The 72,089-nt window shown below is 37.1% G+C and overlaps 1 pseudogene; it reads left to right on the forward strand.

The window, feature by feature from the left end:
- Window positions 1–36,472: 36,472 nt before the first annotated feature.
- LOC148205281 (uncharacterized) lies at window positions 36,473–59,840 on the forward strand (annotated as a pseudogene).
- The last annotated feature ends 12,249 nt before the right edge of the window (window positions 59,841–72,089 follow it).

A 72,089-nucleotide genomic window follows, 5' to 3' on the forward strand; every position in this document is an offset into this window, starting at 1 on the left:
CTAAGCGAAATTGAGAAAATATTGACTCATCAAAATAGACTACACTTAGTCTTTTGCACTCTTGGGCAAAATCAAGACGCAAATCAGGGCATAGTTCAAAGGACATCAAGGAAGTGACATAAACTCAGCACACAAAAAACAAACACTAACTAGGACAGAAACAGAATTACACATTTCTCAAGAAACCTGGACCAAGAAAAGAAGTAGACAATTCCAACACAGAATGAATCAGAGAAAGCAGATACTCATGAAATCATCCAAGCAATTCAAGACATGGCAAAATGATCAATCAGCTCAAGAGGTGATTCAAAAGTAACAAAACCTCACAGATGCACTATCAGTGTTTCTCTCAAGTGTTTATGGTAAATCAATGTCACTCAAGAAAGCAAACACAAATAGACTTGGCAAGCCTCTAATATCAACACTCAAGCACATACGCATGTTCAAATCAAAAGGTCTTTTCATGGTTGAAATGGGGCCAAGGACAAGGGAGGATAAATATGGATGAGAAGCTACAAACCAAAAAGAATAGAGGAGCAATGGGGAACAAGTGTAAACACAATCAAATCACACCCAGACCTCTAATTCAATCCTCTTCTTGACTCCATTATTCACAAAATATTTTTTTTTTTTAAATTTTTTTATTTTTCTCATTTTTCTCTATTTTTTTTTCTCATCTTGTCTCTTTCCTTTTCTCTCTGTTTAGCACACGACTATAAGAGACAAGATATAAATCATATTTCCAAAAACAAAATAAGAAGAGGAACCAACTAGCCAATTCATCAGAATCCCCAGGGAGACCACACTTGTTCCCAAAACACTTCCAAAGCTCCAAAATTCCCTATGGTTAAGGTAATCATGGTTTTTCACTTAGGGCTAGTGTATGAGCTTCAAAACAAAGAAATGAGGAAAGTATAGGCTCAACAAGGGTTTTCAAAGAATCAGAACAAGGTAAGCTTATTTGGCTAGAGAGGCTCAAAAACAAAACTGCCTTTATCACTTCCAAACATGCATATCAATCAAGAATTATCAACAACAGTCAAGCCAAGGCATATGTGCAAGCAATCAAGAGACATATCACACACAAGAAAGAACATCAAGTGGCTCAAATCTCACACAGGGTAATTTATGTCACAATCAAATCAACCTCTCAAACATCATAATCATCTTCTCAAGCAGAGAAAAGCAAGGATTTCAAACCAAGTATCAATGAAGTGAAGGACACATCTACAATCTACACAAAGTCCAGAAATCAAGAGAAACATGCAAACTGTACACAAAACAAAACAAACACTACCTAAAAAAGAAAAAAGAAAAAAAATTTAACCAAGAAAACAAAAACTAACAAAGAAAAATAAAAATCTCCCCCAATAGACCACACTTAAACTACACAGTGTCCTCGATGTGTCACAAACAATAAGATCAGAAATCAGAACAGTGAACAAATCATGGACAAGTGCAATAAAAGTAGGAAAAGGGGGAGAAGAGAGAAAGAAAACTCCCCTGGTCATGGTGGCAGTTGCCAATTTTGGACTATCAGGGAGATGTCGTCCACCACAAGATCCAGCAAGGAAGTTTTGAGGAAGAACTGCTTCATCCTCCAAATTTGATCGAGCAGGGAAATGTCTTCCACAACTGGATCTAAGAAGTGATTGTTGATGAGCGGGTTCAACTGGTGCCTATTGATCTTCAAACTATTGTGTATGTAAGCACCCTTGTCTTCCACTGGGGGTGCATGTTGGTCAAATTCATATGTACCTCCTGCAGCATGGTTAGTACATTGTGGCTCCAAAGAATTGACACACAGGGGTATAACACCCAATCCCAGTGTAACAGGCTGAACAACAGATAAACTCTCAGAACATGAATCAATTTCAAATTCAGAAACAATATCAACCACAGACTCAGATTCATGTTCAGTGCATGGAGAATAAACATACGAATTTGATATCAAAAATTGATTCTCATCATATAGAGAGGAAGAATTAAACACAGACTCATCAACAATACAATCACCAACATACCTATCAACAGCATAATCATTAAAAGCATAATCATCAACAACATAGTCAAAATTAGGTATGTTTACCTCCACTTCCCTGAAGATTGGTAGAGTGTGGGAAAATGAAGGTGGTCTACCTGGTTCAGAATTACTGCTTATTTCTGCCTGCTCTTCAAAATATTCATCAGTCTCCTCAAGATCAAGAGTAGGGACATCTGAAGGTGGGAAAGTATGTGGCGCAGTAGTAAGCTCATAACTCTGCTCCCCATCTTTTATCTGGATGACACTAACATCATCAGGAATTAGAACAGTCTGAAATGGTGATTCCTCTAAATCTTGAGACTGTTCCTGATTGAGTTGAGTGGTCATCTGCCCTATCTGATTGCTCAAACATTGAAGGTGTGCTCTGTTCTCTTGTTGAAACTGAAGGTTCTGCATGGTTGATGGACAGATTTATGATCACCAAAATATGATGCCACAAACTTGTTTTACAATCGGCAAGTATGACCGAATCGTTTCAAGTAATAAACTCGGTAAGACCAAGTATCGTTCTCCCAAAGGACTCACGGCCTAGTTTAGTTATGTGATTTGTTGATTAGCTAAGACTTAAGAACAAAATAATTGGATTTTACTATGCAAAAGACGAAAATAAACATGTATGCATGAGGTTTTGATCAATGGCAAACGCAAAAGACAAGCACTTTCAATGAAATATATAGATGAATATGTTGTTGGGGGTCAATTTCATCTTATCCACTCTCATATATTTTAGGAATTCAACATTCAAATCATCATTGTTAATGCCACTCTCTAAAGTACCTTTCAAGAAGGCTTCTCCCTAATTACGAGTTCATACAATTCCTAGCATTCTTAATAATTAGTTCATCAAGTGCAGGAGCTTAACGACAACCAATATAATATTGGGAGAGATTCCCCGGATCTAGACTTCCCCGTACGTTCCCGTATCGACAAAATCAATAATCATGCATTGAATGAGTTAAACAAAGCAAGCATTAAGCAAAGAGGAAAAACCCTAACTAATGATGAAAGAAAGCATAAATCTTAGATTAAGATGCAAGCACAAATTCCATATATGAGAGCTTCAAAAGATTACATTGATTCCCCAACAAACATACAAGGTTTAGTTCACCATATTCATGGTGAAACTAGATGAATAATAATGAAAGAATGGAAGAGATAGAAAAACCCGAGAAAGAGAAGAGGAGAGCTGTCACCATCTCCTAATCTACCCCAAGGGGTTGAAGAGAGAGTGTTTGCTTTGTTTCTGCCAAAGATACCAAACCCTAAGACATCTAGGTCTTTAAATAGGACATAAAAATAATAGAAAAAGGGTCCAAGCCCAAACAGATCATAAAATCGCAGAAAACTGGCCCAAAACTCGTATGGTTGACTTTTTCCGTATTCTGGTTGACTGGTTGACTTTTTGGTTGACTGGTTGACTTTTCTGGTTGACTTTTCTGGTTGACTGGTTGAGTTTTCTGGTTTCTGGTTGACTTTTCTGATTCCATCTCTCTCCTTCTTCACTTCTTTCACTAAATTCACCTTAAAACCTACACAAAAACACTGAAATCAAGCATAAACCTGTCCAGCTCTCTTATTTCTGAAAATATGGATAAAAGCATGATTTCAAGCTAGTTTCTAAGTGTAAAGGTTGCTTTTTGTGTCAATTTTAAGCATGAAAATAACAGTTTTTCAACTGTTATCACAACCCCAAACTTAGAACTTTGCTTGTCCTCAAGCAAACAAGATGTAACTCAATCTTCAACCAATTCATATGATGGTTCACTCATTCTAAAATCCTCTTTTTCAAGATAAGTAACAACTTCACTCAAACTTATGACCAAGAGTTCAATCAAGATGTGCACATGCTTTAGTGTTCACAAAGTCATTTAAATTCCAACAAATGCTATTTTTCATGAATGATCAATCAATTAAGCATGGATGTTCATGTGCTTATGGAATATTTCCTCACTAGGTAAAGTGTTTCACTCAACACAGAAGTGTATAAGAGGTAAAGTGTTTCACTCATTCACTCCACTATCACAATGTTACATGAATCAACTTTGCCTTTCATTTTACCACAATCAAAAACATTCACAAGCATGCATCATCGCAAGGACTTTTCAATGGCTTATAATGTGGCTTGGCTAACAAGAAAATTGGTTTTTCTGGATCACAAAATCCATGAGTTAAGAGAGTCATAACAACACAATTATTCTTATTCTTCCCAACTTGCCTTTGCATTTGCATTGAGCTTTGCTTCTTTTCTTTTTTTCTTTTCTTTTTCTTTTTCTTTGCATATTCTTACTTTTTTACCTCTTAGCTCAATGCTTTTCCTTTTTCATGTTTTCCCAACAACCCCAAACTTGAACATTTAACAATACCACACAAGATCTTCTACTTAACTCAAGGTAAAGATTTTCAATCAAGGGTTTTCAGTGTATGTTCAAGGCTAAGGGTTCAAAGGATAGAACACAAAGTGTTCTCTTTTAGTGGGCTAACTTTATGAATTTGGCCAATAAAAAGGGTTCCAACAAACGGCCTTGACCATATGATGTAAAACAAGCAACGGATTCAATCATAGAAAACCTAGGCAAAATCATTCATGCTTTCAAAGTAATAACATTCAAACATAACAATTCTGGAGCTCAAAACCTCACATATAAGCTCATTCACATTTGACATACACATCCTGCTTAATTTCACAATCACAATCATAATATCCTGCATTTGTTCACAAAGCTTGTGAATCACCTGTATAAGCATTTTAATGTGCACATCTATCTCAACATCAATCAATCACTAATCATCATCAAGCATTACTTATCACACAATCACAATTAATAGCAAACCATCACAACAAACCATGTTTCCAATAGAGTACATCAAACCCTAATCTAAAACAAAAAATAAATAATTTTAGAAAACTTAAACCAACAAAAACATAAGCATATGATAGCATTCATCCGTAAATGCTATCTCAGCTCCTCATCAATCTAAGTTGTCCTCTGTATCTTCCTCTTCTTGGATCTTATAGTCTTGATTCTTTTTGCCCGATGAGGAGGCCATCCCTGCATCAAACATAATTCACAAAACCAAAAGATACATTGTTAAGCATTAGTAAACCACAATGAAGAAATCAGCCCCTTCAATGATGCTTTCTCCCAACCCCAAACTTAGATGGAAAACTAGTGAGCAAGTGAGTGGAAGGGAGATTTTCTAAAAAGGGATGAGGGAAAAGTTGTAGAGAACCATTGAAAAGGTATGTAGGAGTGTGTGTGCAGAGAAGAGTCTGAAAAGAGAAACCAAAACGCAGCTTAGGGTATAAAAATACCCTAATGGGCTCGGGTCCCGAAGGGGCAACCAAAGCCAATCTGCGATAGTACCGCTCAACGGTAAGTTGCCGCTCAGCGGCACTTTCGTGATGTGCTCTTCTCCTTCTTTTCTTATCCTACGTGCCTCCTAGACATGCCCTTCACTGGTTCCCTGCAATTCAATGCTTAAAATACTTATGCAAACCCTAACTAAAATAAAACAAACAAAAACAATCAATCAACTGGGTTGCCTCCCAGGTAGCGCTTGTTTAACGTCACGAGCCTGACCCAAAATCCACCAACACCCATCAGTAGGTGTTTAAAATCTCACCAACACCCATCAGTAGGTGTTAAAAACTTACCAACACCCATCAGTAGGTGCAAAATTTTCTCACCAACACCCATCAGTAGGTGTTACACACTTAGTATACTTCAGTAGATACTCTTCCGCCTAACATCCATCAGTAGATGTAAACCCTGTAACAAACTTATAACAAAAACAAAAATACCCAAAAGTTCAAAATTACATCACCAAACCAAAAATTAAAAGTTCTTAAATCACTGGGTTGCCTCCCAGCAAGCGCTCTTTTAACGTCACTAGCTTGACCCAATAAAGCTCATGTTCCATCTTCTTTTTCTTCTTTCTACTGAACTTCTTCAGAAATTTGATCAAACCAGGAACCTGTTGCAATGTCTTAATCATAGGAACTTTAATCTCCAATTTCTTGAACATTTCCATGAGGCACTTAAATTTCTTGTCCTTCCTATGATACTTCTTTGGATGATGAAGAGGTTTTTCATATGATTCTTTCTTTTTTTCTCTCGTCCTCTTTTTCTTTTCTCTCACTTTCTTTTTTTCTTTTCTTTTTCTACTCACTTTCTCAATCTTCACACAAATTTTCTCTTCTTCTTTCTCTTCTCTCTCTTCTTTTTCCAACTCAACTTTTTCAACATTTACACTCACTAGCTCTTCACACTCTTCCCTGGGGTTAACCTCAGTATTAGCCCCAAAATTTTTGTCAGGCCTTTCTTCCAATTGCTTGGTAATCTGACCCATTTGAATCTCCAAGTTCTTAATAGCGGCTTCAGTGCTCTTTTGAGAAGATTCAGTTTTCTGTATGAATTGCTGAAGAGTTTCTTCCAACCTTGTTGATCTTTCATTAAGTGTACACATTTGTTGCCATAAGGTGGGTTGCTGCTGCTGACCAATACTTGGGTGTGGTTTCCACCCCTGATTGTAGCTTCCTTGACGATACTGATTGGTCATGTAGTTTACATCCTCTACGGCTTCAACTGGAAAGGCACATTGACCATTGATATGGTCGCCTCCACACAATTCGCACAACTGGGTTTGTACCTGTGCAGCAGTTTTCAACTCTTTGGGTAATTGTGCAAGAGTTTTAGTCAGAGTCTCCAGCTGTTGAGTTAGAATTTTGTTTTGAGCTAGCAGGGCATCATGTGTCTGTAATTGGAGGACTCCTTTTTGCATAGGAGCTCCTCTCTCATTGTGTAGCTCATTATCACTAGTAGCCATGTTTTCTATAATCTCTGTTGCTTCCTCTGGAGTTTTCCATTTAATATTGCCTCCTGCTGAGGCGTCCAGCATCATCTTGGTTTGTGAACCAAGCCCTCCAAGGAAAGTTAAGACTACTTCCTGATCTTCAAAGCCATGCGTGGGTGTTTTTCTTAGCAAGCTTTTGTATCTGTCCCATGCATGCCCTAGTGATTCTTCCATACCCTGCTTAAATGAAGAAATCTCTTGCTTTCTTTGTTGACCTTGGAAGAATTGAGTGCCCATATAGTTAAATTCTTGACCGAATTGCATCCTGCAAGCATTAGGCACAAAACTCTAGAAAATATTTGTTAGCACAAAAAGATAGATAAGATACAAAGAATAAATGATAAGAAGATAAAAGATAGCAAGATAGAAGATAAAAACATAAAATAGAAAAACAAAAACAGAAAACAGAAAAAAAATAAAAAAAACAAAAAAAAAACGAAAACGAAAAAATAAACAGAAAACAAAACAAAAAAAAATAAAAATAAATAAATAAATAAAAACAAAAAACAGAAAATAAAAATAAAACAAAATAAAATAATAACTGAAAAAAAAAAATAAAATAAAATAAAATAAAATAAAATCAAATCAAATCAAATCAAATCAAATCAAAATAAAATAAAATAAAATCAAATCAAATCAATAAAATAAAATCTAATCAAATAAAATAAAATAAAATAAAATAAAATCAAATAAGATAAAATAAAATAAAATAAAATAAAATCAAATAAAGTAAAATCAAATAAAATCAAATCAAATCAAATAAAATAAAATCAAATCAAATCAAATAAAAACCGAAAAAATAAAAACAGAAAATAAAAACAGAAATTCAAAATTAAAGTCAAAGATAATCAATAATCACACAAATTAACCAGTTAAACCAGGGTCCCCGGCAACGACGCCAAAAACTTGATGGACAAATTTATGATCACCAAAATATGATGCCACAAACTTGTTTTACAATCGGCAAGTATGACCGAATCGTTTCAAGTAATAAACTCGGTAAGACCAAGTATCGTTCTCCCAAAGGACTCACGGCCTAGTTTAGTTATGTCATTTGTTGATTAGCTAAGACTTAAGAACAAAATAATTGGATTTTACTATGCAAAAGACGAAAATAAACATGTATGCATGAGGTTTTGATCAATGGCAAAAGCAAAAGACAAGCACTTTCAATGAAATATATAGGTGAATATGTTGTTGGGGGTCAATTTCATCTTATCCACTCTCATATATTTTAGGAATTCAACATTCAAATCATCATTGTTAATGCCACTCTCTAAAGTACCTTTAAAGAAGGCTTCTCCCTAATTACGAGTTCATACAATTCCTAGAATTCCTAATAATTAGTTCATCAAGTGCAGGAGCTTAACGACAACCAATATAATATTGGGAGAGATTCCCCGGATCTAGACTTCCCCGTACGCGCCCGTATCGACAAAACCAATAATCATGCATCGAATGAGTTAAACAATGCAAGCATTACGCAAAGAGGAAAAACCCTAACTAATGATGAAAGAAAGCATAGATCTTAATTAAAAGATGTAAAAACAGATTCCATATATGAGAGTTTCAAAAGATTACATTGATTCCCTAACAAACATACAGAGTTTAGTTCACCATATTCATGGTGAACCTAGATGAATTACAATGAAAGAATGAAAGATAAAACCCTAAAAAGGTGAAGAGGAAGCCTGAGCATCCAAGATCCTCCTTCAAAGGGGTGGAAGAGAGAGTGTTTGCTTCGTTCCAGCCAAAGATACCTAACCCTAGGAAACCCTAAAGCTTATATATTATTCGTAAATTACAGAAAATTAGGTCCAAGCCCATTAAAGTGCCGCTCAGCGGTAAGTGCGTGTCACGTTTCTTCCCCTCAGCGGCCATTTTGCCCCTCAACGGTCCTCCCGTGAGCTCCTGAGTGCCGCTCAGCGGTAAACTGCCGTCGAGCGGTGACTTCGGCTTCTCCTTTTGCACTTTTTGCTGTCTTTTCTGATTCCATATCTCTCCTTCTTCACTTCTTTCACCAAATTCACCTTAAAACCTGCACAAAAACACTGAAATCAAGCATAAACCTGTCCAGCTCTCTTATTTCTGAAAATATGAAGAAAAGCATGATTTCAAGCTAGTTTCTAAGTATAAAGGTTGCTTTTAGTATCAATTTTAAGTATGAAAATAACAGTTTTTCAACTGTTATCACAACCCCAAACTTAGAACTTTGCTTGTCCTCAAGCAAACAAGATGTAACTCCATCTTCAACCAATTCATATGATGGTTCACTTCATTCAAAAATCTTCTTTTCAAGATAAGTAAAAACATCAATCAAACTTATGATCAAGATTTCAATCAAGATGTGCACATGCTTTAGTGTTTCACAAAATCAGTTAATACCCAACAAATGCTCTTTTTCATGAATGACCAATCAATTAAGCATGGATGTTCATGTGCTAATGGAATATTTCCTCACTAGGTAAAGTATTTCACTCAACACACAAGTGTATAAAAGGTAATCACTCATTCACTCTACTATCACAATGTCACCTGAATCAACTTTGCCTTTCATTTTACCACAATCAAAAACATTCACAAGCATGCATCATCACAAGGACTTTTCAATGGCTTATAATGTGGCTGGGCTAACAAGAAAATTGGTTTTTCTGGATCACAAAATCCTTGAGTTAAGAGAATCATAACAACACAATCATCTTATTCATTCCCAACTTTCTTTTGCCTTTGCATTGAGCTTTGCTTCTTTTTCTTTTCTTTTCTTTTTCTTTGTATATTCTTACTTTTTAACTCTTAGCTCAATGCTTTTCATGTTTTCCCAACAACCCCAAACTTGAACATTTAACAATATCACACAAGATCTTCTACTTAACTCAAGGTAAAGATTTTCAATCAAGGGTTTCAGTGTATGTTCAAGGCTAAGGGTTCAAAAGGATAGAACACAAAGTGTTCTCTTTAAGTAGGCTAATTTTACGAATTTGGCCAATAAAAAGGTTTCCAACAAACGGCCTTGATCATATGATGCAAAACAAGCAATTGATTCAATCATAGAAAAACCTGGGCAAAATCATTCATGCTTTCAGAGTAATAGCCTTCAACAATAACAACTCTGGAGCTCAAAACCTCACATATAAGCTCATTCACATTTGACATACACATCCTCCTTAATTTCACAATCACAATCATGATATCATGCATTTGTTCACAAAGCTTGTGAATCACCTGTATAAGCATTTTAATGTGCACATCATCTCAACATCAATCAATCAATAAGCATCATTCAGTATTACTTATCACACAACCACAGTGAATAGCAAACCATCATCAAACCAGGTGTTCAATAGAGTACATCAAACCCTAATCTAAAAGCAAAAACAAATAAGTTCAGAAAACTTAAACCACAAAAGCATAATCATATGATAGCATTTATCAGTAAATGCTATCTCAGCTCCTCATCAGTCTTAGCTGTCCTCTGTATCTTCTTCTTCTTCCTCATCTTCAGCATCTTCAAATGCATCATCATCATCAGCTTCATCTTCTTCCATCTCTTTAGCTGAAGCTTCAGCTGCTCCAGCTCCTCCTCCTTGCACCGGCTCCTCTGGCCAAGCTACCACATTATGGAATTCCTCCATAGTCCACCTGTGAGCTGGAGGTGTATCATACATCCCCACAATCATCTCAGCAGTAGCCACTTGCCCTCTATGAATGGACTGTAACTGAGCACCTATAAGAGACATGTACATGTCCCTCATCTGGAACGGTTCTGCTTCATGTGTCTCAGCAGATGTCTGGCTCTGTGCTGGCCCTCTCTCTCTGCGAGCACGGCGTGGTGGAACTGGCTGAGCTGCATCCTCACCTCCACAGTACTATCTGTAATAGGCCTCATCAATGGCTTTTCTTGGCCTCTCAAATGGTGGAGCAGAAGTGTCCACCCCAGCTATCTTGCAAAGGTGAGTGATTAAGGATGGATGTCCTAGGGGTGCTTTGTTATTTGAGGTATTGGCACACGCACTAATCTCATCAGCTATCTGATAACAGTTGAAAAACTGTTATTTTCATGCTTAAAATTGACACAAAAAGCAACCTTTACACTTAGAAACTAGCTTGAAATCATGCTTTTATCCATATTTTCATAAATAAGAGAGCTGGACAGGTTTATGCTTGATTTCAGTGTTTTTGTGCAGGTTTTAAGGTGAATTTAGTGAAAGAAATGAAGAAGGAGAGAGATGGAATCAGAAAAGTCAACCAGAAACCAGAAAAGTCAACCAGTCAACCAGAAAAAGTCAACCAGTCAACCAAAAAGTCAACCAGTCAACCAGAATACGGAAAAAGTCAACCATACGAGTTTTGGGCCAGTTTTCTGCGATTTTATGATCTGTTTGGGCTTGGACCCGTTTTCTATTATTTTTATGTCCTATTTAAAGACCTAGATGTCTTAGGGTTTGGTATCTTTGGCAAAGACGAAGCAAACACTCTCTCTTCCACCCCTTTGAAGGAGGATCTTGGATGCTCAGGCTACCTCTTCACCTTTCTAGGGTTTTATCCTTCATTCTTTCATTATTGTTCATCTAGGTTCACCATGAATATGGTGAACTAAACCTTGTATGTTTGTTGGGGAATCAATGTAATCTTTTGAAGCTCTCATATATGGAATTTGTGCTTGCATCTTAATCTAAGATTTATGCTTTCTTTCATCATTAGTTAGGGTTTTTCCTCTTTGCTTAATGCTTGCTTTGTTTAACTCATTCAATGCATGATTATTGATTTTGTCGATACGGGAACGTACGGGGAAGTCTAGATCCGGGGAATCTCTCCCAATATTATATTGGTTGTCGTTAAGCTCCTGCACTTGATGAACTAATTATTAGGAATGCTAGGAATTGTATGAACTCGTAATTAGGGAGAAGCCTTCTTGAAAGGTACTTTAGAGAGTGGCATTAACAATGATGATTTGAATGTTGAATTCCTAAAATATATGAGAGTGGATAAGATGAAATTGACCCCCAACAACATATTCATATATATATTTCATTGAAAGTGCTTGTCTTTTGCTTTTGCCATTGATCAAAACCTCATGCATACATGTTTATTTTCTTTTTTGCATATTAAACTTCAATTATTTCGTTCTTAAGTTCCTGATAGCACAGTAGATGAAGAGTGCCCTGCTGAGAGTAATATCTGACACATGTGAACATGGCTGAATGTTGGCATGAGAAAATGCCATCCAATACTTTGCAAGAGGAGTCAGATCAGTCCTCCTAATGTTTACCACTGAACCAGATCTATTCCTTTGGAAGTGTCCTCCAGGTATACATAGTACTCTCTCTACATCCTCAAAATCATCCCCTTCCTCCATGCAAAGAGCAAACTGGCACTGCTCACCAGCCCACACTGTATCCAGGAAGTTATTAATATAATCAAGATCATACCTGATAGCATGGCCTCTGACATAGCCCAAATAATTTTCAGCTGGATGATCACCAATCTTCTTTGCATTGGTGTAGAATTCTTTTACCACAGCTATGTTGGCAGGTGCAGGATATGTGGCTAGCTTTCCCCAGTCATTCCCTAACAATTGCTCTCCAAATTGAGGAGCAAAATTAGGTATCTTTCCAACTTTTCTCTCCATAAAGAGTCTCCTGTCTTGCACCACCTTGAAGTGCTTCTCATGTTTCCAAGAGAGGAACCTACTAGAATGGGGTTGTTCTGGTTCCTTTTCCTTTCTCTTGGTTGCCATGGTTTTCAATCTTTTTCCTGAAGAGGATGCCATTCCTGCAATCAAACACAGATACAAAACCACAGAACATGATGTTAATCATTAGTAAAACACAGAATACAACTCCTTTCGAAGCTAAACCACCGCTAAGGGTCAGAATTACCCCTCAGCGCCACCAGTGCCACATTCCAAAACACAAATTTTTAAAAATTTCAGGTCTGGCAGAGTGTCGCTCCGCGGCAATTTACCCCTGAGCGGTAACTCTGCAGAGTTTTGAAAAACCTCTTTTTAAGTTGTCCTAACAACACCCAAATGCAATTTTCAGTTTTCCAGATCAAAATCATGCAGTTTAATCGGTTCAAACATCAATTATATCATCAAATCATGCATCGAAATCAAAACCCCTAAATATTCATGCTTTGACAATCACATTCAAAATCAAGAACCCTAAAACGAACAAAATGCTTTTACTTACTTGGGTGGAGATACTAGATGCAATGAGAATGCTTCCAAGCTAAGATGCTCTCTTCCAACCCCAAACTTAGATGAAACACTAGTGAGAAAGTGAGTGGAAGAGAAATTTTTCAAAAGACAAGAGGTAAAAGATGTGGAGAACCTTGGAAAAGGTATGTGGGAGTGTTTGTGCAGAGAAGAGCCTGAAAGTGAGAGCATTTGCGCAGCTTAGGGTATAAAAATACCCTAATGGGCTCGGGTCCCGCTAAGGGGAAACTAAAGCCCACTTTGCGATAGTACCGCTCAGCGGCACTTTCGTGAAGTGCTCTTCTCCTTCTTTTCTTAACCTACGTGCCTCCTAAACATGCCCCACACTGGTTCCCTGCAATTCAATTCTCAGGTTACTTATGCACAACCCTATTATACTACTATAATGAAACAAACAAAAACAATCAATCAACTGGGTTGCCTTCCAGGTAGCACTTGTTTAACGTCACGAGCCTGACCCAAAATCCACCAACACCCATCAGTAGGTGTTACAATCTTACCAACACCCATTAGTAGGTGCAGAATTTTCTTACCAACACCCATCAGTAGGTGTTACAGACTTACCAACACCCATCAGTAGGTGTTACAAACTTAGTATCCTTCAGTAGATACTTAACCACCTAGCATCCTTCAGTAGATGCTATATCCATTAAAGTATTTACAAATATAATGTCCACAAATTAAAAGTTACAAAACAAAATCAAAAGTTTTTAAATCACTGGGTTGCCTCCCAGCAAGCGCTCTTTTAACGTCATTAGCTTGACCTAGTAAAGTTCAAATTCCTTCTTCATAGTTGATGTTCTTGTCCCACCAACTCATCAGTTGTTTCCTGTGTACTGCTTTAATTTTTCTAGAATGTGGAGACTCTATCTCTATCATCTCCTTCTCTTTATAGCCTTTCACAACCCACAACTTGTTTTTGATTCTCACAGGTGTACCAAGTTGGGGTCTTCCTTTATTCCAGTCATCAGGAACTTTTCCTCCTCTTCCAATCTGTTCTCCTTTATGCACCTGAAACAACAAACAATGGTTACCTGTAACCTTGGGCTTTTCATCTTTATGGCTAGTCATGTGTGCATCTTGAAATGCAGCTTTATAACTAGCTTCTTCCTCCTGTGTTTGCGTCTCTATTGAGAGGGTCGCACCTCACACAAAAGTTGATTGCAAAATTAATGCAGTATAAGCTAGGAAGTGACTCCTAGGTCGTCTCTCAAGGACCAAATGTGGTTCGAGTCTCAGGTCGAACACGTAGGGGGGGTTTGTGATTGTTTTTGGTTGAGAGAATATTAAAATGAACTGGAATTTAAATAATGCCAAATTAAATACGGTGAAGTAAAATGTAGTACAGTAAAACGAAATTAAACAGTAAAAAAAAACGAAATTGGTACAATAAAAACGAAATTACAGCAACATGAAACAGTAAAAACAGATCTGGAACAGAAAACGAAAATACAGAAACTGAAAATACAGTAAACAGTAAAAACAGAAAACAGTAAATTTCAAATATGAAAACAGAATCAACATTACAGCAGCAAAATACAGAGAAAAAATACAGAGAACAAAATTACAGTGAATGATTTAAAGTGAAATAATCAACAACACAGTGCAAACAACAGTAAAAGTTAAATTGCAGCCAAACAACAACAGAAATTAAATTGCAACAGAATTTAAATGACATCAGTAAATAAAACAGTAAAACAGGATTGAAGTTTCAGTACAGGAAATTAAATCAAATTGTGCATTGAAATTTAATTCATTACAACAAGGAAAATAAAATTGGAACCGTACACCACAGCTCTCAACCGTATCCTTCCATTCTACACTGTGCCAAGCTCCTACTGTTCCAGCTCCTACTACCGTGAATTTTCCAGCACTGTTCTCTCTGCTGGACAGAGAATTCCAGCCCCCTCTCGCTCACGGCATTCCACTACCAAGCTCCCTATTCTCTCTACTCTACACTACACTACACTACATTACATTTTTGGAACTACACTACTGGGCTCTCTGAAGAGAGGTTCTCTCCCAGGCCGTGACTACTCTCTGAAGGCTGCTCCCACTCCCCTTTTATTGCTGCTGTGAGATGCTTTTCCAAGAAAGACAAAAATAAAATTGTGCTTTTTCAGCAGCTTTTCCGTGTGTTTGTCTCCCTAGCACCTTTGTTTTTTTCTTCAATCTATGCTAAAAGTCAACAAAGGTGGGCCCTCCATGTCTTGCTTTCTTTTCTCCAGAATAATCACCGTGTTCTCCTCTCTGCTTCCAAAAGTAAATCAGTGCAACTTGTGCTTTTTTTTGCAGTTCAGCTGTTTGCTTCTCTTCTCCATTCCATTCAGCCGTGTATGTCTCTATGCGGGCTCTTCTTCCAGCCGTCCAAGAGCACCACTCAACCTTTACGTGGACCAGTCCCTTGCTGCCATCTTCTCTGCTGCTGGACGAAGCTTGCTGCTTCTGCTGGATGTGAATCAGCGTGTGTTGCTCCCTGATACCCTTATTCCATCAAGCTTCACGGTGCTGGAACGGTGGAGGATTCTGGACTGGTGCTCCAGCCGATGGATGAAGATCTCCCTCTCGGTGGCAGCTGGACGTGCTGGATGGTGGAGCTGTGTTCTTTCTTGCTCTCGGTGGCTGCTCATTCTCCTTCCTTCACCACCGTGAACCTCTAAGCTGCTGGGTGCTGGACTTTTGCGTGTGGCTGCTGCACACGTTCTCCATCCTCTCTGGACCAGGCCGCTGTACGTGCATGTTGCTTCTGCTGGGCCGTGGTGTTCTTCTTCAAGCAAGGCCGAGACACCCTCTTCACGTCCAGCCTCCCTTTTCCACTCTGCTGGATTAGCTTCTTTCTCTTTGGACCAAGGCTTTGCTGTTGTTCCCACCGTGCACCTCCTGGCCGTGACAGCATCCAGGCTGTTACAGCAGCAGCTGTGTTCTTTCCTCAAGCTGCTGGACCGAATCCGCATCAGGCCATACCACTTCCCAAGTTACTGGACCGCTGCACCTTGTCTCTCAAAGAAACCGTGATCTTTCAACAAGTGTGGCCCCCACTTTGATTCCAAAATATGTGGTTTTTGCTGCCAAAATGAATGTGCCGTGACACCACTTTCACTAACTCAATAAAATTCACCTTAGCATTTTGCAATCCCATGTGAACGTGTGCTTTGTTGGATGCCACTTATTGGATGTGATCAAATTCCTTCTCCGTGCAGACCAAATTAATTACTTAGTCCACATTCAACTTCCAGCCGTGCATACCACATTTCCAACGTATCCTTGGTTGGCTTATCAAAATGAATAGTCCATGGGCCCATGAATGAATAATTGAATGAGTGGAGTTGCTGCTGCCTTTGCTATTCAGTATATGAAATCGCAGTCAAAAAGCCCAACAAAAAAATTAAACTCCTTTCTCCAAAACGGATCAGCACATCTTTCGCTAAAAATAAATGAATGGAGCGTAGCTTCTTCCAAAAATAACACAGTGTGCAAATAAATTTTCTTCCAAATGTCCTAAAATTTTTCCAAAATTTTTCCTGCAGTCAATGATGAAAATAATTAGCTCAAATAATTAAAATTAATTAAAATAAGAATTTTTGGTCAAATTAAGCACAATTAGCAAAAATGGAAAAATACTGGACATTTAAGCACAATTCCCTGATTAAATTCGGCACAATCAACTAAGTGAAATCGATAAAATATTGACTCATCAGTCTTATCTTTAAAGACATCTACAACAACTCTCTCCTCTCGGTCCTGGAGCACCACTATACCTTCGTTTACATCAATGATAGCTTTGGCCGTTTTCATAAATGGTCTTCTAAGAATGATGGGTATCTTTTCTGTCTCCATCTTCATCACCACAAAGTCTGCCAAGAACTAGAGTTTTCCAACACAAACTATGATGTCCTCTACAATCCCACATGGTTCCTTTGAAGCTCCATCGGCCATTACTAAATTAACCTTTACAGGTTTCATATTAACATCGCCGATTTGCTCCAGTAAAGAGTAAGGTATCAAGTTAACACTTGAACCTAAATCAAGAAGAGCTTTTTTAATCCTTTTCTTCCATATGGTACAAGGGATAGAAAAGCCTCTTGGATCTGTTGCTTTTGGGGGGAATGGCTCCTTTTTAAAAGTTTTACACTTCTTTGCCTCATCATCTCTACGTCTTTTCTTTGTAGAGACGTCTTCATCAGATTTAGTGTAAACCGTAATTTGTTGTAGAATCTGCTCCCAAGGTGCATCATTATCCACCATCTTGAATAATTCTGTGAAATCCAGTTGTTTCCCTTGATGTATTGGAAAAGGAGAAGTATTTTTGCTCTCTATTTCTCTTTTCTCTTCTGTTTCTCCTTTGTCTAACTCAAATATCTCATTTTTAGCACTCTCTACCACCTTGCATTCTTCTCTGGGGTTAACCTCAGTATTAGCCCCAAAATTTCTATTTGGCCTTTCTTCCACCTGCTTGGTGATCTGCCCCATCTGAATCTCCAAATTCTTGATAGCAGCTTCAGTGCTCTTTTGGGTAGACTCAGTTTTCTGTATGAAATTATTAAGAGTGTCTTCCATCCTCATGGACCTTTCATTAAGCATAGAAATCTGCTGCCATAAGGTGGGTTGCTGCTGCTGCTTATTAAATTGACCAGCTTGCCTAGTTTGCCCTTGACCAATGCTTGGGTGTGGTTTCCACCCTTGATTGTAGTTCCCTTGACGGTATTGATTGGTCATGTAATTCACATCCTCCACGGCTTCTGCTGGAAAGGCACATTGACCATTGATATGGTCGCCTCCACATAATTCACACAACTGAGATTGTACCTGTGCAGCAGTTTTCAACTCTTTAGGCAATTGTGCAAGTGTTTTAGTAAGAGTCTGCAGCTGTTGAGTTAGAATTTTATTTTGTGCTAGCAAGGCATCATGTGTCTGTAATTGTAGAACTCCTTTCTGTTGCATAGGAGCTCATCTTTCACAGTTGAGCTCATTATCACTAGTAGCCTGATAACAGTTGAAAAACTGTTATTTTCATGCTTGAAATTGATACTAAAAGCAACTTTTAACACTTAGAAACTAGCTTGAAATCATGCTTTTATTCATATTTTCATAAATAAGAGAGCTGGACAGGTTTATGCTTGATTTCAGTGTTTTTGTGCAGGTTTTAAGGTGAATTTGGTGAAAGAAGTGAAGAAGGAGAGAGTTGAAATCAGAAAAGACATCAAAAAGTGCAAAAGGAGAAGCCGCAACTGCCGCTCAGCGGTAAACTGCCGCTGAGCGGCACTCAGAAGCTCACGGGGGATCCGTTGAGGGGCAAAATGGCCGCTGAGGGGAAGAAACCAACTCACGCACTTACCGTTGAGCGGTACTTTACCGCTGAGCGGCACACTTATGGGCTTGGGCCTAAATTTTCTGTAATTTTAGAATAGTATATAAGCTTTAGGACGTCCTAGGGTTTGTATCTTTGGCAGAAACGAAGCAAACACTCTCTCTTCCACACCCTTTGAAGGAGGATCTTGGATGCTCAGGCTACCTCTTCACCTTTCTAGGGTTTTATCTTTCATTCTTTCATTATTATTCATCTAGTTTCACCATGAATATGGTGAACTAAACCTTGTATTGTTGTTGGGGAATCAATGTAGTCTTGTGAAACTCTCATATATGGAATTTGTTTTTCAATCTTATATTTAAGACCTATGCTTTCTTTCATCATTAGTTAGGGTTTTTCCTCTTTGCTCAATGCTTGCTTTGTTTAACTCATTCAATGCATGATTATTGATTTTGTCTATACGGGAACTTACGGGGAAGTCTAGATCTGGGGAATTTCTCTCAATAGTATATTGGTTGTCGTTAAGCTCCTGCACTAAAAGAACTAATTATTAGGAATGTTAGGAATCGTATGAACTCGTAATTAGGGATAGGCCTTCTTGCAAGGTAATTTAGAGAGTGGCATTAACAATGATGAAAAGAATGTTGAATTCCTAAAGTATATGAGAGTGGATAAGATGAAATTGATAACCGCAACAACATACTCATCCATATATTCCATTGAAGTGTTTGTATTTTGTTTTATCCATTGATCAAATTCATGCATACATGTTTATTTTCTGTGTTGCATATTAAGCTCCACTTATTTCTTTCTTAAGTCTTAAATAATCAACGAATCACATAACTAAACTAGGCCGTGAGTCCTTTGGGAGAACGATACTTGGTCTTACCGAGTTTATTACTTGAAACGATTCGGTCACACTTGCCGATTGTTAAACAAGTTTGTGGCGCCGTTTTTCGGTGTTCATAAATTTGTCATCATAGCCATATTTTCAATAATTTCTGTTGCTTCCTCTGGAGTTTTCCATTTAATGTTTCCTCCTGCTGAGTGATGGACAAATTTATGATCACCAAAATATGATGTCACAAACTTGTTTAACAATCGGCAAGTATGACCGAATCGTTTCAAGTAATAAACTCGGTAAGACCAAGTATCGTTCTCCCAAAGGACTCACGGCCTAGTTTAGTTATGTGATTTGTTGATTAGCTAAGACTTAAGAACAAAATAATTGGATTTTACTATGCAAAAGATGAAAATAAACATGTATGCATGAGGTTGATCAATGGCTAAAACAAAAGACAGACACTTTCAATGAAATATATTGATGAATATGTTGTTGGGGGTCAATTTCATCTTATCCACTCTCATATATTTTAGGAATTCAACATTCAAGTCATCATTGTTAATGCCACTCTCTAAATTACCTTTCAAGAAGGCTTCTCCCTAATTACGAGTTCATACAATTCCTAGCATTCCTAATAATTAGTTTTTTTAGCACAGGAGCTTAACGACAACCAATATAATATTGGGAGTAATTCCCCGGATCTAGACTTCCCCGTACGTTCCCGTATCGACAAAATCAATAATCATGCATTGAATGAGTTAAACAAAGCAAGCATTAGGCAAAGAGGAAAAACCCTAACTAATGATGAAGGAAAGCATAAATCTTAGATTAAGATGCAAGCACAAATTCCATATATGGAGCTTCAAAAGATTACATTGATTCCCCAACAAACATACAAGGTTTAGTTCGCCATATTCATGGTGAACCTAGATGAACAATAATGAAAGAATGAAAGATAAAACCCTAGAAAGGTGAAGAGGTAGCCTGAGCATCCAAGATCCTCCTTCAAAGGGGGTGGAAGAGAGAGTGTTTGCTTCGTTTCTGCCAAAGATACTGATAACGGTTGAAAAACCGTTATTTTTATGCTTAAATTTGATACCAAAAGCAACCTTTAAGACTTAGAAACTAGCGTGAACTCATATTATTGCTTTAGTTTTGAGAATAAGAGAGTTGAAAGTGCATTTAATGGTTTTGTGCAAGATTTCCTTGATTTTGTAGGCTAATTGAATGATTTGAAAGAAGAATTGAAATACCGAATGATTGAAGTGCTGAAAAGTCAACTAGAAACTAGAAAAGTCAACCAGTCAACCAGAATGCTGAAAAACCAACCAGAACGTAGAAAAAGTCTGACCGAGTGGCGCTGAGCGGAAAAATACCGCTGAGCGGCACTTTTCGGGTGCCGAAATCACCGCTGAGGGGCAAAACAGCAGCTGGGGGGCAAAATGGATCATGCGCTAGTACCGCTCAGCGGTAAAATACCGCTGAGCGCCATTCTAAGTGGGCTTGGACCGGTTTTCTTTTGTTTTTATGGGCTTGGACTTGTTTTATGTTATTTTTATGCCCTATTTAAGGACTTGCACGTCCTAGGGTTTGTATCTTTGGCAGAAACGAAGCAAACACTCTCTCTTCCACCCCTTGGGGTAGATTGGGAGATGGTGACAGCTCTCCTCTTCTCTTTCTCGGGTTTATTCTTTCATTCTTTCATTGTAATTCATTTAGGTTCACCATGAATATGGTCAACTAAACTCTGTATGTTTGTTGGGGAATCAATGTAATCTTGTGAAACTCTCATATATGGAATCTATTTTTACATCTTTTAATTAAGACTTATGCTTTCTTTCATCATTAGTTAGGGTTTTTCCTCTTTGCTTAATGCTTGCATTGTTTAACTCATTCGATGCATGATTATTGGTTTTGTCGATACGGGCACGTACGGGGAAGTCTAGATCCGGGGAATTTCTCCCAATATGATATTGGTTGTCGTTAAGCTCCTGCACTTATGAACTGATCATTAGGAATGCTAGGAATTGTATGAACTCGTGATTAGGGAGAAGCCTTCTAGAAAGGTACTTTAGAGAGTGGCATTAACAATGATGATTTGAATGTTGAATTCCTAAATATATGAGAGTGGATAAGATGAAATTGACCCCCAACAACATATTCATATCATATATTTCATTGAAAGTGTTTATCTTTTGCTTTTTGCCATTGATCAAAACTTCATGCATACATGTTTATTTTCTGTCTTGCATATTAAACTCCAAATATTTCGTTTGTAAGTCTTAGCTAATCAAGAAACCACATAACTAAACTAGGCCGTGAGTCCTTTGGGAAGAACGATACTTGGTCTAACCAAGTTTATTACTTGAACGATTCGGTCATACTTGCCGATTGAAAACAAGTTTGTGACATCATAATTTGGTGTTCATAAATTTGTCCATCAAGTTTTTGGCGCCGTTGCCGGGGACTCTGGTTTAACTGGTTAATTTGTGTGATTATTGATTATCTTTGACTTTAATTTTGAATTTCTGTTTTTATTTTCTGTTTTTATTTTTTTGGTTATTATTTTATTTTATTTTATTTTATTTTATTTTCTGTTTTTATTTTATTTTATTTTTCTGTTTTTATTTTATTTTATTTTATTTTTCTGTTTTTATTTTTTCTGTTTTTATTTCCTATCTTCTTATCTTTTCAATTATATCCTTTGATTTTTTATTTTTTTTTCTCTATCTTTTTATTTTTGCTAACAATTGTTTTTAGGGTTTTGTGCCTAATGTCTGCAGAATGCAATTTGGTCAAGAATTTAACTATATGGGCACTCAAATCTACCAAAGTAATCTCAACCACTGGTGGGAACATGACTCAAGCATGGATCAAAGCCAATTTTGGCAAGCTGCCGGACAATTTGAGAACCAACCACAACAACAATGGCAGCAACAAAGCTTTAAAATCAACAAAGGGAAGCAAGAGATCTCTTCATTTAGACAAGGCATGGAAGAATCACTGGGGCATGCATGGGACAGGTATAAAAGCCTATTACGAAAGACTCCCACGCATGGATTTAACGAAGGAGAAGTAGTCCTAATCTTCCTTGGAGGTCTTGGTTCACAAACCATGATGATGCTTAACGCCTCAGCTGGAGGCAATATCAAATGGAAGACTCCAGAGGAAGCCACAGAAATAATTGAAAACATGACTACTAATAATAATAAGTGGAACAGTGAAAGAGGAGCTCCTATTCAACAAAAAGGAGTTCTACAGTTGCAATCCAATGATGCCTTGATAGCTCAGAACAAGTTAATAACTCAACAATTGGAGAATCTCTCAAAGATACTTGAACAATTGCCACAAGAGTTAAAGACTGTTGCACAGGTAGAATCCCAGTTATGCGAATTGTGTGGAGGTGACCATATCAATGGTCAATGTGCCTTTCCAGTTGAAGCCGTAGAGGATGTAAACTACATGACCAATCAGTACCGTCAAGGGAGCTACAATCAAGGGTGGAAACCACACCCAAGTATTGGTCAGGAACAAAGTGGGCAAGCTGGACAAACTGGGCAATTTAACAAGCAACAGCAACAAACCTTTCTATCAGGAAGTTTGGATGACACCCTTCAACAATTTTTGAAAAATTCTGACGCTACTCAGAAAAGCATTGAAGAATCATGTAAAAGGATGGAGATGCAGCTTCATTCCATTAGTCAGAGATTGAATGATGAGGTTAATACTGAAGTTAACCCTAAGGAGGAAGGGCAAGCCATTATCACTGAAAGTGACAAGATTCTTGATGAGAAAAAAATAGGGGGCGATGAGGAAAAGATAGAGAGAAAAGAAAAAGAAGAATTGAGTGAGAGAAATAAAGATGAAGAAAAAGAGAAAGAAGTGGTTGAGAGAGAAGAGAGAAAGAAAATTTGTGTGAAAATAAAGAAGTTGAAAAGAAAAAGAAAAGGGAAGAAAAAAATAAAAGAAAAGAAAAAGAGAAAATTTAGGGAGAGAAAAAGGAAGAAAAAGAAGATGAGAGGAAAGAAGAAGAAATCATATGAAAAATCACATCCTCATCTAAAGAAGAATCATAGGAAGGAAAAGAAATTCAAGTGCTTTATGGAAATCTTCAAGAAATTGGAGATTAAAGTTCCTATGATTGAGACACTGCAACAGGTTCCTGGTTTGATCAAATTTCTGAAGAAGTTCAGTAGAAAGAAGAAGAAAAAGAAGAAGGAACATTGAGCTTTATTGGGTCAAGCTAGTGACGTTAAAAGAGCGCTTGCTGGGAGGCAACCCAGTGATTTAAGAACTTTTAATTTTGGTTTGGTGATGTAATTTTGAACTTTGGGTATTTTTGTTTTGTTATAAGTTTGTTACAGGGTTTACATCTACTGATGGATGTTAGGCGGTAAGAGTATCTACTGAAGGATACTATGTTTGTATACACCTACTGATGGGTGTTGGTAAGAAAGATTTGCATCTACTGAAGGGTGCTGGAGGATTTTGGGTCAGGCTCGTGACGTTAAACAAGCGCTACCTGGGAGGCAACCCAGTTGATTGATTTTATCTGTATTGTTTGTTTTGATTCTGCTTTAGTTGCATGATAGGGATTGAATGTTTGAGTGATTTGAGAAATTAATTGCAGGGAGCAAGTGAGGGGCATGAGTAGAAGGCACCTAGGGTAAGCTAGGAAGAAGAAAAGCACAACACGAAAGTGCCGCTGAGCGGCAAATTGCCGCTGAGCGGTGGTATCGTAAAAGGGGCTTAGATTGCCCCTTAGCGGAACCCGAGCCCATTAGGGTATTTTTATACCCTAAGTCACGTTGTGGCCTCTATTTCCATATTCTTCTCTACACACACACTCCTAAACACTTTTTCAAAGGTTCTCTACATTTTTCCTTTCATTCCTCTTTAGAAAATCTCCCTTCCACTCACTTTCTCACTAGTTTTCCATCTAAGTTTGGGGTTGGGAGAGAGCATCATTGATGGGGCTGAGTTTTTCAAAGCACTAGAGTAGGATTTGTTTTATCAATCACTTTTGTTTTTAGAATAGGATTTGATGTACTCAATTGGAAACTTTTGTCTGTTATGATGGTTTGCTTATGATTGTTGTTTGATAAGTAATGCCTGATGATGCTTTGATATTGATTGATGTTGAGAATGTGCACATTATATGCTTATACAGGTGGTTCACAAGCATTGTGAACAAATGCAAGATGTTATGATTGTGATTATGATTCTAAGCAGGATGTTATATGTGGAATGTGAATGAGCTTATATGTGAGGTTTTGAGCTCCAGAGTTGTTATTGTTGAATACTATTACTGTGAAAGCATGAATGACTTTGCCCAGGTTTTCTATGATTGAATTACTTGCTTGTTTGCATCATATGATCAAGGCCATTTGTTGATAACCCTTCTATTAGCCAAATTCATAAATTGAGCCCACTAAAAGAGAACACTATGTGTTATATCCTTTGAACCTCTAGCCTTGAACATGATTTGAAAACCCTTGTTGAAAAGCTTTACCTTGAGTTAAGTAGAAAATATTTTGTGGTATTGACAAATGTTCAAGTTTGGGGTTGTTGGAAAATAGAAAGGGAAATTGAAAGCATTGAGCTAAGAGCTAAGAATTAAGTATGTGAAAAGAAAAAGAAAAAGAGAAAGAAAAGAAAAGAAAAAGCAAAGCTCAATGCAAAAGAAAGTTGGGAATAAATAAGAATGATTGTGTTTATATGTTTCTCTTAACTCAAGGGTTTTGTGATCTAGAAAAACCAATTTTCTTGTTAGCCCAGCCACGTTATAAGCCATAGAAAAGTCCTTGTGATGATGCTTGCTAGTAAGTGTTTTTGATTGTGGTTAAATGAAAGGCAAAGTTGATTCATGTGACATTGTAATAGTAGAGTGAATGAGTGAATATCTCCTATACACTTATGTGTTTGAGTGAAACACTTTATCTAGTGAGGATAGATTCCATGAACACATAAGAACATCTTTGCTTAGTTAATTGATCATTCATGAAAATAGCATTTGTTGGATAGTATGTGTTTGAGTGATCACTAAAAGCATGTGCACATCTTGATTGAAGTCTTGATGATGAGCTAAATTGAGTATTTACTTGTCTTGAAAGAAGGATTTTTGAATGTGGTGAACCATTATATGGATTGATGGAAGATTGAGTTACATCTTGTTTGCTTGAGGACAAGCAAAGTTTTAAGTTTGGGGTTGTGATAACGGTTGAAAAACCGTTATTTTTATGCTTAAATTTGATACCAAAAGCAACCTTTAAGACTTAGAAACTAGCTTGAACTCATATTATTGCTTTAGTTTTGAGAATAAGAGAGTTGAAAGTGAATTTAATGGTTTTGTGCAAGATTCCCTTGATTTTGTAGGCTAATTGAATGATTTGAAAGAAGAATTGAAATACCGAATGATTGAAGTGCTGAAAAGTCAACTAGAAACTAGAAAAGTCAACCAGTCAACCAGAAAAGTCAACCAGTCAACCAGAATGCTGAAAAACCAACCAGAACGTAGAAAAAGTCTGACCGAGTGGCGCTGAGCGGAAAAATACCGCTGAGCGGCACTTTTCGGGTGCCGAAATCACCGCTGAGGGGCAAAACAGCAGCTGGGGGGCAAAATGGATCATGCGCTAGTACCGCTCAGCGGTAAAATACCGCTGAGCGCCATTCTAAGTGGGCTTGGACCGGTTTTCTTTTGTTTTTATGGGCTTGGACTTGTTTTATGTTATTTTTATGCCCTATTTAAGGACTTGCACGTCCTAGGGTTTGTATCTGTGGCAGAAACGAAGCAAACACTCTCTCTTCCACCCCTTGGGGTAGATTGGGAGATGGTGACAGCTCTCCTCTTCTCTTTCTCGGGTTTATTCTTTCATTCTTTCATTGTAATTCATTTAGGTTCACCATGAATATGGTCAACTAAACTCTGTATGTTTGTTGGGGAATCAATGTAATCTTGTGAAACTCTCATATATGGAATCTGTTTTTACATCTTTTAATTAAGACTTATGCTTTCTTTCATCATTAGTTAGGGTTTTTCCTCTTTGCTTAATGCTTGCATTGTTTAACTCATTCGATGCATGATTATTGGTTTTGTCGATACGGGCACGTACGGGGAAGTCTAGATCCGGGGAATTTCTCCCAATATGATATTGGTTGTCGTTAAGCTCCTGCACTTATGAACTGATCATTAGGAATGCTAGGAATTGTATGAACTCGTGATTAGGGAGAAGCCTTCTAGAAAGGTACTTTAGAGAGTGGCATTAACAATGATGATTTGAATGTTGAATTCCTAAAATATGAGAGTGGATAAGATGAAATTGACCCCCAACAACATATTCATATCTATATTTCATTGAAAGTGTTTATCTTTTGCTTTTTGCCATTGATCAAAATTCATGCATACATGTTTATTTTCTGTCTTGCATATTAAACCCAAATATTTCGTTTGTAAGTCTTAGTTAATCAAGAAACCACATAACTAAACTAGGCCGTGAGTCCTTTGGGAAGAACGATACTTGGTCTAACCAAGTTTATTACTTGAACGATTCGGTCATACTTGCCGATTGAAAACAAGTTTGTGACATCATAATTTGGTGTTCATAAATTTGTCCATCAGATACAAACCCTAGGACGTCCTAAAGCTTATATACTATTCTAAAATTACAGAAAATTTAGGCCCAAGCCCATAAGTGTGCGGCTCAGCGGTAAAGTACCGCTCAGCGGTAAGTGCGTGAGTTGGTTTCTTCCCCTCAGCGGCCATTTTGCCCCTCAGCGGATCCCCCGTGAGCTTCTGAGTGCCGCTCAGCGGTAAACTGCCGCTGAGCGGCAGTTGCGGCTTCTCCTTTTGCACTTTTTGATGTCTTTTCTGATTTCATCTCTCTCCTTCTTCACTTCTTTCACCCAATTCACCTTAAAACCTGCACAAAAACACTGAAATCAAGCATAAACCTGTCCAGCTCTCTTATTTATGAAAATATGAATAAAAGCATGATTTCAAGCTAGTTCCTAAGTGTTAAAGGTTGCTTTTAGTATCAATTTCAAGCATGAAAATAACAGTTTTTCAACTGTTATCAAGGAGACTGATGAATATTTCGAAGAGCAGATAAGCAGTAATTCTGAACCAGGTAGACAACTGATAGGTTGTCGTTGAAGCTATCAAATTAATACTACTTTTCAAGGCAACTTCAGTATTGCCAAGTAGTATTTAAGAAAGTAGACAGGGTTGAAGTAACCTTGAGTCATCTCCCAACGAACACGGAATTGCTTTTGAATATCTGTGACTCTTACGAATGCTATGCAATGCTTATGAATAAAAGTAATGGTTGAAGAGTGTTTAAAGAATAAATAAGAAACTTAAAAATAGTTACGATGAAATTGGCTAACTCCACTGCTTTTCCAAGATAGATTCATCATCGGTTATTCACAGATAATTGTTCAATTGATTATTGTTTAAGTTTCAAATTAATTAAAGTACATTCTTAATTAATTTGAGGGTGATCATGCATTTAACCAAAGTAAATTCTCAATCAAATGCAAAACCTTCCTAGATTATTCACAATAAATTCAACCAAAGTACATTCTCAATCAAATTCTATTGTGTTTAATCATGTCTATTCTTAAATCTCCTAACCAAATTAAAAGCTAATCAATCAAAGTAAATTCTCAATTGATTATAGTTGAAATTATTACTAATCAATCAAAGTACATTCTCAATTGATAGTAAAAACCATTTAATCATATGAAAGTTTCTAAATTAAATCAAAGTAGATTCTCAATTAAACCTAGAAACCCTAGAACTCATATAATCAATATGCATGTAGATTCAAACACATTATGATGCAAAAATCTTTGCTTTTAACAAGATAGAGAGATGAAAGACATAGAGAGAACAACTTAAATCAATAATCAAAGTAAACAATTGCATTAACTGAACGTAACGTCAGAATCCGTCATGGAATTACAGCAGAATAGCCCTAGATGCTTAGCTCTCCATGAATGGAGTTGAATACAAGATGAAAGAAAAGTGAGAGGAGTATGAGAGAATGAATATATGAAGTGAAGTCCCCTGGGTCTCTTTAAATAGGCTTGATTGGGCTTGGACTCTGAATATTCAGTTGATAGAATCTTTTATCTTATATCTTCCAAATAACTAAAAGATTTAAATAATTATAACATTATTTGGAAGATATTTTCTGTTGATATTCCCAATTTAAATTAATTCAACAACTGAATATTATTTTTTTATCTTTTCTGACTTTCTAAAATTACACAAATGCCCTGAAATTTCCTCTATCTGCATTTTAGCCCCAATTGAATTATTCAAAATTGCACCAGAACCCCTGTTGACCAGCTTTGACCAGACTTAAGCAGTGTTGACCAGCTTTGACTGAGGAAGGGCGCGGCCAGTGAGAGCTTGCCACGTGTCAGCCCTTTCCCACCTAAAATTAGGGTTTTGCAAATTGGGGGAAAGGGCTTCCCCCTCCACCTCTGCCGCGAATCTGATGCAGGTCCGGTGACGAAGCGGATGGCTCTCGTTGATGATGGAGGCGCGACATTGGCGATGCGGCATTGATGCGAAGAAGATGATGGATGGTGGTGAAGGTCGCTGTTTTGATGTGTGCGACGTTCGCGATTCGAACTCGCGATTTTTGGGTTGGTGATGTTTCTCTGCATTTCAGGTTTGATGGCGGACACGGTTGAAGTCTCGCGGTGGCTGGTGCCTGTTTGATTGTGGTGTCGCAGCGTGGATAGGCGACGACAAGGTGGTTTCGCTGTTGGCGGCGAGACTTGATGCAGTCGCAGCGGCTTGCGAGAAAGAAGATGTTGGCCGCCATGGAGGAAGGTGGAATCGCGACTCTGGGTTCTGTGATTTTTCTGAGTGCAGGTGGTGAACATTAACGAAGGTCGTGCGGTGTGGTGGCGCCATGGAGAAGAAAACTTGTGCGATGGTTGATGGTGGCCTATAGTGTCGCGGCGGCAACACGGTGAGGAGCGTGAATCGTGGTGGCAAGGTGCGAGAATGATGGAACGACGTGATGAAGATGACTGTGCCGTGTGAGAAATGTTGTATTGCGACAGCCATGGAGATGCGAAGAAGATGAACGGAGGTTGGGGATGACGCGGGACGGAGGCAGAGCGGCGCGGCAAGGTTGCGGCAACGGCGAAAGCGGCGGAAGCGGAACGGCGGCTAGGGTTTCAGTGGGTGGAAGATGATGCTCATGTGTTAGGGCTGATGTGGCGGCATGTGGTTGGCTAGGTCTGTGTGGGTAGGATTTGGACACGTGGCATGATCTGGTGGACTCTAGCTTAGGAGGGGTATGGGTAGGGAAATTTAGGAGGTGTATTTAGAATAGGGTTACTGTTTGGCTTAGTATTGGGCCTGTTTAAGAGAAGAGGGGTGTATGTAAGGAAATTGGGAGGTGCAAGGGTAAAAGTTGCCTGTTTGGCCCATCTGTACATTATTTTCCAAATAAAACCTTATTTTGGGCCTTGAATTGCCATTTGGACCAATAAAACTTATATTCTCAGCTACACAAATAAACATTAGAACATCCAAGAATAATTTATGTGCTAAAACTTACTTTTTACCTCTCTTTATTTCCCAAAACCAATAATTTCAATCATCACAAATTCACTTAAAATCAACCATTTAAACACAATTATCCCATCAAAATTTTAATTTTCAAACATAAATGTGGGCATAAATATGCACTCATCAACCACCTTCATTTTCCCACACTCTACCAATCTTCAAGGAAGTGGAGGTAAACATACCTAATTTTGACTATGCTGTTGATGATTATGCTTTTAATGATTATGCTGTTGATAGGTATGTTGGTGATTGTATTGTTGATGAGTCTGTTTTTAATTCTTCCTCTCTGCATGATGAGAATCAATTTTTGATATCAAATTCGTATGTTTATTCTCCATGCACTGAACATGAATCTGAGTCTGTGATTGATATTGTTTCTGAATTTGAAATTGATTCATGTTCTGAGAGTTTATCTGTTGTTCAGCCTGTTACACTGGGATGGGGTGTTATACCCTTGTGTGTCAATTCTTTGGAGCCACAATGTACTAACCATGCTGCAGGAGGTACATATGAATTTGACCAACATGCACCCCCAGTTGAAGACAAGGGTGCGAGCTTTCAAAACGATTTCAACATCAATAGGCACCTGCTGAACCCGATCATCAACAATTTTTGCTTCTTAGATCCAACTGTGGATGATATCTCCCTGCTAGATCAAATCTGGAGGATGAAGCAATTCTTCCTCAAAACTTCCTGGCTGGATCCAATGGTGGAAGACATCTCCCTACAAGTCCAAAATTGGCAACTGCCACCATGATCAGGGGAGTTTTCCTTTTCTCTTCTCCTCCTTTTCCTACTTTTACTGCACTTGTCCATGATCTGTTGATTGTTCTGATTTCTGATCTTATGCTTATGACACATTGAGGACATTGTGTAGTTTAAGTGTGGTCTATTGGGGGAGATTTTTATTTTTCTTCGTTAGTTTTTGTTTTCCGTGTTAAATTTTTTTCTTTTCTAGGTAGTTTTTGTTTTGTTTTGTGTACAGTTTTACATGTTTCTCTTGATTTCTGGACTTTGTTTGGGTTGTAAATATGTCTTTCACTTCAGTGATACTTGGCTTGAAATCCTTGCTTTTCTTTGCTTGGAAAATGATTATGATGTTTAAGAGGTTGATTTGATTGTGACAAATATCCTGTGTGAGAATTTGAGCCAATTGATGTTTTTTCTTGTGTGTGATATGTCTCTTGATTGCTTGCACATATGCCTTGGCTTGACTCTTGTTGATAATTCTTGATTGATATGCATGTTTGGAAGTGATAAAGGCAGTTTTGTTCTTGAGCCTCTCTAGCCAAATAAGCTTACCTTGTTCTGATCCTTTGATGACCCCTTTTGAGCCTATACTTTCCTCATTTCTTTGTTTTGAAGCTCATACACTAGCCCTAAGTGAAAAACCATGATTACCTTAACCTTAGGGAATTTTGGAGCTTTGGAAGTGTTTTGGGAACAAGTGTGGTCTCCTTGGGGATTCTGATGAATTGGCTAGTTAGTTCCTCTTCTTGTTTTGTTGTTGTAAATATATGTGTATCTTGTCTTTTACAATTTTGTTCTGAAAAGAGAGAAAAGAAAAATAGACAAGATGAGAAAAGAAAAAAAATTTACAGAAAAATGAAAAACAAATTGTGAATAATGGAGTCAAGAAGAGGATTGAATTAGAGGTTTTGGATGTGAGTTGACTGTGTTTACACTTGTTCCCCATTGCTCCTCTATTTCTTTTGGTTTGTAGCTTCTCATCCATATGTTATCCTTCCTTGTCCTTGGCCCCATTACAACCAGGAAAAGACCTTTTGATTTGATTCTGTGTTGGATATTGTCTACTTCTTTTCTTTGTCCAGATTTCTTGAGGATTGTGTAATTTTGTTTCTTTCCTTGTTCATCTTTGTTTTCTGTGTGCTGAGTTTCTGTCAGTTCCCTGATGTCCTTTGAATCATTCCCTGATTTGTGTCTTGATTTTGCCCAGGAGTGCAAAAGACTAAGTGTGGTCTATTTTGATGAGTCAATATTTTATTCAGTTCACTTAGTTTATTGTGCTAGAATTAATCAGGGAATTGTGCTTAAATGTCCGATATTTTTCCGTTTTTGCTAATTGTGCTTAATTTGACCAAAAATTCTTATTTTAATTAATTTGAATTATTTGAGCTAATTATTTTCATTATTAATTGTAGGAAAATTGTTGGATAATATTTGGGACATTTTGGAGGTCAAAAGAAAATGCCACATCAATTATACTTTAAACTAAGATGAGAGAGGAGGTGTGGATTTATTTTTTTTGGGGGTGCACTCGGTAATTAAGCTGGAAGCACATCACGACCTTAGTCCAATTCACGCGGACAGGGGGGAGAGCTTTGATTGGCTTAGTAGAATGTAGGGTCTGGAGCTTGAAAAAAAAGGGAGAAGCACGGTTAGAAGCGTCTAGCCGCCACTTATCACGAAGGAGCGTTGAGGATGGAGGGTTACGGGTGATTGAGGAGCTCTCGGTCCAGGCTGGATGTGTGAAGGAAGCTTCACCGAAAGAAGGAGGAAGATCAAGTGGTGTACACGGGAAGGGGACACACGGTCCAAGTCTAGCCGCCACACTCTTATTCTGCTTTGGTTTCCCTGTTACGAAGTTTGACTCATGAATGAAAATGGGTTCAGCAGTTTTTTTTTTGCATTGACCACGCTGATTCTCTTGGAAAGAAGTAGGTGCTGATTCATTTGAGATTTTGGTGGTGCACACACGGAGGTTGAGTCATTTCGAAGTTGCTGTCACGTCCGGCATTGGGGTGCGCTAGCTGCTGTTGACACGTCCAGTGTTGGTGTGACGGTGACTCAATCAAATTCTTTTCGTTATTCATTCCAGCAACACAAGGATTTGGTTTTTCCTTTTCTTAGAATATTAGCGGGCTGATTTCATTTTGGAGCAAGGAGAGGCGTTGATTCATTTCACATCCAGCCTTGGGATGCACATGGATTCAATTTTCATTCAATTAGAATAGGGCTACTGCCACGTCCAGAGGAGCTCCAAGGGTCTACTTTTATATTATTTTAAATGCTTAATCTTATAGTTAAGTTTGGTTACAATTTTCATATTGAATACATGCTTGAATGCTTGCTAACTTTTAAGTCATTTTTGCTAATTCGCCAATTGCTTCTTTCAATGCTCATCATCACGAAAGTTACTTTTCACTTTTTTTTAAATTGGTTAAAATTTTTGCATTGAATGTTTTAGTTTTGCTGCCGTTTTTCGCACCTTGGGCATTTAATTTTATTTCACATGCTTGTCACTTTCAATGTTACGTTTTCTAATTTAGCAATTTCAATTTAAGTGAGTCACGCAAGTTTTCTTTGATTTAGTTGTAATGTTAGCTTTAGTGACCAACCATTTTAATTCTTCGTTTCTTTCCGTGTTTACATTCGCATTTTAATCTAGTTCACTTACATTCACAAAAATCTTCACCAATCTCCCCACTACGTGTTTGACCTAAGCCTCGAACCACATTTGGTCCTTGAGAGACGACCTAGGAGTCACTTCCTAGTTTATACTGCATTAATTTTGCAATCAACTTTTGTGTGAGGTGCGACCCTCTCAACAGTCGCAAATGCCGCTCAGCGTGATTAGATTCTAGGGTTGTTGAAAGCATGAATTGGTATGTACATGGTTGTCTAAGCAGGATTCTTTAGGGATTTTGATTTTTATGCATGATTAAATTGATGAGTCAATATTTTCACTTAGCTTATTGTATTAAATTTAATCAGGGAATTGTACTTAAATGTCAAGTATTTTCCCATTTTTTGCTAATTGTGCTTAATTTAACCATAAAATCTTGTTTTAATTAATTTGAATTATCTGAGCTTATTATTTTCATTATTGATTGCAAGGAAAAATTTGGAAATACTTTTTGGGACATTAGGAAGGATGCTAAATAATTCAAGACTATCCACATAGACATTTTAGAATTAATGATATTGTAATTTAGTAGTTTAGGCTTTTTGAACCAACTTGTGCACTTGGGGCCAATTTTGGCAAAATGATGTTGGGCGTGGTTTAGGTTTAGCACTTTACTTTTTTTATTTAGAGGATTTTCTTTTTGAAAACAGGGGGCACACTACCGAGAGGCAGCCAGCCGTCACTAGTTACTAGTTCTTCTTGGCTTGTGAACGTTTCTTGGAGTTTTTTTAGAATGTTTTATGATGATTTCATGAGGAATGAAAAAAAAAACTTTCCCATTTTTATTTTGTGAAAGGGGCTGAAACGTTCTTGTTTTTTAGTTTCTCATTGAATGAAAAAAGATTCAGCACTTTTGCGTTGAATACTCTTTTATTCTCTTGATTCCAACGCTATCACAGCCAACATTGTTTGGCATTGAATGTTCTTTTTTTTATTTTATTTCGGCACACATGGAGGAAGGTTCATCAATTGTTTTCTTGGAGAATGGAGTGCACTGTCACGTCTAGCAGCTTAAGATGCCTTTTATGCTCTCTCTTTGATGAATACATACATGTACGGTGGTTAATGTTGGAAGAAGAAAATTAATTCATTGCTTGGAGAAGTGGGTGCAGGGATGTTACGGTTGCTGGAAGGAAAGTAGCTTTGCTTTTGTTTTTATGGAATGAGAAATAGAGTAGGTGTTGATTTTTTTTTAAGCGGTGCACACGGTTACTTGTGAAGACATTCTCGGTTTTTGCTTTGGGAGAAAAAGGGGGAAGCAACACGTTGGTGGAGGAGGTGTCACGGCTTGGCTGGGAGAAGCACATTCAATTTTTTTAGAAGCACACGGTGCATTCATATCTTAGAAGAAGAGCTCGGTGATTTAATTGGGAAATTGACGTGCTGGAACACTTGAACCAAGGAGGCGCGAATTCAATTTTGTTTTTGGGAGGCACAGACGCTGAGTTGGAAGAAGTGGCGCACACGGTATTAGTTCATCTCTTTTCTACACTGGAGAGGAGTGTTGGGTGCACACGAAGAAGAGGGCTGATTCACTTTCATGGAGAGTGTGGTGTCACGGTTGCACTCAATTACTTTGCTGAAGTGGAAAGAAACACACGCTGATTTATTTGGGGGAAGATTGAATTTTACATTTTGAAGATCACGGTGCTTTATTTTGGAAAGTGCACAATGTTGATTAAATTGGAGAGGCGCACACGGTCCGTTCATAAAGTACTTTATTTTATTTTCTTTCTTCACGCTTGGACCGAGGATGAATTTTATATTCTACATGTTAGAACACTTTCATTGTTAAATGCATTTAAATGTTTTAAAGTCATTTCTACTTATTCAACTATTGCAATTTAGTTTACTATTAACGCGTTTTCTTTGTGTCATTTCCGTGATGAATTACTTTTAATGTTTAGCTTACTCGTTGCATTTTAATAGCTTCAATTGCATTTGGATATTTACCTATTGCATTGTTCACTTTAATGTTTTCATGCACTTTAATGCTTTCAATTATATTCGGTTGTGTTTAATTTTCATTATTTTTTATTTAGTTCAATTGCATTCACAAACCTTTCACAAACCCCCCACTTCGTGTTTGACCTGATTCTCGAACCACGGTTTAGTCCTTGAGAGACGACCTAGGAGTCACTTCCTAGCACTATACTGCATTCTCTAATGCACATCAAATTTGATGGGCTGCGACAGCTGCATCATAGATGAATTAATTACTGTTTGGACCTATTAAACTGCTTGATTTGGGTCTGGAACTAGGAAGATGGCATGTGGGCGGAGATTACAAGCATTTTTGGAGCATGTTGAAAAATTTGTAGAATCGCCGCTTAGCGGAAATTTCCCCTGAGCGCAATTGTTGTACATGTTGTGTTGAGGGGTTCTATTTGCCCTCAGCGGTGATAGGATTGGTTTTAAGGAGTTGTTTGTGGTCTACTAATGCTTAACAATATGTCTTGTGGTTTTGTGAATTATGTTTGATATAGGGATGACCTCCTCATCGGGCAAGAGAATCAAGACTATAGGATCCAAGAGGAAGGATAAGGAACTAGAACGCTCCTATGCCAGCAAGTTCCTTTCCCGCAAGCATGAGCCCCATTTAAATATTGTCCAAGATAGAAGGCTATTGATAGAAGGGAAGGATGGATTGACACCAGATTTTGCTCCACAGTTTGGAGAGCAATTGGAGAACAGGAATTGGGGGATACTAGCCACTTATCCTGCACCAGCTAACATAGTAGTGGTGAAAGAGTTTTACACCAATGCAAGGCGGTTGGGTGATCATCCTGCTGAGGATTATTTGAGCTATGTTAGAGGACACGTCATTCGGTATGACCCTGATTCCATTAACAGGTTTTTAAATAGAGAATAGGCTGGTGAGTAGTGTCAGTTTGCTCTAAATATGGAAAAAGGAGCAGACTTTGGTGATGTGGAGAGTGTGCTATGTGTGCCTAGAGGGCACTTTCAGAGAAACATGAATGGTGCAGTTGTGAACATAAGGAGAGTTGATCTGACTCCTCTAGCAAAGTATTGGATGGCATTTTCTCATGCTAATATCCAACCGTGCTCACATGTCTCAGATATTACTGTCAGCAGGGCGCTTCTTTTGTACTGTGTGCTCAGAGAGATGAGCATTAATATTGGCTAGGTCATAGCCAATGAGATACAGGTGTGTGCAAATACCATGAACAACAAGGCACCTTTGGGGCATTCCTCTTTGATTACACACCTATGTGAGCTAGTTGGTGTGAATATCTCTACACTGTCATTTGAGAGGCCTAGGAAGGCAATTGATGAGGCCTACTACAGACAGTTTTGTGGCAGAGATGAGGCAGCTCAGCCAGTACCACCACGTCATCCTCGTAGAGGAAAAGGACCACCACAGGCACCTGCACAGCCTCATGATGCAGAGCCGTTTCAGATTAGAGATATGTATATGTCCCTTATAGATGCTGAGATGCAGTCCATCCATAGAAGGCAGGTGGCCATAGCAGAGATGATCATTGGGATGTATCTGATAACAGTTGAAAAACTATTATTTTCATGCTTAAAATTGATACTAAAAGCAACCTTTATACTTAGAAACTAGCTTGAAATCATGCTTTTCTTCATATTTTCAAAAATAAGAGAGCTGGACAGGTTTATGCTTGATATCAGTGTTTTTGTGCAGGTTTTAAGGTGAATTTGGTGAAAGAAGTGAAGAAGGAGAGATATGGAATCAGAAAAGACATCAAAAAGTGCAAAAGGAGAAGCCGAAGTCACCGCTCAGCGGCAGTTTACCGCTGAGCGGCACTCAGGAGCTCACGGGAGGACCGCTGAGGGGCAAAATGGCCGCTGAGGGGAAGAAACGTGACACGCACTTACCGCTGAGCGGTACTTTACCGCTGAGCGGCACTTTAATGGGCTTGGACCTAATTTTCTGTAATTTACGAATAATATATAAGCTTTAGGGTTTCCTAGGGTTTGTATCTCTGGCTGGAACGAAGCAAACACTCTCTCTTCCACCCCTTTGAAGGAGTGATGGGGAAGTGCATACCTAGAGAGAATATACTAAATGACATTTAAGAAATGGAAGAGAAATTAAAAATGGAAGAGATTAGAGAAAAGGAAACTTAGGAAATGAAGATGCGCCACTTGAACAAGCTCCCAAGATAAGCATCATGAAGAGGACCGCCACTTGCTTGAGCAAGATAAGGCCTGCCCAAATTTGGGACTTTAGAGACAGAATTCTATCTCAAAGAAGAATGCAAGATTGCAATTCAACTCAAATTTCATTGAATCAAGGTAAGGTACAAAAAGGAGACCCCTAAGCCTTCTTATATAACCCTTGGAGTGTGTTTGGAGAATGGGATTAAGAGATGTGGGACTTATAAGTCTCAAGGCTGGCCAGCAGCTGCAGCACTTCTCCTTGGTGCTTGGAGTCCCACATTGCTTAATTCTCTCCATCCAAAAAGGTTTATAAGCCATCTAGTTCTCCTAAAGTTCAAAACATAAAAGCTAGCTATGCTACCTTGCGCTACAAGCTAAGACGCCTTCTTTCTCTTCTTTTCTTTTAAGACCAAGCCATGGAAAGTCCCACATTGGTTGTGCTTGAAAGAAAAGAAAGGTTTATAAGCGTTTATTCAACTAGAACTAACGAAAAGAAACAAAGAGGCAAATACAAGCCTATGAAATCTATTCTACTCTTTTTATGCTTGTTGTCACTTTGAAAACTCTTTATTGTTGCCCCATCTATGATCATATCAAGGAGGATCTTGGATGCTGAGGCTTCCTCTTCACCTTTTTAGGGTTTTATCTTTCATTCTTTCATTGTAATTCATCTAGGTTCACCATGAATACGGTGAACTAAACTCTGTATGTTTGTTGGGGAATCAATGTAATCTTTTGAAGCTCTCATATATGGAATTTGTTTTTACATCTTTTATTTAAGATCTATGCTTTCTTTCATCATTAGTTAGGGTTTTTCCTCTTTGCTTAATGCTTGCATTGTTTAACTCATTCGATGCATGATTATTGGTTTTGTCGATACGGGCGCGTACGGGGAAGTCTAGATCCGGGGAATTTCTCCCAATATTATATTGGTTGTCGTTAAGCTCCTGCACTTATGAACTGATCATTAGGAATGCTAGGAATTGTATGAACTCGTGATTAGGGAGAAGCCTTCTTGAAAGGTACTTTAGAGAGTGGCATTAACAATGATGATTTGAATGTTGAATTCCTAAAATATGAGAGTGGATAAGATGAAATTGACCCCCAACAACATATTCATACATAAATTTCATTGATCAAAACTTCATGCATACATATTTAATTTTCGTCTTTTGCATATAAAATCCAAATATTTCGTCTTTAAGTCTTAGCTAATCAAGAAACCACACAACTAAACTAGGCCGTGAGTCCTTTGGGAAGAACGATACTTGGTCTTACCAAGTTTATTACATGAACGATTCGGTCACACTTGCCGATTGAAAAAGAAGTTTGTGACATCATATTTTGGTGTTCATAAATTTGTCCATCAAGTTTTTGGCACCGCTGCCGGGGACTCTGGTTTAACTGGTTAATTTGTGTGATTATTGATTATCTTTGACTTTAATTTTGAATTTCTGTTTTTATTTTCTGTTTTTATTTTTTCGGTTTTATTTATTTTATTTATTTATTTTATTTTATTTTATTTTCTGTTTTCTGTTTTATCTTCTCTTATATCTTTTTGTGCTAACCAAATATTCTAGGGTTTTGTGTTCTTGTGTATGCAGGAGGCAATTCGAACTAGGAGCAAGAAAACAACAGAACCTCTTCTTGAAGGTCTAGACGAGAGTAGACGGAGGAGAAGAATCCGAACATCTAGAGAACTTTTCCCTCCTCCGGAAACTCTGTTGCAACCATCACCACAAGGTTCTGTTCATAGCACAGAAAATATGGAGAACAATAATATCAGAAGAACTCTTGCTGACTACACCAATATAGCTGGACCTCAGCACTTTAACAGTATAGCTAGACCTAGAGTCAATGCAGCTAACATGGAGGTCAAACCAGCACTGATCCAACTGGTGAAAAGCAACCAATTTAATGGGTTATCTCATGAAAGCCCATATGATCACCTCACTACTTTCACTCAGATTTGCAACACAGTCAAAATTAATGGGGTGCCAGATGAAGCGATCAAACTTAGTTTGTTTCCTTTCTCATTGGGAGGCAATGCTAAGCTTTGGTTGAATTCTTTCCCAGAAGGAAGTTTCACAGAGTGGGAAGCAGTGGTGACAAAGTTTTTAAACAAGTACTTTCCACAATCAAAGGTAACAAAAGGCAAGCAAGAGATATCTTCATTTAAGCAGGGCATGGAAGAATCACTGGGGCATGCATGGGACAGATATAAAAGCCTGTTACAAAAAACGCCCATGCATGGTTTCAAAGAAGAAGAAGTAGTCCTAACTTTCCTTGGAGGTCTTGGTTCACAAACTAAGATGATGCTTCATGCCTCAGCAGGAGGAAACATTAACAGGAAAACTCCAGAGGAAGCAACTGAAATTATTGAAAATATGGCTACTAGTGACAACGAACTCAACATTGAAAAAGGAGATCTTAGTCAGAAGGAGTTGTTACAATCAAATGAGGCTTTGCTTATTCAAAATAGAATTATCTCTCAACAGCTTGAAGAGGTAACTATGAAACTTTCTCAAATACCACAGGAAATACAACAGGTCTCAATGGTTCAAGTGCAACAACAAAAATGGCAGATGCAATTTACTCCAGTTGAGAAAACAACAAAGCTTGAAGAGACTTTCCAAAGATTCTTGAAGACGAATGTGTCTTATTGTCTTAATGTGGATGCTGCATTTAAAAATATGGTGGTTTATGTTGAGAGAATAGTTGACGAGATGAAACATGATAATCTCAGAAAGGAGTGTAAAACTGTTGTGACCAGAAGTGGTAGAGTGTTAGAGGAGAGACAAAAAGAAAGAGAGGAGAAAGAAAATGAGAGTGAGAGTGAAAAAGAAACATGTGAGTGGAAAGAAAGAGTTGAGAGAGAGAAAAAGAAAAAAGAAGAAGAGGAGAGGAGAGAAAAAAAAGAGAGAGAAGAGAGAGAGTAGAGACAGAAAGAAAAAGAGTATGAAAAGCCACTTCCTTATCCAAAGAGTTATTCAAGGAAGGAGAAAGAAAAGCAGTTGGAAAGATTCATGGAATTGCTTAAGAAGTTGGAGATCACGATACCATTCTCTGAAGCATTGCAACAGATGCCAGCATATGCAAAATTTTTGAAGGAACTCCTCACAAAGAAACACAAGTACATTGAGAAGGAAACTATCAATATACAGGGTAACTGCAGTGCAATCATACAGAAACTACCTCCTAAACTTAAAGATCCAGGAAGCTTCACTATTCCATGCACCATACGAGATGTGAAAGTTGGAAGAGCATTGATTGATTTGGGAGCTAGCATTAATCTAATGCCGCTATCCATGTGCAAAACAATTCAGGGGTTGGAAATTAAACCAACCAGAATGGCTCTTCAATTGGCGGACAGGTCTCTTAAATATCCATATGGAGTGGTTGAAGATGTTTTAGTGAAGGTTGACAAATTTGTATTCCCAGTGGATTTTATTATGATGGAGATGGAAGGAAATAGTGATGTTCCTCTTATTCTTGGGAGACCTTTTATGAAGACTGCTAGAGTTTTGATTGATGTAGAGAATGGTAAGCTTAAATTGAGAGTTGATGATGAAGAAGTCATTTTTGACGTAGCCAAGGCTATGACATATCCAAATGATGACAAAGCATGTTTTCAATTTGATGAAGTTTGTATGGTGCAAGAAAGGATGGTGCGAAATATTTCTCCATTGGAAAAAACTCTCATTGATGCATGTGAAGATTTAGATGAAGAAGAAGAGAAATTGATTGATGAATGTCTGATGGACTTGGAAACATTGAAAAAGAGTCCAGAGGAAGATCCAATATTCGAAACAATTGATAAGGAAGAAGCAGTCAAAGCACAGATACCAGAATTAAAAAGATTACCGTCACATCTGAAATATGTTTTTCTAGAAGAAGATGGAACAAAGCTAGTCATCATCAATAACTCTTTATGTCTACAAGAAGAAGAGCAATTGATAGAAATTCTGAAAGCAAACAAAGAAGCAATTGGGTGGTCAATATCAGATCTTAAAGGTATTAGCCCAACTTACTGCATGCACAAAATTTTTATGGAAGAAGATTATAAACCAAGTGCTCAACCACAGAGAAGATTAAATCCTGTTATGAAGGAGGTGGTCAGAAAAGAAGTGTTGAAACTGTTAGAAGCTGGTATCATCTATCCAATCTCTGACAGTGAATGGGTGAGTCCAGTACAGGTGGTTCCAAAGAAAGGTGGGATGACAGTAATTTATAATGATAAGAATGAACTTATTCCTACTCGGACAGTCACTGGTTGGCGTATGTGCATTGATTACAGGAAGTTGAATAAAGCTACTAGGAAAGATCATTTTCCTCTTCCTTTCATGGATCAGATGTTAGAAAGGTTATCAGGGCAAGCTTTCTATTGTTTTCTAGATGGATATTCTGGATACAATCAAATTGTGGTAGATCCAAAAGACCAGGAGAAGACGACTTTTACTTGTCCTTTTGGTATCTTTGCATATAGAAAGATGCCTTTTGGATTATGTAATGCTCCAGCTACGTTTCAGAGGTGTATGCAGGCAATTTTTGCAGATCTCTTAGAAAAAGGCATTGAAGTATTCATGGATGATTTCTCAGTTTTTGGAAATTCTTTCCAAAGATGTTTGGCTAATTTGAACACTGTCGTCAAAAGATGTGTTCAGACAAATCTTGTTCTTAATTGGGAGAAATGTCATTTCATGGCAACTGGAGGAATTGTATTGGGGCATAAAATTTCTGCTAAAGGAATTGAGGTAGACAAAGCTAAAGTAGAAGTCATTGAAAAACTACCTCCACCAACAAATGTAAAGGGGATTAGAAGTTTTCTTGGTCATGCTAGGTTTTATAGAAGATTCATCAAGGATTTCTCAAAAATTGCTAAACCATTGAGTAATCTTTTGATGAAGGATGCGCCTTTTGTGATGAATGAAGACTGTCTGAAAGCTTTTGACACATTGAAGAAGAAGTTAGTGTCAGCTCCAGTAATTGTAGCGCCAGATTGGAATCAAAACTTTGAATTAATGTGTGATGCAAGTGATTATGCAATAGGAGTTGTCCTTGGCCAGCGGAAAGAACAAAAGTTTCATCCAATTTATTATGCTAGCAAGGTTCTGAATGATGCTCAATTGAGTTATGCTACAACCGAGAAAGAATTTCTTGCTATTGTGTATGCTCTAGAGAAATTTAGACCTTATCTTATTGGGTCCAAGGTGACTGTCTATACAGATCATGCAGCTATCAAATATTTGTTGACAAAACCAGATTCTAAGCCACGTCTGATTAGATGGGTATTACTATTGCAAGAATTTGATGTAGACATCCGTGATAAGAAAGGAAGTGAAAACTTAATTGCTGATCATTTGTCACGGTTAGTCAACAATGAGGTCACTAGCAAGGAGTCTGAAATCTGGGAATCTTTTTCAGATGAATCACTCATGTATATTCAGCAGAGACCCTGGTTTGCTGATATGGCTAATTTCAAAGCTGCAAGGGTCATGCCGGAAGACTTAACTTGGCAACAAAGAAAGAGATTTTTGCATGATGCCAAGCAGTTTGTTTGGGATGATCCTTATTTGTTCAAAATTGGAGCAGATAATCTTCTGAGGAGATGTGTTACAAATGAAGAAGCAGAAGGAATTCTCTGGCATTGTCATGACTCACCTTATGGAGGACATTTTAATGGAGAAAGAACAGCAGCAAAAGTCCTTCAATCAAGATTTTATTGGCCAACTTTGTTTAAAGATGCTCATAATCATGCTAGAAATTGTGATAAATGTCAAAGAGCAGGGACAATCACTAAACGTCATGAGATGCCTTTACAAGGTATTTTAGAGGTTGAGGTTTTTGATTGTTGGGGTATTGACTTTGTTGGACCCTTCCCTCCATCTTTCAACAATGAATACATTCTGGTAGCAGTGGATTATGTGAGTAAATGGGTGGAAGCATTAGCTTGTCCTAAAAATGATGCTAGCACGGTAATTAAATTCCTGAAGAGGCAGATATTCTCACGTTTTGGCACTCCAAGAGTGTTGATCAGTGATGGAGGATCTCATTTTTGCAATTATCAGCTAGAGAAAGTACTCAAACACTATGGAGTAAAACATAAGGTAGTTGCACCTTATCATCCACAAACCAATGGACAAGTTGAAGGATACTAAGTGTGTAACACCTACTGATGGGTGTTGATGAGAAAATTTTGCACCTACTGATGGGTGTTGGTAAGTTTTAAACACCTACTGATGGGTGTTGGTGGATTTTGGGTCAGGCTCGTGACGTTAAACAAGCGCTACCTGGGAGGCAACCCAGTTGATTGATTGTTTTTGTTTGTTTTATTTTAGTTAGGGTTTGCATAAGTATTTTAAACATTGAATTGCAGGGAACCAGTGAGGGGCATGTCTAGGAGGCACGTAGGTTAAGAAAAGAAGGAGAAGAGAACTTCACGAAAGTGCCGCTGAGCGGTACTCTCGCAGAATGGGCTTTAGTTCCCCTTAGCGGGACCCGAGCCCATTAGGGTATTTTTATACCCTAAGCTGCGCATTTGCTCATACTTTCAGACTCCTCTCTGCATAAACACTCCCACATACCTTCTTCAAGGTTTTCCACATCTTTTTACTCTTCCCTCTTAAGAAAATTTCTCTTCCACTCACTTGCTCACTAGTTTTCCATCTAAGTTTGGGGTTGGGAGAGAGCATCATTGAAGGGGCTGATTTCTTCATTGTGGTTTACTAATGCTTAACAATGTATCTTTTGGTTTTGTGAATTATGTTTGATGCAGGGATGGCCTCCTCATCGGGCAAAAAGAATCAAGACTATAAGATCCAAGAAGAGGAAGATACAGAGGACAGCTCAAATTGATGAGGAGTTGAGATAGTATTTACTGATGAATGCTATCATAACTATAGCAGGACTTATGCTTTTGTTGGTTTAAGTTTTCTAAACTTATTTATTTTTTGTTTTAGATTAGGGTTTGATGTACTCTATTGGAAACATGGTTTGTTATGATGGTTTGCTATTAACTGTGATTGTGTGATAAGTAATGCTTGATGATGATTAGTGATTGATTGATGTTGAGATAGATGTGCACATAAAATGCTTATACAGGTGATTCACAAGCTTTGTGAACAAATGCAGGATATCATGATTGTGATTATGAAATTAAGCAGGATGTGTATGTCAAATGTGAATGAGCTTATATGTGAGGTTTTGAGCTCCAGAGTTTTTGGTATGATTGAATGCTATTACTTTGAAAGCATGAATGACTTTGCCCAGGTTTTCTATGATTGAATCAATTGCTTGTTTTGCATCATGTGATCAAGGCCGTTTGTTGGAATCTTTTTTATTGGCCAAATTCATAAAGTTAGCCTACTAAAAGAGAACACTTTGTGTTCTATCCTTTGAACCCTTAGCCTTGAACATACACTGAAAACCTTGATTGAAAATCTTTACCTTGAGTTAAGTAGAAGATCTTGTGTGGTATTGTTAAATGTTCAAGTTTGGGGTTGTTGGGAAAACATGAAAAAGGAAAAGCATTGAGCTAAGAGCTAAAAAGTAAGAATATGCAAAGAAGAAGAAAAAAAAAGAAAAGAAAAGAAAAAGAAGAAAAGCTCAATGCAAATGCAAAAGAAAGTTGGGAATGAATAAGAATAATTGTGTTGTTATGATTCTCTTAACTCAAGGATTTTGTGATCCAGAAAAACCAATTTTCTTGTTAGCCCAGCCACATTATAAGCCATTGAAAAGTCCTTGTGATGATGCATGCTTGTGAATGTTTTTGATTGTGGTAAAATGAAAGGCAAAGTTGATTCATGTAACATTGTGATAGTGGAGTGAATGAGTGAAACACTTTACCTCTTATACACTTGTGTGTTGAGTGAAACACTTTACCTAGTGAGTAAATATTCCATAAGCACATGAACATCCATGCTTAATTGATTGATCATTCATGAAAAATAGCATTTGTTGGAATTTAAATGACTTTGTGAACACTAAAGCATGTGCACATCTTGATTGAACTCTTGGTCATAAGTTTGAGTGAAGTTGTTACTTATCTTGAAAAAGAGGATTTTTGAATGAGTGAACCATCATATGAATTGGTTGAAGATTGAGTTACATCTTGTTTGCTTGAGGACAAGCAAAGTTCTAAGTTTGGGGTTGTGATAACAGTTGAAAAACTGTTATTTTCATGCTTAAAATTGACACAAAAAGCAACCTTTACACTTAGAAACTAGCTTGAAATCATGCTTTTATCCATATTTTCATAAATAAGAGAGTTGGACAGGTTTATGCTTGATTTCAGTGTTTTTGTGCAGGTTTTAAGGTGAATTTAGTGAAAGAAGTGAAGAAGGAGAGAGATGGAATCAGAAAAGTCAACCAGAAACCAGAAAAGTCAACCAGTCAACCAGAAAAGTCAACCAGTCAACCAAAAAGTCAACCAGTCAACCAGAATACGAAAAAAGTCAACCAGACGAGTTTTGGGCCAGTTTTATGTGATTTTATGATCTGTTTGGGCTTGGAACTGTTTTCTATTATTTTTATGTCCTATTTAAAGACCTAGATGTCTTAGGGTTGGTATCTTTGGCAGAAACAAAGCAAACACTCTCTCTTCCACCCCTTTGAAGGAGGATCTTGGATGCTCAGGCTACCTCTTCACCTTTCTAGGGTTTTATCTTTCATTCTTTCATTATTGTTCATATAGGTTCACCATGAATATGGTGAACTAAACCTTGTATGTTTGTTGGGGAATCAATGTAATCTTTTGAAACTCTCATATATGGAATTTGTGCTTGCATCTTAATCTAAGATTTATGCTTTCTTTCATCATTAGTTAGGGTTTTTCCTCTTTGCTTAATGCTTGCTTTGTTTAACTCATTCAATGCATGATTATTGATTTTGTCGATACGGGAACGTACGGGAAAGTCTAGATCCGGGGAGTTACTCCCAATATTATATTGGTTGTCGTTAAGCTCCTGTGCTAAAAGAACTAATTATTAGGAATGCTAGGAATCGTATGAACTCGTAATTAGGGATAGGCCTTCTTGACAAGGTAATTTAGAGAGTGGCATTAACAATGATGATTTGAATGTTGAATTCCTAAAATATATGAGAGTGGATAAGATGAAATTGACCCCCAACAACATATTCATATATATATTTCATTGAAAGTGCTTGTCTTTTGCTTTTGCCATTGATCAAAACTCATGCATACATGTTTATTTTCTGTCTTGCATATTAAACTCCAAATATTTCGTTCTTAAGTCTTAGCTAATCAACGAACCACACAACTAAACTAGGCCGTGAGTCCTTTGGGAGAACGATACTTAGTCTTACCGAGTTTATTACTTGAAACGATTCGGTCATACTTGCCGATTGTTCAACAAGTTTGTGACATCATATTTTGGTGATCATAAATTTGTCCATCAATATGCCCCTGGGTACTAATGGGAAGTACATTGCTAGTTACAAGAAAAGCCAAAGAAGTATGCTCTACCTCTGAATGATCTCCAATAGGCGGTGTGTAACCTGGTGGTAAACCATACATTGGAAATGTGAATTGTGTGCCCACAGCGTCATGTACTGGAGTATGAGCATTATCATCAGCCTTTGCAAACGAAGTCTCTCCTGCGGTTTTCATGGCTTTCAACGCTTCTAAAATTTGACCGACTTGATCCTTTAGCTGACTAATATCGGCCTTTACAGTTTCACGTTCCTCTTCCCAATCTTCCATAGCTTTGGCGTTTGCTCGAGTCTTATAAGGATGTCATGGAAGTTTCGTCGCTATTTTTTTCTTAAACTTTAATACTGTTTTTATTAACTTGGATTAGATGAAAACGAATTATGCGAAAATGCAAAAATGATGCATGCTAAAAATAAACGGAAATCAGAGTGGTAAGGATTTAAAGGACACTGGATAGCCATGTTGGCGTGTAATATTTGAATATGAGATACAACACACCAAAAGGATGATGGTGTTTGGTAAAGTAAGTATGGAAATATGTGTCCATGAATGTCAAAGCTGCCTCAGTTTTTAGGCATGGGTTTTCTTCATGATAGGGAACGGGTATAGGAAGGATTGCCCCAAATGGTTTGATTTTCTTTTGCATGGCTAGTTAGGGAGTTCTCAAATAACACAAGCGAGAATAACTTTCGCAAGACAAATATGCTCTAGTATATGGTAGCGTTATTGTTTGTTAGAGTCAATCTCTTTTCTTTTGGGAAGGCTGGAAAATGAGTGTTTTCATGCAATGCTCACACACATGTCTCAACAGAAAATGCTATTGTTTATTTAAAATATTTGGTCACAAAAAATGTATAAATTACTCAAAATGTAATGATTTCCCTTTCTATGTTTTATTTTTTTTTTGCGAAATGAAAATGATAAAACTTTTTGAGAAATATTTTTCTCTTATCACATTCGTTGGCTTTTTTCAAGAAATTGAATTTGAAGAAAACTATCAACTGGGCCCAATGGGCTTAAAAAAAAGTTCTTGTTACATTGAAATGAAAATTAAGTTTGTCATTTTCATTTTTCCTTGTGTTTTGAAATTATGATTTTTTTTTGTAAAAACAATTCTTTCTTAAATAACATGATGTCAATCTGACTTGTTCAAAAACATTTTTATTTTTATTTTTAAGACTCAAAATAGGTTACAAAGAATGATAATTTTTTTTGATGAAGAAACATATCTTCCCATTAAATTATTTTCGAAAATCTTAACTTAAATAAGTTGCCCCTTATAAACTGATTTTTTTTATGGATAAAATGGATGATAGAAAATGATGAAGAAGAAAACTATTTTCACGATTTCATGTTAATAAATGCTTCAAAAAAATGAAAGTTTTATTAATTCATTTGACTAAAAAGTGTTTATTTTTCCTTATTAATTTATTCACTAAAGCATGATATTTTTGTTCTTGTTCTTTTATTTAAATAAAAACATGACACATTTATTGTTATGTATAAAGAAAATGAAGGAAAAAGGATGAAAATGCTGCTAACGCATATGATGTATGAAGATGTCTATGCCAAAAAATAATTAAAAGACAACATGTTTGTATTATGCTTTTAATGTAGGTCCAATGTCTTAAGGTCTAAGCATTGTGTATGCAATCTCACAAGGAAAGTTTCCTAAACCTAAAATTAAGGCCACCAGAGCTATGGTCCTTTTCACAGCATCTTCCACAACAGTTGAGATGCAACTAGGTGTGAAATTACATGTGAAGAGAACAGACACTGGCTAGGATTCTCACGATAGCCAAACTGGAAGTATCCAGACGTGACACCGCTACGCAACCCCTCTAATTCTATGTTGCACTCAGACCCGGGTATAGGGTCCCACTCATGATATGCACAATGATAATAATAATAAAAATGAATATAAATAAATTACCAAAATAAAAAAAGACAAACATATATAATAAATAAAGGGAAAATAAATAAATAAATAAAATAAAATAAAATAAAAACCACATCAATTTTGCACATTTAATTAAGAAGGCCTGATTCTCTAGCATCCCCAGTGGAGTCGCCATCTGTCGTAACCGAAATCGCGACGGGACAACGACCCGAAAAACAAACGGGTTTGAGAAAAAGATTTGTGGAGTCGCCACCATAATTTATATGGAAAAACTATGGAAAACCAAAAAATAAGACATGGTCTACGAAAAGAGATTTTCAGGTTCGGGAATCGGTTACGCGTAAGGAAGGTGTTAGCACCCTATCGCGCCTGCCCAAAGGCAGTACCTTTAATTAAATATATAAAGTTGACGTGGTTTTGCAAAATGTTAATTTTCCCTAAACAAAATAATAAAATAAAATAAAAAAAAACTATTAAGAAACAAAAAATATTTTTTTGTTTTATGAACCCGACAAGAATTGACCTTGGTCCTACGTACATCCATTTAATGGACAATTAGGGATCACGTAGTTCTTTATGTAGAAAAAGGTTTGTGAGTTTGTTAAAAAAAAAATATTATTGATTGATGTAGATTTTTTGAAAAAAAGTGAATCCGAAAAAGATTTGGTTTAAACAAGATTGACATCTTTTTTGGTTTTGAAGATTTTGTATTTTTTGTTTATTTAAAAATGGTGGGAAAAAGAAAGAAACCGGCCATAGGCCGACACATACTTATAAAAAAAATTATGATTTAAAAAAAACATTATTTGTGTATAGGAAAAAACATACCTTTAGAAAAAAGACTTCAGAGTACAATAAAAAGAGAAAACAAAATGGTGCAAAGACGACATACCTTTTTAGCTTTCAGGATTCCCCTAGTTCTCCCTTGGTAATCTCTTTTGGCAGAGTTCCTCTAACCTGAGAACTTACTTTTCTCTATATTCTTCAATACTCTTGCTATCTCTATTATTTCAAAATATTTTTCTCCTCCTCCCCCCTTTTTCTATGATGGAGTGTGTATTTATATACACACATTGTAATACTGTGGAAATCTTGCCTTAATTGTGAATTAATTGATAATAAAACAAAATAGGGAAAGAAATGGTCATGGTTGCCAGAAAACAAATTAAATAATATTCAAAACATTGATTATCATTATTGTCAGAAAATCATATTTTCCTCTTTAAAAGCAACTGATGCAACAAATTATATTAATATACTATTTTAATTATTGTTTATAATTATTAGCATAATATTAATTCAAATTATTACTATATTAAACTAACATTTCAAAAATATTGTATTAAAGTCAATATTTTATCCCTTTTTACCCACCATTAATTATTATTATCTTATTTTTTTACTATTTTTTAAATATTTACTTACCCGGACGAAATTGGGTGTTGACAGTTAGTTTTTGTTTTCTTGGTTAAATTTTTTCTTTTCTAGGTTATTTTTGTCGTGTCTTATGTACAGTTTTGCATGTTTCTCTTGATTTCCGGACTTTGTTTAGGTTGTAGGTTTTTCTTTCACTTGATTGATACTCTGATTAGTTTGAAATTCTTGCTTTTCTCTGCTTGGAAGATGATTATGATTTTTAAGAGGTTGATTTGATTGTGACAAATATCCTGTGTGAGAATTTGAGCCAATTGATGTTCTTTCTTGTGTGTGATATGTCTCTTGATTGCTTGCACATATGCCTTGGCTTGACTCTTGTTGATAATTCTTGATTGATATGCATGTTTGGAAGTGATAAAGGCAGTTTTGTTTTTGAGCCTCTCTAGCCAAATAAGCTTACCTTGTTCTGATCCTTTGATAACCCCTTTTGAGCCTATACTTTCCTCATTTCTTTGTTTTGAAGCTCATACACTAGCCCTAAGTGGAAAACCATGATTACCTTAACCTTAGGGAATTTTGGAGCTTTGGAAGTGTTTTGGGAACAAGTGTGGTCTCCTTGGGGATTCTGATGAATTGGCTAGTTAGTTCCTCTTCTTGTTTTGTGTTCAAAAATATGATTTATATCTTGTCTCTGACAGTTGTGTGCTAAAGAGAGAAAAGAAAAGAGACAGGATGAGAAAAAAAAAGTGAGAAAAATGAGAAAAATAAAAAATTTTGTGAATAATGGAGTTAAAAAGAGGATTGAATTAGAGGTTTGGGTGTGATTTTATTGTGTTTACACTTGTTCCCCATTGCTCCTCTATTTCTTTTGGTTTGTAGCTTCTCATCCATATTTATCCTCCCTTGTCCTTGGCCCCATTACATCCATAAAAGACCTTTGGATTTGAACATGCATATGTTTCTGAGTGTTAATTTTAGAGGCTTGCCAAGTCTGTTTGTGTTTGTTTTCTTGAGTGCATTGAGTTGACATTTCTGACCTTAGACACTTGAGAGAAACACTAATAGTGCATCTGTGAGGTTTTGTTACTTTTGATTCACCTCTTGAGCTGATTGATCATTTTGCCATGTCTTGAATTGCTTGGATGATTTCATGAGTATCTGCTTTCTCTGATTCTGTGTTAGATGTTGTATATTTCTTTTCTTTGTCCAGATTCCTTGAGCACTGTGTAATTCTGTTTGTTTTCTCGTGAGTTTTTTGTTTTCTGTGTGCTTAGTTTGTGTCACTTCCCTGATGTCCTTTGAACTATTCATTGATCTGCGTCTTGATTTTGCCCAGGAGTGCAAACGACTAAGTGTGGTCTATTTTGATGAGTCAATATTTTCTTGACTTAACATAGTTTATTGTACCGGATTTAATTCGGGAAGTGTGCTTAATTGTCCAGTATTTTCCCATTTTTCCTAATTGTGCTTAATTTGACCAGAAATTCTTATTTTACTTAATTTGAATTATTTGAGACTAATTATTTACATTACGAATTGTAGGGAAATTTTGAATAACCTTTTGGGACTTCAAGAAAATGTCACATCAAATATACTTTAAACTAAAAAGAGAGAGATGTGTGGATTTACTTTTTGGAGGTGCATGCGGTAATTTATGTGCTTGAAAAAAGAGAAGAGCTGGTCCAACAAGCTTGGGGGTGCACAAGGCAAACGACCCAGCAGCAAGAAGAGGGGTCACGGCCCACACTTGGAACCACGCGTCCAGGAGCTTCCTCTCGGTGCATCACACGCCCATTTTCACGCATCCAACAAATTAAAGCAGCCCACATTGAATCACGGGACAGAGCTTGGACGTGTTGGAGCTGCCACCTAAGAAAAAGAGAATTGGATTCTCAAAAGAAAAAGATGAAAAGCGTTTCAGCAGCACAGGCGGGGTCCCGATCCACTTGGGCTCACGCCCACTACAACTTGGGTCCAGCTTGCACACAGGAGGCAGCAACACTCACGCTCCCAGCTGATTCACGTCTAGCTGGCCCAGTAGCGGAAGAGAGGGGTGAACACGGAGATAAGAGGCCCATCACGCTCTCCATGATGCACTCCACATCACGGTCCAGCTACCAGCAAATTGAAAAGGTGCACTTGGGGAAATGAAGAGCTACGTCCAGCAGGCGGCCCAGCAGTAGGAGAAGGTCCAGCAACAATGGAGTTGGGAGGCACACACGTCCAACAAGCTTGAAGGAGGGTTGTAAAAACCCGTGAAGCTGGCTGGAAGAGGAGGCCACACACATGGAGGGTTACGGCTAGAGGATTCATCACGCTGGAAGCAGCCGCCACATAAGGAGCATTTCAATTCATTTCTGGCTTTAAGAAGGTAGCGCATTGAGAGGAAAACACAATAGGTGTTGATAACAGTTGAAAAACTGTTATTTTCATGATTAAAATTGATACTAAAAGCAACCTTTACACTTAGAAACTAGCTTGAAATCATGTTTTTCTTCATATTTTCAGAAATAAGAGAGCTGGACAGGTTTATGCTTGATTTCAGTGTTTTTGTGCAGGTTTTAAGGTGAATTTGGTGAAAGAAGTGAAGAAGGAGAGAGATGGAATCAGAAAAGACATCAAAAAGTGCAAAAGGAGAAGCCGAAGTCACCGCTCAGCGGTAGTTTACCGTTGAGCGGCACTCAGGAAGTCACCGGAGGTCCGCTGAGGGGCAAAATGGCCGCTGAGGGGAAGAAACGTCTCACGCGCTTACCGCTGAGCGGTACTTTACCGCTGAGCGGCACTTTTATGGGTTGGACCTAATTTTCTGTAATTTACGAATAATATATAAGCTTTAGGGTTTCCTAGGGTTAGGTATCTTTGGCTGGAACGAAGCAAACACTCTCTCTTCCACCCCTTTGAAGGAGGATCTTGGATGCTGAGGCTTCCTCTTCACCTTTTTAGGGTTTTATCTTTCATTCTTTCATTGTTATTCATCTAGGTTCACCATGAATATGGTGAACTAAACTCTGTATGTTTGTTGGGGAATCAATGTAATCTTTTGAAGCTCTCATATATGGAATTTGTTTTTACATCTTTTATTTAAGATCTATGCTTTCTTTCATCATTAGTTAGGGTTTTTCCTCTTTGCGTAATGCTTGCATTGTTTAACTCATTCGATGCATGATTATTGGTTTTGTCGATACGGGCGCGTACGAGGAAGTCTAGATCCGGGGAATTTCTCCCAATATTATATTGGTTGTCGTTAAGCTCCTGCACTTATGAACTAATCATTAGGAATGCTAGGAATTGTATGAACTCGTGATTAGAGAGAAGCCTTCTTGAAAGGTACTTTAGAGAGTGGCATTAACAATGATGATTTGAATGTTGAATTCCTAAAATATATGAGAATGGATAAGATGAAATTGACCCCGAACAACATATTCATATTTCATTGAAAGTGTTTATCTTTTGCTTTTTGCCATTGATCAAAACTTCATGCATACATATTTAATTTTCGTCTTTTGCATATAAAAATCCAAATATTTCGTCTTTAAGTCTTAGCTAATCAACAAATCACATAACTAAACTAGGCCGTGAGTCCTTTGGGAGAACGATACTTGGTCTTACCAAGTTTATTACTTGAAACGATTCGGTCATACTTGCAGATTGTTCAACAAGTTTGTGACATCATATTTTGGTGATGATAAATTTGTCCATCAGGTGTGCACGGGAAGTGGAGCAAAAGCACGACTGGAAAGAACCAAAGCACACAGTGATTGATTGGGGAAAGATACAGACACAAGGAGCTTATTTCCAGTTGCGATTTTGGGTGGAGAAAATTTATTTATTTTGGCTTGGAGAATTGGAAGTGTTGATTTCATTTTGGAAAAGGCACATGCTTTCAATAGTTAGTTTTTAATTTTGAAGAAATGAATTCCAACGCTGCTACATGGAGTGATATTTCTCCTTTAGAGATTCACGTTGATTTGGAAGAAAAGTGTAGCCATCATGTCCACGGGGAATAGCCCTAAAAGAAATTTTAGCTCTTTTATTGTTCATGCATTCTTATTTTTAAGCCAGCATTTTAATAGCATTTCTAGTTCATTCAATAGCATTTTAATAGTATTAATTACAAGTGTTAAATCTATGCATTCTAATTTTATTCCAACGCTTTGCATTGAATGTTTGACTCCAAAGTTGCTTTCTTATTTCAGATGTCGTGTGCATTTAATTATAAAATTGGTTCAAGCACTTGATTTTTTTTTTTAGAAAAGCATTTTCGTTGATTTTTTTTTAATTTGCTTTAGCTCTTAAAAAAAAGTCTCTTTACATTGTGTTGATGGTTGAATCGGTGGTGATTTTGTTTTACAATTTTCAAGCTTTATTCCAATGTGCATTTAAATTGTTAGTTCAACATTGCAATTTAAGAGCATTGATGTGTTTTGTCATTTATTTCTTGCATGTTAATTAGTTCACACATCTTGCTCTAGGACCATTCAATTGATTGTTTTCATGATGTCTGTTTTGTTCGACTTCTTTATCTTTTTGCATCTTCAATTTCCTCACTTGTTTTAGAAATAGTTCCGTCTCAATGTAAAACCATTTGGTCATCTGTAGGACCGTTCGGTCTTCATGCTTTGTTCATTTATTTCAATGTTTTCAATTATGTCGGGTTGTATTTAATTTCAAGTTTTAATTTTAGTTCAATTGCATTCACAAAAACATTTTCAAATCCCCCCCACTACGTATTTGACCTAAGACTCGAACCACATTTGGTCCTTGAGAGACGACCTAGGAGTCACTTCCTAGTACTATACTGCATTCTTTAATGCACATCAAATTTGATGGGCCGTGACAGCCCGCATCAAATTTTGAGCTAGATGAATAATGGAATGAAACAATGAAAGAGATAGAAAAACCCGAGAAAGAGAAGAGGAGAGTCGTCACTATCCCCAAATCTACCCCCAAGGGGTGAAAAGTGTGTTTCTGTGCTTAAGCCATCAAAAGATACTAACCCTAGGAAGACTAAAGCCTTATATAGACTTCTAAATATTACAGAAAATTAAGCCCAGGCCCATAAGAATAATAGAAAACGGGTCCAAGCCCAAAACATATCATAAAAATTACAGAAAATTTGCCCAAAGCCCAATAAAGTGGCACTCAGTGGTAAGTGCGTTTCTTCTATTTTGCCCCTCAGCTGCATTTTTACCCCTCAGCATTTTTCCTTCTTTTGCACTTTTTGTGTCCTTTTCTGATTCCATCTCTGTCCAACTTCACTTCTTTCATCAAATTCATCTCAAAACCCTGCAAAAACAAGGAAATTAAACATAAAACCTTTCCAACTCTTTTATTTCCAAAAACATAAGCAAAAGTATGATTCCAAGATAGTTTCTAGTCATAGAGGTTGTTTTTGATATCAATTTTAAGTATAAAAGTAATATTTTTTCAACTGTTATCTCCTCTAATATCAACACTCAAAACATATGCATGCTCAAATCAAAAGGTCTTTTCATGCGTGTAATGGGGCTAAGGACAAGGGAGGATAAAACATATGCATGCTCAAATCAATTAATTTTGTTCCCTATATTGTTTTTTTTAATAAATATTTGCATTAGATTTGAGAGTTTGAATTAGTAACTGGAATGATCATGAATTCAAGAAGAAAAAAATGAGTCATGTTGGTATGAGTGGATTGCGTTTATGATTTGCTGATTGAGTTGACTTGAGAATATACTGATTAAATCTTTTGTGAAAGAAATTTGAAACCATGTGAGTTTTGGGCTTAATGTTAAGGATGGACCACCATGTGCCATACCTATTTTTCTTGTGTGAATTGCCCATGTTTTGTTGATACTCTAATAGTTAGCTTGATTCTGTGTTGTGCAACTAAGGAGAATATGCATGATTTGATATGATTGAGGCATTTCTTGTTTTAGCTACTTGGCCAAATAAACTTGTCCTAACATTAATCCATTAGAACCCCCTTTGAGTCTTAAGCCTATTTTTCTTGTTTCCAGTCATTGTCAAATGAGAAAAGAAGAAAAATCATATGTTCCTTACCTTAGGAAAGAAGAAGGAGTAATGGATTCTGTTAGAAGTAAAGTGAGAAATAAGTGTGTGGGTGAGTACCTCACCCACAAAATAATAAAAAAGGCAAAAAGGAAGATGAAAAGTTGGAGTTTAAAAAAAAAAGAAGAAAAGAAGAAGAAAGAAAAGTAAATCTTCCTGAAAAGAGAAAGAAATAGATTTGTTTTTGAAATCAAGTATCATTACTCTTTCTATATCAATTTCAAAAGCTCAGAAATTCCAAGAAAATTTCCTACCTTTGCCTTGGCCTCAATACAACCTTTAAAAAGCCCTCATGATCAATAATTGCATGTTTTCTGAAGTATGTGAATGATAAAGTCTTGTTAATATCAAGGGTGTCTACTTACATGGGTATTTTGAGTGTAAACACAAGCCAAAAACACTTGAGAGAGTTGGAGAGGAATAGATACGTATTGACTTGAGTGTTATCTTTCATATTTTATTTTCTTGGGAATTCAAAAAGGTCAACTTATGTGTGAAGAATAGAGTGATTTCATTTGCATGTTCATGACAAAGTAATGTCTAGATGATTGATCTATGTCTAGTGCTACTCATTCTTTTGATCCAAATGCAAATATGGAATAAAATGACTCAGAACAAAGTCTTGGAATTAATCAATTTTGCCCATGAGTGAAAAAGGATAAGTGTGGGGGTGTGATGAGTGCATATTAATGCCCACATTTATGCTTTAAAATTCAAATTTTTGATGGGATAATTGTGCTTAAATGGTTGATTTTAAGTGAATTTGTGATGATTGGAATTGTTGGGTTTTGGGAAATAAAGAGACGTAAAAAGTGAGTTTTAGTGCATAAATTATTCTTGGATGTTCTAATGTTTATTTGTGTAGCTGAGAATAAAAGTTTTATTGGTCCAAATGGCAATTCAAGGCCCAAAATCAGATTTTATTTGGAAAATTCAGAAGGGGCTAAAGTGCAAATAGAGGAAATTTCAGGGTATTTGTGCAATTTTGGAAAGTTAGAAAATCAAAAAGATAAAATTCAGTTGTTGAATTTAATTTGGGAATATCAACAGAAAATATCTTCCAAATAATTTTATCATTATCTAAATCTTTTAGTTATTTGGAAGATATAAGATATAAAGAGACCCAAGGGAGGCAGAAAAAGGGACTTCACTTAATTCATTCTCTCATACTCCTCTCACTTTTCCTTCATCTTGTATTTGATAACAGTTGAAAAACTGTTATTTTCATGCTTAAAATTGATACTAAAAGCAACCTTTAACACTCAGAAACTAGCTTGAACTCATATTTTTTCTTTAGTTTTGTGAATAAGAGAGTTGAAAGTGAATTTAATGGTTTTGTGCAAGATTCCCTTGATTTTGTAGGATAATTGAATGATTTGAAAGAAGAATTGAAGTATCGAATGATTGGAGTGCTGAAAAGTCAACCAGAAACCAAAAAAGTCAACCAGTCAACCAGAATACGGAAAAAAGTCAACCAGACGAGTTTTTGGCCAGTTTTCTGCGATTTTATGATCTGTTTGGGCCTGGACCCGTTTTCTATTATTTTTATGTCCTATTTAAAGACCTAGATGTCTTAGGGTTTGTATCTTTGGCTGGGAGGAAGCAGAAACACACTTTTCACCCCTTGGGGGTAGATTGGGAGATGGTGACGGCTCTCTTCTTCTCTTTCTAGGGTTTTTCTATTTCTTTCACTCTTTCATTATTGTTCATCTAGCTTCACCATGAATATGGTGAACTAAACTTTGTATTGTTGTTGGGGAATCAATGTAGTCTTGTGAAACTCTCATATATGGAATTTGTTTTAACATCTTATTTTAAGACTTATGCTTTCTTTCATCATTAGTTAGGGTTTTTCCTCTTTGCTTAAAGCTTGCATTGTTTAACTCATTCATTGCCATGATTATTGATTTTGTCGATATGGGAACGTACGGGGAAATCTAGATCCGGGGAATTTCTCCCAATAGCATATTGGTTGCCTTTAAGCTTCTGCACTTCAGAATTAATTACTAGGAATGCTAGGAATTGTATGAACTTGTAATTAAGGATAGGCCTTCTTGCAAGGTGATTTAGAGAGTCGCATTAGCATTGATGAAAAGAATGATGAATTCCTAAAGTATATGAGAGTGGATAAGATGAAATTGATAACCCCAACAACATACTCATCCATCTAATTCATTAAAGTGTTTGTATTCCTCTTTTCCATTGATCAACTTCATGCATACATGTTTAATTACTGTCTTTTGCATTTAAAACCTAAAATAAATTGTTTACAAGTCTTAAATAATCAACAAATCATATAACTAACTAGGTCGTGAGTCCTTTGGGAAAACGATACTTGGTCTTACCTAGTTTTATTACTTGATACGATTCGGTCACACTTGCCGATTGTTAAACAAGTTTTTGGCGTCGTTTTTCGGTGTTGATAAATTTGTCATCAAGTTTTTGGCGCCGTTGCTGGGGACTTGTGGTTTAACTAGTTTATTTGTGTGATTCTTGATTATCTTTGACTTGAATTTTGAATTTTGAAATTTCAATTTCTGTTTTTATTTTTTGTTTTTATTTTTCGGTTTTGATTTTATTTTATTTTATTTTATTTTATTTTGATTTGATTTGATTTGATTTTATTTGATTTGATTTTATTTGATTTTCTATTTTTATTTTTTTCGATTATTATTTTATTTTGTTTTATTTTTCTGTTTTTTTTTCTTTTTTCTGTTTTTATTTTTTCGTTTTCTGTTTTTGTTTTTTCATTTTCTGTTTTTATTTATTTTTTTCGTTTTCTGTTTTTTATTTATTTATTTATTTTTTTTTTCTGTTTTCTGTTTTTATTTTTCTATTTTCTGTTTTTATTTTTATCTTCTATCTTGCTATCTTTTATCTTTTTATCTTTTATTCTTTGTATCTTCTCTATCTTTTTGTGCTAACAAATTTTTCTAGAGTTTTGTGCCTAATGCTTGCAGGATGCAATTCGGACAAGAATTTAACTATATGGGCACTCAATTCTACCAAAGTAATGTCAACCACTGCTGGGAACCTCACTCAAGCATGGATCAAAGTCAATTTTTGCAAGCTGCCGGACAATTTGAGAATCAACCACAACAACAATGGCAACAACAACCCTCTCTATCGGAAAGAAGGCCAACATTGGAGGACACACTTCAACAGTTTTTGCAGGTGGCCAGCTCCACTCAGAAAAACATCGAAGCATCATGTAAAAGGATGGAGATGAACCTTTGTTACATTAGTCAGAGATTGAACGATTTTAAGGTTAATACTGAAGCTAACCCTAAGGAGGAAGGTCAAACCATTGTCACTGAAAGTGACAAGATTTTTTATGAGAAAAGAATAGGGAGAGATGAGGAAAAGATACAGAGAAAAGAAAAAGAAGAGTTGAGTGAGAAAGATAAAGATGAAGAAAAAGAAAAAGAAGTGGTTGAGAGAAAAGAGAGAAAGAAAATTTGTGTGAAAATAAAGAAGTTGAGAAGAAAAAGAGAAGGGAAGAAAAAAAATAAGAGAAAAGAAAAAGAGCAAAAAGAAAGTGAGAGAAAAGAAAAAGAGGACGAGAGAAAAAAAGAAAGAATCATATGAAAAACCTCTTCCTCATCCAAAGAAGTATCATAAGAAGAACAAATTTGAGCGCTTTATGGAAATCTTCAAGAAATTGGAGATTAAAGTTCCTATGATTGAGACATTGCAACAGGTTCCTGGTTTGATCAAATTTCTGAAGAAGTTCAGTAGAAAGAAGAAGAAAAAGAAGATGGAACTTGAGCTTTATTGGGGCAAGATAGTGACGTTAAAAGAGCGCTTGCTGGGAGGCAACCCAGTGATTTAAGAACTCTTAATTTTTGGTTTGGTGATGTAATTTTGAACTCTTGGGTATTTTTGTTTTTGTTATAAGTTTGTTACAGGGTTTACATCTACTGATGGATGTTAGGCGGAAGAGTATCTACTGAAGGATACTATGTTTGTATACACCTACTAATGGGTCTTGGTAAGAAGGATTTGCATCTACTGAAGGGTGCTGGAGGATTTTGGGTCAGGCTCGTGACGTTAAACAAGCGCTACCTGGGAGGCAACCCAATTGATTGATTTTATCTATATTGTTTGTTTTGATTCTGCTTTAGTTGCATGATAGGGATTGAATGTTTGAGTGATCTGAGAACTTAATTGTAGGGAGCAAGTCAGGGGCATGAGGAGAAGGCACCTAGGGTAAGCTAGGAAGAAGAAAAGCACAACACAAAAGTGTCGCTGAGCGGTGGTATCGTAAAAGGGGCTTAGGTTGCCCCTTAGCGGAACTCGAGCCCATTAGGGTATTTTTATACCCTAAGTCACGCTTTGGCCTCTATTTTCAGATTATTCTCTGCACACACACTCCTAAACACTTTTCCAAAGGTTCTCTACATTTTTCCTTTCATTCCTCTTTAGAAAATCTCCCTTCCACTCACTTTCTCACTAGTTTTCGATCTAAGTTTGGGGTTGGGAGAGAGCATCATTGATGGGGCTGAGTTTTTCAAAACACTAGAGTAGGATTTGTTTTATCAATCACTTGTTTTTATAATAGGATTTGATGTACTCAATTGGAAACTTTGTCTGTTATGATGGTTTGCTTATGATTGTTGTTTGATAAGTAATGCCTGATGATGCTTTGATATTGATTGATGTTGAGATGTGCACATTAGATGCTTATACAAGTGACTCACAAGCTTTGTGAACAAATGCATGATGTTGTGATTGTGATTATGATTCTAAGCAGGATGTTATATGTGGAATGTGAATGAGCTTATATGTGAGGTTTTGAGCTCCAGAATTGTTATTATTGAATACTATTATTGTGAAAGCATGAATGACTTTGTCCAAGTTTTCTATGATTGAATCAATTGCTTGTTTGCATCATTTGATCAAGGCCATTTGTTGGTAACCCTTTTATTAGCCAAATTCATGAATTTAGCCCACTAAAAGAGAGCACTATGTGTTCTATCATTTGAACCTGTAGCCTTGAACATAATTTGAAAACCCCTTGTGAAAAGCTTTACCTTGCGTTAAGTAGAAAATATTTTGTGGTATTGACAAATGTTCAAGTTTGGGGTTGCTGGGAAGTTATGAAAGGGAAATTGAAAGCATTGAGCTAAGAGCTAAGAACTAAGTATGTGTAAAGAAAAAGAAAAAGAGAAAGAAAAGAGAAGAAAAAGCAAAGCTCAATGCAAAGGAAAGTTGGGAATAAGTAAGAATGGTTGTGTTTATATGATTCTCTTAACTCAAGGGTTTTGTGATCTAGAAAAACCAATTTTCTTGTTAGCCCAGCCACATTATAAGCCATTGAAAAGTCCTTGTGATGATGCATGCTTGTGAATGTATTTGATTGTGGTTAAATGAAAGGCAAAGTCAATTCATGTGACATTGTGATAGTAGAGTGAATGAGTGATTACCTCTTATACGCTTGTGTTTGAGTGAAACACTTTACCTAGTGAGGAAAGATTCCATGAGCACATGAACATCCAGGCTTAGTTGATTGATCATTCATGAAAAATAGCATTTGTTGGATATTAAGTGACTTTGTGAACACTAAAGCATGTGCATGTCTTGATTGAAGTCTTTGTCATGAGCTTAATTGAAGTACTTACTTATTTTGAAAAGAGGATTTGTGAATGGAGTGAACCATTGTATTGATTGGTAGAAGATTGAGTTACATCTTGTTTGCTTGAGGACAAGCAAAGTTCTAAGTTTGGGGTTGTGATAACAGTTGAAAAACTGTTATTTTCATGCTTAAAATTGATACTAAAAGCAACCTTTAACACTCAGAAACTAGCTTGAACTCATATTTTTTCTTTAGTTTTGTGAATAAGAGAGTTGAAAGTGAATTTAATGGTTTTGTGCAAGATTCCCTTGATTTTGTAGGCTAATTGAATTATTTGAAAGAAGAATTGAAGTATCGAATGATTGGAGTGCTGAAAAGTCAACCAGAAACCAAAAAAGTCAACCAGTCAACCAGAATACGGAAAAAAGTCAACCAGACGAGTTTTTGTCCAGTTTTCTGCGATTTTATGATCTGTTTGGGCCTGGACCCGTTTTCTATTATTTTTATGTCCTATTTAAAGACCTAGATGTCTTAGGGTTTGTATCTTTGGCTGGGAGGAAGCAGAAACACACTTTTCACCCCTTGGGGGTAGATTGGGAGATGGTGACTGATGAGTCAATATTTTCTTCACTTCACTTAATCTATTGTGCTAGAATTAATCAAGGAATTGTGCTTGAATGTCCAGTATTTTCCTATTTTTGCTAATTGTGCTTAATTTGACCAAAAATTGTTATTTTAATTAATTTGGATTATTTGAGCTTATTATTTTCATTTTGGATTGTAGGAAAATTTTGAAAATATAATTTGGGATATTTTGGAGGTCCAAAGAAAATGCCACATCAAATATACTTTAAACTAAAATGAGAGGAGGTGTGAATTTCATTTTTGGGGTGCTTCAAATGGAAAAGGAGGTGTGCACAAAGAAAAAGGCAACAACACACCCATCCCATGGAAATTAATTGGAGTGGTGCTGGAATGAGGAGGGCATTCAACAATTTCTTTGGCTGCCATGTCCAGCTTGGATTTTAGGGAGGCTTTCGGTCCAGCAAAAGCAGCTACGGATGGGGGGCTTCACGCGTAGACTGGGAAGCACAGGGGTGTGTCCAGCAAGCGGTCCAACTTTCATGAATGTGAGGCGCGTCCAGCTAGCTGTGAGAAGGAGGACCTTCATTTTTGAGAAGTGCACACCACAGCCTATGATAAAGTGACGCATCCAGGGCTTTTGGAAGAAATACGATGATTAAAGAGAAGTGTTGGTGGACTTCACGGGATAGAGCTTGGACGTGTTGGAGCCGCCACCTACAAAAAAAAAAGAGAATATTATTCTAAATTGAAAAGAAAGCACACGTAGACGGGCTGAGAAAAATAGCTCCAAGTTTCTTAAGTTGATCCAGCAAAGCATGTGGGCTGATTCATCTTTCACGACAGCTGATCTAGAAAGAAGAGTGACACCCAGCAAGTGTCCAGCAAGAAGGCAACAGCACGCTGGAAGGGCCATCAATTTCTTTGGCACGGTCCAGCAACTTTTGAAGAAACAACAGCTTTCACGCTCCAGGGGTTGCGCCTAGCAGAAGCAGGTGTGTGCTTGGAGAGAATGGGAGGTGCACAAGCAAGAAGCTTCCATGGTCCAGCGTGAAGACAAGCTCCAGCCGCAACCTAGAGGGGGGAAGTTCATTTTAGTTTTAAAAGAAGCAAGTGACAGCGCAGGAGAGGGACGCAGATGACGGAGGGCTACGGCTGAAGAGTTGCGTCCAGTAGGGAATGAATTTTTATCATTTTACTTTGTTTAGAAAAAGAAGGATACGCTTGGTTCATTATTTTGTGTCTTCCATGTTTATTATTCAGTTTTCTTTATTTTGAATACAACCGGTCGACACACTCTTCTTTGCTTTGAACATTGTTTTGGATTTTGGAGGAAAATAGCGTGGCACACTTGCTTTTCTCGGAGGATGAGTTCTTAAATTATTATTCACTCTTGCCTTTTTCATTTTGGGTTTATATGCATCTTTGATTGAAGCCTTTTATTGCTTCTATGCTTCAATGTTCAAGCTGTTGAGGGGGAATGAAGTGATGTTTATGTTTTTATTTTGATGTCCTTGGGAATGAAAAGAAGCAAAGCAAATGGTGACATGGCTGTTGGCAGGAGATGTCACGTGCATATAAGTTTTCTTTTATATATTGTAATGAGAATGATTTTTACATTCCAATTGTTGAAATACAAAAAGTGAAGGAGCTGCAGGTTTGGAAGTTAAATTCAATGAATCATCATTCACGTTTTTCAATGTGCATCATTACTTTTCTTTATATCTTTTTGCCGTGGTGAATGTGTGGTGACAGATGAGCACAATGAGCATTAATTTTCTTTAGCTAAACATTGCATTGGATGGAAGAAGAAAATTAACTCTTGCGTTGGAGAAAAAAAAAAGATGTGCACGGTGTTTCTTTCTTTCTTTCTTTTAGGAGAGCAGGTCTTGAGTAGGTTATGTCCACTAGGGGTTAGCATCCATAGGTTTTATTTTCTTTTTATTAGTTCAAGTATATGCACTGAAACGGATTGGATATTATATATATTGGGATGCATTCAGCTTGGAAAGATGCATACTAATTCATTTTATTTTCACTCTTCAAACGTTTTTAATACCGTTTCCGTGATGAATGATGCATTTCATTTTTCTGTTGTGAGTTTTCCAAGAGTTGTTGTAGTGTTCAATTAATTTATTAGTTAAGCATTACTCTTTTAATTGAAGTTTTATTCCAGCCGTGTGCATTTGATTGTTTATATTTTAATAGCTTTAATTGCGTTTGGATATTTACCTATTGCATTGTTTACTTTAACGTTTTAATTTATTTCAATGCTTTCAATTATTTTTGGTTGTCTTTAATTTCCAGATTTTAATTTAGTTCATTTCGAATCACAAAAACACTTTCAAAACCCCCCACTACGTGTTTGTCCTAAGACCCGAACCACATTTGGTCCTTGAGAGACGACCTAGGAGTCACTTCCTAGCACTATATTGCATTAATTTTGCAATCAACTTTTGTGTGAGGTGCGACCCTCTCAACAAAATGGCGCCGTTGCCGGGGACCAACGGTTCGGTCTTAGGTCTTTTGTTGTGTTAGTGTGTGTTGTGTTTTGTCTTGTGTTGTGATGTTCTGTTTTCTGTGTGTGTGTTGCATGTATAAATGTGTTGTGTTTTATTTGTTTCGTAATTTTTAGTATTTTTCTTTTTCCATGTCTACCTATTCTGGTTATGTGAATAGTGCTTATTTTGTGAGTGCCTCTGATTATGATTCTCCTTCTGCATCTAACTCTAAGTACAGTCCTCATGTTTATTCTGCTGATTTTTATGCTAAGAACAATATGGCTCATCCTCAAACTTCTGAGAGCTCTCTTTGGGAGCTGGTTTCACTTAATGAGGATGATGTTCATTGCGTTCTCACCACTGGACTGATACATCTGCTGCCAAAGTTTCATGGTTTTGCAGGAGAATGCCCACATAGACATTTGGAGGAGTTCCACATCATGTGCTCTTCACTGAAGCCTGCACATGTCCCTCTTGATCACATTTTCTTGGGAGCATTTCCGCATTCATTACAAGGAGCAGCTAAGGATTGGAAAGACTCTCTTCCTCTAAGATCCGTCACCGATTGGGGATATCTTGAGCATCAATTTCTGAGCAAATTCTCCCCTGTGTAGTATGGTTACAGCAACGATCCTGGATGGAATGATCCTAACCTGGGATGGCATAGTACTCCACAACATCATTATCAAGAACCACCATTCCAGAGTACTTTTATGTCTCCACCAGTCCAACAATACGAGAGTCAGCAGTATGATGCTCCTGCCCCAATAGCTCCTCCGCCTTCTACTTCTAAGCCTACATTGTAGGAGTTGTTGGAGCAAATGACCATGCAGAACCTTCAGTTCCAGCAAGAGAACAGAGCACACCTTCAATGTTTGAGCAATCAGATAGGGCAGATGACCACTCAACTTAATCAGGAACAGTCTCAAGATTTAGAGGAATCACCATTTCAGACTGTTCTGATTCCTGATGATGTTAGTGTCATCCACATAGAAGATGGGGAGCAGAGTTATGAGCTTACTACTACGCCACATACTTTCCCACCTTCAAATGTCCCTACTCTTGCATCTGAGGAGACTGATAAAGATCTTAAGGAACAGGCAAAAATAAGCAGTAATTTTGAACTAGGTAGACCACCTTCATTTTCCCACACTCTACCAATCTTCAAGGAAGTGGAGGTAAACATACCTAATTTTGACTATGCTGTTGATGAATATGTTGTTGATAGGTATGTTGATGATTGTATAGTTGATGAGTCTGTTTTTAATTCTTCCTCTCTGCATGATGAGAACCAATTTTTGATATCACATCCGAATATTTATTCTCCATGCACTGAACTTGAATCTGAGTTTGTGGTTGATATTGTTTCTAAATTTGAAAGTGATTCATGTTCTGAGAGTGTATCTGAGGTTCAGCCTGTTACACTAGGATTGGGTGTTATACCCCTGCATGAAATTTCTGTAGAGCCACATTGCACTAACCCTATTGCAGGAGGTACAAATGAATTTGATCAACAAACACCCATAGTGGACAACAAAGGTGCTGACACTGACAAAAGCTTCAAGATCAATAGGCACCTGCTGAACCCACTCATCAACAATCACTTCTTCTTAAACCCAGTTGTGGAAGACATTTCCCTGCTTGATCAAATATGGAGGATGAAGCAATTTTTCCTCAAAACTTCCTGGTTGGATCCAACGGTGGAAGACATCTCCCTACAAGTCCAAGATTGGCAACTACCACCATGACCAGGGGAGTTTTCCTTTTCTCTTCTCCTCCTTTTCCTACTTTTATTGCACTTGTCCATGATCTGTTGATTGTTCTGGTTTCTGATCTTATGCTTATGACACATTGAGGACACTGTGTAGTTTAAGTGTGGTCTATTGGGGGAGATTCTGATTTTTTTTCTTTGTTAGTTATTTGTTCTGTTTTTTGTGTTTAAATTTTAAAATTTTTTCTGTTTTAAAGTTGTTTTAGTGTGTCTTTTGTGCAATTTTACATGTTTCTCTTGATTTCTGGATTTTATTTGTAGATGTGTCCATCACTTTATTGATACTTGTGGTTTGAAATTCTTGCTTTTCTCTCCTTGGGAAGATGATTATGATGTTTGAGAGGCTGAATTGATTGTGACAATTACCCTGTGTGAGATTTGAGCCACTCTATGTTCTTTCTTGTGTGTGATATGTCTCTTGATTGCTTGCGCATATGCCTTGGCTTGACTCTTGTTGATAATTCATGATTGATATGCATGTTTGGAAGTGATAAAGGCAGTTTTGTTCTTGAGCCTCTCTAGCCAAATAAGCTTACCCTGTTCTAATCCTTTGATAACCACTTTTGAGCCTATACTTTCCCCATTTCTTTGTTTTGAAGCTCATACACTAGCCCTAAGTGAAACAAACCATGATTACCTTAACCTTAGGGAATTTTGGAGCTTTGGAAGTGTTTTGGGAACAAGTGTGGTCTCCTTGGGGATTCTAATGAATTGGCTAGTTAGTTCCTCTTCTTGTTTTGTTGTTGTAAATATATGTGTATCTTGTCTTTTACAATTTTGTTCTGAAAAGAGAGAAAAGAAAAATAGACAAGATGAAAAAAAAAATTACAGAAAAATGAAAAAAAAAATTGTGAATAATGGAGTCAAGAAGAGGATTGAATTAGAGGTTTTGGATGTGAGTTGACTGTGTTTACACTTGTTCCCCATTGCTCCTCTATTTCTTTTGGTTTGTAGCTTCTCATCCATATGTTATCCTCCCTTGTCCTTGGCCCTATTACATCCATAAAAGACCTTTTGATTTGAACATGCATATGTTTTAAGTGTTGATATTAGAGGTTTGCCAAGCCTGTTGTTGCTTGCTTTCTTGATTGCATTGAGTTGATATTTCTTACCTTAGACACTTGAGAGAAACACTGATAGTGCATCTGTGAGGTTTTGTTACTTTTGACTCACCTCTTGAGCTGATTGATTATTTTACCATGTTTGAATTGTTTGGATGAATTTCATGAGTATATGCTTTCTGTAATTATGTGTTGGATATTGTCTACATCTTTTCTTTGTCCAGATATCTTGAGAACTATGTAATTTTGTTTGTTTCCTTACGAGTTTTTATTTTTCTGTGTTCTGAGTTTGTGTCGTACACCTGATGTCCTTTGAACTATTCCCTGATTTTCGTCTTGGTTTTGCCCAGGAGTGCAAAAGACTAAGTGTGGTCTATTTTGATGAGTCAATATTTTCTTCACTTCACTTAATCTATTGTGCTAGAATTAATCAACGAATTGTGCTCGAATGTTTAGTATTTTCCTATATTTGCTAATTGTGCTTAATTTGACCAAAATTTTTTATTTTAATTAATTTGGATTATTTGAGCTTATTACTTTCATTTTGGATTGTAGGAAAATTTTGAAAATATAATTTGGGACATTTTGGAGGTCCAAAGAAAATGCCACATCAAATATACTTTAAACTAAAATGAGAGGAGGTGTGAATTTCATTTTTGGGGTGCTTCAAATGGAAAAAGAGGTGTGCACAAAGAAAAAGGCAACAACACACCCATCCCATGGAAATTAATTGGAGTGGTGCTGGAATGAGGAGGGCATTCAACAATTTCTTTGGCTGCCATGTCCAGCTTGGATTTTAGGGAGGCTTTCGGTCCAGCAAAAGCAGCTACGGATGGGGGGCTTCACGCGTAGACTGGGAAGCACAGGGGTGTGTCCAGCAAGCGGTCCAACTTTCATGAATGTGAGGCGCGTCCAGCTAGCTGTGAGAAGGAGGACCTTCATTTTTGAGAAGTGCACACCACAGCCTATGATAAAGTGACGCATCCAGGGCTTTTGGAAGAAATACGATGATTAAAGAGAAGTGTTGGTGGACTTCACGGGATAGAGCTTGGACGTGTTGGAGCCGCCACCTACAAAAAAAAAAGAGAATATTATTCTAAATTGAAAAGAAAGCACACGTAGACGGGCTGAGAAAAATAGCTCCAAGTTTCTTAAGTTGATCCAGCAAAGCATGTGGGCTGATTCATATTTCACGACAGCTGATCTAGAAAGAAGAGTGACACCCAGCAAGTGTCCAGCAAGAAGGCAACAGCACGCTGGAAGGGCCATCAATTTCTTTGGCACGGTCCAGCAACTTTTGAAGAAACAACAGCTTTCACGCTCCAGGGGTTGCGCCTAGCAGAAGCAGGTGTGTGCTTGGAGAGAATGGGAGGTGCACAAGCAAGAAGCTTCCATGGTCCAGCGTGAAGACAAGCTCCAGCCGCAACCTAGAGGGGGGAAGTTCATTTTAGTTTTAAAAGAAGCAAGTGACAGCGCAGGAGAGGGACGCAGATGACGGAGGGCTACGGCTGAAGAGTTGCGTCCAGTAGGGAATGAATTTTTATCATTTTACTTTGTTTAGAAAAAGAAGGATACGCTTGGTTCATTATTTTGTGTCTTCCATGTTTATTATTCAGTTTTCTTTATTTTGAATACAACCGGTCGACACACTCTTCTTTGCTTTGAACATTGTTTTGGATTTTGGAGGAAAATAGCGTGGCACACTTGCTTTTCTCGGAGGATGAGTTCTTAAATTATTATTCACTCTTGCCTTTTTCATTTTGGGTTTATATGCATCTTTGATTGAAGCCTTTTATTGCTTCTATGCTTCAATGTTCAAGCTGTTGAGGGGGAATGAAGTGATGTTTATGTTTTTATTTTGATGTCCTTGGGAATGAAAAGAAAGCAAAGCAAATGGTGACATGGCTGTTGGCAGGAGATGTCACGTGCATATAAGTTTTCTTTTATATATTGTAATGAGAATGATTTTTACATTCCAATTGTTGAAATACAAAAAGTGAAGGAGCTGCAGGTTTGGAAGTTAAATTCAATGAATCATCATTCACGTTTTTCAATGTGCATCATTACTTTTCTTTATATCTTTTTGCCGTGGTGAATGTGTGGTGACAGATGAGCACAATGAGCATTAATTTTCTTTAGCTAAACATTGCATTGGATGGAAGAAGAAAATTAACTCTTGCGTTGGAGAAAAAAAAAAAGATGTGCACGGTGTTTCTTTCTTTCTTTCTTTTAGGAGAGCACGGTCTTGAGTAGGTTATGTCCACTAGGGGTTAGCATCCATAGGTTTTATTTTCTTTTTATTAGCTCAAGTATATGCACTGAAACGGATTGGATATTATATATATTGGGATGCATTCAGCTTGGAAAGATGCATACTAATTCATTTTATTTTCACTCTTCAAACGTTTTTAATACCGTTTCCGTGATGAATGATGCATTTCATTTTTCTGTTGTGAGTTTTCCAAGAGTTGTTGTAGTGTTCAATTAATTTATTAGTTAAGCATTACTCTTTTAATTGAAGTTTTATTCCAGCCGTGTGCATTTGATTGTTTATATTTTAATAGCTTTAATTGCGTTTGGATATTTACCTATTGCATTGTTTACTTTAACGTTTTAATTTATTTCAATGCTTTCAATTATTTTTGGTTGTCTTTAATTTCCAGATTTTAATTTAGTTCATTTCGAATCACAAAAACACTTTCAAAACCCCCCACTACGTGTTTGTCCTAAGACCCGAACCACATTTGGTCCTTGAGAGACGACCTAGGAGTCACTTCCTAGCACTATATTGCATTAATTTTGCAATCAACTTTTGTGTGAGGTGCGACCCTCTCAACAAAATGGCGCCGTTGCCGGGGACCAACGGTTCGGTCTTAGGTCTTTTGTTGTGTTAGTGTGTGTTGTGTTTTGTCTTGTGTTGTGATGTTCTGTTTTCTGTGTGTGTGTTGCATGTATAAATGTGTTGTGTTTTATTTGTTTCGTAATTTTTAGTATTTTTCTTTTTCCATGTCTACCTATTCTGGTTATGTGAATAGTGCTTATTTTGTGAGTGCCTCTGATTATGATTCTCCTTCTGCATCTAACTCTAAGTACAGTCCTCATGTTTATTCTGCTGATTTTTATGCTAAGAACAATATGGCTCATCCTCAAACTTCTGAGAGCTCTCTTTGGGAGCTGGTTTCACTTAATGAGGATGATGTTCATTGCGTTCTCACCACTGGACTGATACATCTGCTGCCAAAGTTTCATGGTTTTGCAGGAGAATGCCCACATAGACATTTGGAGGAGTTCCACATCATGTGCTCTTCACTGAAGCCTGCACATGTCCCTCTTGATCACATTTTCTTGGGAGCATTTCCGCATTCATTACAAGGAGCAGCTAAGGATTGGAAAGACTCTCTTCCTCTAAGATCCGTCACCGATTGGGGATATCTTGAGCATCAATTTCTGAGCAAATTCTCCCCTGTGTAGTATGGTTACAGCAACGATCCTGGATGGAATGATCCTAACCTGGGATGGCATAGTACTCCACAACATCATTATCAAGAACCACCATTCCAGAGTACTTTTATGTCTCCACCAGTCCAACAATACGAGAGTCAGCAGTATGATGCTCCTGCCCCAATAGCTCCTCCGCCTTCTACTTCTAAGCCTACATTGTAGGAGTTGTTGGAGCAAATGACCATGCAGAACCTTCAGTTCCAGCAAGAGAACAGAGCACACCTTCAATGTTTGAGCAATCAGATAGGGCAGATGACCACTCAACTTAATCAGGAACAGTCTCAAGATTTAGAGGAATCACCATTTCAGACTGTTCTGATTCCTGATGATGTTAGTGTCATCCACATAGAAGATGGGGAGCAGAGTTATGAGCTTACTACTACGCCACATACTTTCCCACCTTCAAATGTCCCTACTCTTGCATCTGAGGAGACTGATAAAGATCTTAAGGAACAGGCAAAAATAAGCAGTAATTTTGAACTAGGTAGACCACCTTCATTTTCCCACACTCTACCAATCTTCAAGGAAGTGGAGGTAAACATACCTAATTTTGACTATGCTGTTGATGAATATGTTGTTGATAGGTATGTTGATGATTGTATAGTTGATGAGTCTGTTTTTAATTCTTCCTCTCTGCATGATGAGAACCAATTTTTGATATCACATCCGAATATTTATTCTCCATGCACTGAACTTGAATCTGAGTTTGTGGTTGATATTGTTTCTAAATTTGAAAGTGATTCATGTTCTGAGAGTGTATCTGAGGTTCAGCCTGTTACACTAGGATTGGGTGTTATACCCCTGCATGAAATTTCTGTAGAGCCACATTGCACTAACCCTATTGCAGGAGGTACAAATGAATTTGATCAACAAACACCC

Source organism: Vigna umbellata, chromosome 1 (genome assembly GCF_029865625.1).
Source record: "Vigna umbellata cultivar VRB3 chromosome 1, Vumbellata_1.0, whole genome shotgun sequence".
Taxonomy (NCBI): domain Eukaryota; kingdom Viridiplantae; phylum Streptophyta; class Magnoliopsida; order Fabales; family Fabaceae; genus Vigna; species Vigna umbellata.